Source organism: Cucumis melo, chromosome 12, assembly GCF_025177605.1.
Source record: "Cucumis melo cultivar AY chromosome 12, USDA_Cmelo_AY_1.0, whole genome shotgun sequence".
NCBI classification, from domain to species: domain Eukaryota; kingdom Viridiplantae; phylum Streptophyta; class Magnoliopsida; order Cucurbitales; family Cucurbitaceae; genus Cucumis; species Cucumis melo.
Window position 1 is genome coordinate 5575203 of NC_066868.1, and position 58711 is coordinate 5633913.

At 31.1% G+C, this 58711-nt stretch overlaps 1 protein-coding gene and 2 long non-coding RNA genes across 11 annotated transcripts; 2 read left to right on the forward strand and 1 right to left on the reverse strand.

Annotated features, from left to right (window-relative positions):
* Window positions 1-8106: 8106 nt before the first annotated feature.
* LOC103501591 (uncharacterized) lies at window positions 8107-15549 on the reverse strand. 6 transcript variants are annotated; one of them, XR_007816260.1, is made up of 10 exons: window positions 15153-15549; window positions 14071-14164; window positions 13891-13994; window positions 13257-13308; window positions 12774-12826; window positions 11665-12058; window positions 11219-11296; window positions 10674-10790; window positions 9419-9470; window positions 8107-8597 (listed from the first exon to the last, which is right to left on the reverse strand). It is a non-coding gene; the product is annotated as an uncharacterized LOC103501591 (long non-coding RNA). The 6 variants fall into 6 exon arrangements; XR_007816255.1 differs by lacking the exons at window positions 8107-8597; window positions 9419-9470 and having other exon boundaries at window positions 10590-10790; window positions 15153-15547; XR_007816259.1 differs by lacking the exons at window positions 8107-8597; window positions 9419-9470; window positions 10674-10790; window positions 11219-11296 and having other exon boundaries at window positions 11601-12058; window positions 13891-14015.
* An 11488-nt stretch (window positions 15550-27037) lies between these two features.
* On the forward strand, window positions 27038-29615 carry LOC103501557 (uncharacterized). Of its 4 annotated transcripts, none has more exons than XR_540348.3 (6): window positions 27038-27967; window positions 28335-28384; window positions 28522-28720; window positions 28802-28885; window positions 29160-29208; window positions 29304-29615. It is a non-coding gene; the product is annotated as an uncharacterized LOC103501557 (long non-coding RNA). The 4 variants fall into 4 exon arrangements; XR_007816261.1 differs by having other exon boundaries at window positions 28557-28720; XR_001764465.2 differs by having other exon boundaries at window positions 28522-28885.
* A 6456-nt stretch (window positions 29616-36071) lies between these two features.
* Window positions 36072-38521, forward strand: LOC103501547 (probable glucuronoxylan glucuronosyltransferase F8H). Its single transcript, XM_008465160.3, has 3 exons — window positions 36072-36990; window positions 37464-37705; window positions 37823-38521. The coding sequence occupies exons 1-3, from the start codon at window positions 36358-36360 to the stop codon at window positions 38286-38288; spliced, it is 1341 nt and encodes a 446-aa protein (XP_008463382.2). The 5' UTR covers window positions 36072-36357; the 3' UTR covers window positions 38289-38521.
* The last annotated feature ends 20190 nt before the right edge of the window (window positions 38522-58711 follow it).

Here is a 58711-nt window from a genome sequence, read left to right on the forward strand (position 1 = left end):
CCTCCTCCTCCTCCTCCTCCTCAATTTTCTCAATTTCTCAATTCCCCCCCTTTTTTTTTTTTTTTTTTTTTTTTTTTTTTTTTTTTTAAAATAAATAAATAAATAAATAAATATGTTTGCTTTTGCCACCTCTCTATGTGGGCCCCACTCCACCACGTCATTCCCTCTTGGTCCCACACCACTTCTCAACCTTCCATGCACTTTCTCCTAACGGTACGGGACACAGCACAACACACAGAGGGTTGCTTCTTTTTGTTTTTGTTTTTATCGGCGTAATCCCTTGTGGTGGGTTCCTTTGGACGTAACGTTTTACAAACAACAAACCCCCATGTAACCCACGTCCTTTGTTTTCTTCCTAACAATATATTGATATTGCTTTCCACATCCAACAAACCAAACACTAACACATCTAATAATGCCCAACCCAATCTCTCCTTTTCTTTTCTTTTTTTCATATCCATAAGTTCCGTTGCTAATAACTATATTATAATAGTTTTATTGATCGTATATGGTTAGATTTTGATTTGTGCCAACATCAACTTAACTCAATCTACACTTGTTTGTATCTAAAAACAAAAGCCCTCGAGTTCAAAATCCCCTCACCTCCAAGTTTGTATTACAATACATTTTAAAAAATATATTGATTTTAAATATTATTTCTTATTCGTTTCTTTGTCTTAAATGATGATTTAAATTAACTCAATTACATTATTATATAAATATCGTGGTTCTAAAATATTAAAGATAACTTAAATGAATGCCTTAACAAAAAATTTATAAAATATTGTAAATTCTAATTAATTTGAAAGAAACTAAAAGTAATAAATTTAAATTTATTTTAAATAACATATAAACATGCATATTGAAAATTATAAAATTTAAAATTCAAAAAATATTTAAATAGACCTATTAAATAACTAAATTTGAAAGATCAAAATAATATATAATTTAAATATCGAATAGCTTAAAATTAAACTTTAAATTAAACATGTAAATTAAAAAGAAAATTTAAAATATAAAATTTGAAAATAAAAAAATACATCAATCTAAATAATAAAAAATTCAAAATTCAAATTCAAAATTAAATTAAACATATCCATGAAAAAATAATAAAGGTTACATTTTATAAAAAATAGAACAAAACACACAAATACTTACCTTGCGTATAACAATTTTGAAAAAGAAAAAAACCCACATGCCCACAATGTGAAAAACAAAAATATCTTGCGATTAACCGATCACACACGTGATGCAAAAAACTTTTGATTAAACGATCATATAATATAGTCTAAAAGATCGTTTACATATAGGTTGTTTAGATCTTGGTAAACAATCATTTGAATCTGTAACACTTATCTATCTGGGATAGACAACGATAGTGGTCTATCTCTATCGATAACTATTTAGGATAGACGACTGGTTGTTTAGATTGTAAATACCCAACTTCTTATACTAAGCCGAAGTCATTACTAATTGAAAGATAATTTTTTTTAAATTTAAAAATAAGAAATAAACCAAAACCTCTAATACTTATTAAAAATCATAAAGAAATGTTTGTAAAGATAAAATTAGAAAAAATCCTAACTCGGACCCTATCTAATTTTTTTAAAGAAAATAAATAAAATAAAAAGTACATCGAATCAAATGACATAATGCGGAAGCAAAGTGATCCCTATGGCTCGCCACAGTCACTTCTTATTAGTCGCCAGCTTCCCTATGCTCTTACCTCTACCTCTATCTATAAAATTTAAACATGAAAGAGTGAGTATAAAAATATACTCAGTAAGGGACCCACTTCTAGTCCCTCTAGGTGTCTGTTAACTTCCTATTAGAGTCCTGTAAAGTGGTACCCCTAAACTGGCACGTTCCCGAATACATGCAATCCGTGGTCCCGTAGGAACATATCTGGTCTTCGGTGAACCCAAGGGGACACCTAGGGCAACTGGTGTTTAGTGTACCCGAAGGAAACACTAAGATAATCGGGCTGTGAGTGACCCCATCGAATCACTCGTAATCATGTCTATGTCAATGTCAATGTCATAATGGACTGGTAATCCCGTCGGACTACACAGTCATAAAAAGGTGGTGATCCGGAGGGACACCCATGTGGGTACGACTCTAATAGAATAAGCTAACAGTATCTCTATCCATAGCATGTAACGTTTCATAACATTATCATAAACATGGCATAGCATAACAATCATAGCATACTTATTTGAAATATCTTAATCATAAACATAACACAATCGTCCTCATCAACATACCACTAGTCATATCATAACATCAGTCATCAACATCAATTATCATTACAATGTCAGTCGTTATCAATAACATTGAGTTATGCAATTTAACTATCGTCCATGCATAACCATACACACACGTGATCTTTTAATTTCAGTCGAAATTCTAGTAGTAGAATCTCTTACCTAGAGATTAGTTAAACCGAGATTTTCTTAACAGTCGTGGTCAAGCTTCTCAAAGGAAAGAATCCTAAGCCACAAGGGTAATTAACTCAGTTTAAATAATTCAACTCGCAGTCGATTAAGGATCCAAAAATCGAGGCCGAACTTGATTTAGACTTAGTTGGACAAATTCTCAACTCGGTTTCCAATTAACTCTATTCAATTTAATTCAACAGTTAATTAATTGAGGTCCGAAATAAATCCTTGATGGGTATACCAAAACCCAATCAAAACTTACCAAAATTTTAGGTGAGAAGGGCAAAATAGGCTTGGTGGCTCCAAAAGGATAGACGGCTCAGTGGCTCGGACTTCACGCGGGTGGCTCGGGATGGAGAAGATGGCGTTGGTCAGCAACTCAGGTCGGCGCACACGTGCGGCTTGAGATGGAGAAGATGGCGCGGGTCAGCAGCTCGGTCGTTGGGCGTGCGTGTGGCTCGAGATGGAGAAGATGGCATGGGTCAGGTTCGGGTTCGCGGTGACACACGAAATGACGGCAGACGGCTTTGCGATGGAGATGCTGGCAGAGACGGAGACAGAGACGGACGACTAACAAATCCCGAGCGACGAGGATGAAAGAGAAGAGCGACTCGGGTCAGGCGATCGACTGAAGGCGCAACTTGGTCGATGTGCGAAACGTGGCTAAGTGGTTGGCTGACGGCTGACGACGGCAGCGAACCGAGACAGAGACAGCCAACAACGATGGAGGGGACAGACGCGGTGGTTGTCGGACGGGTGAGAGGCGGCAACAGAGGTGAAAAATGTGGCTAGGGTTTCCTTTTCTTTTCTCAATGAAGGAGATGATTGATGTTCCTGAGGCTCTATTAATAATAATAATAAACTATTATTATTATTATTATTATTATTATTATTTTTCCTTACTTTCCCAATTAAGTCAAACAAATCTTCTCTCACTTCATTTAAAACCCACCAAGTCTCCTCTTTAAACTTAAATTTCACTCTCTCTCCAATCCATTCACCTTTATCTTCCAAAAAATAAACATTCCTACTTAATTATATTATCCACATAATATAATTATTTTACTTTCAAAATTTAATTAATTACACAATCAAATATAATTAATCAAAATTTTCCAAATACAACCAAATAAATCATAAACTCCAAACACTACAACAATTAGATATTTTCATAATATCTAGTAAAATCTAGTCTTCATAAATCAAATAAATCAGCAAAGTACACCCAAAATTAGAAAAATTTAAACTTAAGATAATTAAAATAAATTACCTTAAATTTTGGGGCATTACATAGATATTGGTACACGATCGTGAGGTACAAGATCTTGTACTAATATAAACAATCTTGTACCAAAATTGTGTACTCATGTACCAATTATCTACATGATTGTACCAAGATCATTTAGATATAGGTACACGATTGTTCAAATCAGGGTAAACGATCGTTTGAATCTACCACTTATCTATCTTGGATATATAGACAGTGATAGTGGCTTATCTCTGGGATAGAAGACTGTTTATTTAGATATTGGTACATGAGTACGACATGATCGTGTACTAAAATCTAAATGATCTTGTACCAAAATCTAAACAATCTTGGTACATGATCTTATATCAAATTTAAACGACCTTGGTACACGATCTTGTACCAAAATTGTTTAGATAATATTGGTACATGATCATTTAGATTTGGTAAACGATCGTTTAGATCTATCACTTATGTATCTGGGATAGATAGTGATCTACTTCTGTCTATCTTGGATAGATGATTAATCGTTTAGATTTTGGTAAATGATCGTGTAGTGAAAAAAGAAGAAGAAAAGAAGATGATGAGAGATGACAAAAAAAAGAGAAAATGGAGAAAGCGCAAACAAGAAGAAGTGGGAATATGAAGAAGATATGTAAGAATTCAATACTTGTCTCGAAAAATTCAAAACCAACAAGAACAAATCTGAAATTTATAAAAAAATGACGGCTTCATGGTTTTTTTTCTTTTTTTGTTATACTAACCGTAAATATTTTCGCATCTTGTTCTATATATGTAAACTGTTGTAAATTCAGACTGCAATCGGATAAAGTAAGATTGCAACTAAAGGAAATTGAGAACAATAATAATGAAGAAGAAGAAGGGAGATGATAGAACATAAGAATTTTACGTAGAAAACCCTAAACAAGCTAAGTTAGGGTAAAAACCACAGGCAAAAATAGAATAATTCACTATATAAAATAGGAGTTACAAAAACTTTCTTTCTTATCGAGGAAATCAAAGCTCTCTAAGAAGAAACTCTCTCTATTTTATATCTCACTTAACTTGTTGGAGATTTTGGGATGGATAAGCGATCATGGGTTCCCACCTATTTATAGCCAAAAGATACTTAACCATCAAGCAAATCCAATGGCTCTAATTTATCCTTGATATTTGTGTATGATCTAATGACTCAAAATGTTCCAGAGAGATGTGAAAGATTCAATGATTATAAATTAATCTTGGACAAAGTGTGAGATCCAATGGTCCAAAATTTGTCTTCAAGAAACTTCTTGAATTTTAAAGATAATTCTTGATAATTATTCAACATCAAAGTTGGAAATTTAAACGAAGACCTACGGGAGAAAGTGGTTTCAAAAGCATGTTTCCTCACAAATGAGTCAACCAAAGATTTTAGTAAATAAAGAAAATTGATTCAAATAAAATGAAAATAGAATGGGGAGAAATTACTTCCCACAGTTTCTCAAATTTTAAATTTGAGAAATGTTCCTTAAAGTTAGGAAATAGGAAATGAAAATGGTTATCAAATACATCTATTTCTTAAACTTCAAGAAAGAGAAAACAGAAAACAATAATGCCAACAAACATACTTTGGATGATTGCTTAATTTCAAACACGGTAATTTTGAGAGATATGAAATTGTTTCAATTCTAAATTCATTCTGTGAGATAATAGAGGTGCACTGACTAAGTTTAAAGATGGATCAAAATTTCTATGATAAGATACACTGATGAGAGAAAATATCAATGGTAGTAATCAATAAAGGACGACTTTAAAAAGACTCCATATGCTAAAATCTCCCATCTTCACATATAGAACGTCTAAGGTTAAGATACATATATGTCTTTCTTTTTATTTCACTAGAAAAAAGAAAAAGTAGGAAAGCATGTTGGATGTAGATCAATACGTCATGTCTCACCAGCTTCACTGCAAGTGGGAAATTGTTCAAAATTGTGTCATGAAGAAGTTCTGTAGTTAATTAGTTGGTTAATTTAATTATTAAATATGTAATATTTAATTATCCCATTTCTAGGTTAAAAATTCAAGATTATTATATCTTATAATTTTTAATTGTACATGGTTCACAACTTCACGTTAAGTGAATCGCGTTCAAGTAATAATCTAAAGGTTTATATAGTATATGGAAAAGGTTAGGAGCTTTATCCTAGTAACATTATGGATATACAACCCTTTACAATTGTTACAAATGATTTGATTCAATTCGCTAATGTGGAAACTCACGTATATAAAGGGTTTGTATAAGATCGGACTAAAAAATAACTAATATTTTTTTGTAAATTAAATATGTTAGATTAATATTTCCATATGATCAATGCGGGTGACTCGATCTTGATCCTTAGTGAGCTATGAACTTTTGCATGTGTAGTCGTATCGTTTGATTTGCACGGTGAGAGTGACCCAAATTATCGACTCAATAAGCTTATCATTTTATGGACTTAAAATCAAATAGGGAGTTGAGAACAAAACTTCACAAAATAAAATTCACTAAGTCCCAAATAAGATTAAGTAGATGGATAGTTTACTTAACTGTTGACTCTGGTATTTGAACAAGGGGTCCATCCTCTCATTGACTTATAAGTGGAGTATCATATACGTATGCCGTTTTTGTTTAGCCTATTTGTTCGGATAGTTGAGATAAACGTTCTAATACATTAATCAATTTCTTGACTAAACTAGATGGTCGATTGATTAGTTTGAGATAAATGCTCTAATACTTTAATCTCTGTTTTTTGTATAAAAATTGACCTATGCATTTGGATTTTAACATTATAGTTACGCAAGGTTTTTAACGTCAGTCCAAAAAGTATTGTTTAGACTATACAATTATTTATTTAAGTTTCTTACCTTAATAAAAAATTGTTTGATTTTAGGGGTCTTTTAAAAACTATAATAAAGCGGCAAAATATTTACATTGTATACAACAATTCCGAAAATGGAAAAGTCTATAGGCCCACAATGGAAAATACCAAAAATGCTCTGTCAACCACGTTGTCAACAACGCGCGTAATATATTTTGTACACAATCGTTTAGATTTGACTATTGTTTGGTACAAGATCGTTTAGATTTGACTATCCAAATCTAAACAATTTATTTTTTCAATTCTATTGTTTAATTTGGTTACAAGATGGTTTAAATTTGGTTATAGGAATGTTTAGATTTGGTTGTTTAGATTTGGGGCCAAATCTAAACAATTTTATTTTTCAAAATTTGGTACATGCTAAACCAATTTTTTCAAGATTTTTTTAGAACACGATCGTTTAAATTTATTTATGTGACCATTTATTTCTTCAAGATTGTTTGGTACACTATCGTTTAGATTTGGCTAAATGATTTTTTTGTTTAATTTTTTTACGCAATCGTTTATTTTTTTACACGATCGTTTAAATTTGGCTACTCCAATCTAAACAAAATTTTTCAAGATTTTTTATACACGATCTTTTATATTTTGTTACCCAAATCTAAACGACGCAAAAAAAGAAGAGCAAAAGATGATGAAAAGAAATCACAGTGGAAAAAAAAGAAAAGAAAATTAAGAAAGACGATAGGAAAAAAATTAGATTTGGTTACCCAAATCTAAACAACATAAAAAAAAAGTAAAAAAAAAAAAGAAAAAGAAAAGAAGAAAGACGATAGAAAGAAATCACAAGGAAGAAGAGAAAAACAGAAAGGCAAACCTGAAATATTTTAAAATAGACTAACTTCATGAGTTATATTACACGGGCAGTAAATATTTATAAAAATCTCCTTTCGTTTTAAATATTAAAACTATTAATGGTTCTTTGTCCGTTTTAAATAAAATGTTGGATTTTAATTTTAGAAATAGTTAACTCTGGTTAGGGCACACAAATCCTAATAGTAGAGTAAATTTGAGACATCAATTACATCTATATTCGACTTTTCAAATTTTTGTTTACCTTCTTGTTTGAAAAATTAACATACTCTAAATTTATCTTCTTAATGGCTTCTTAACGACGATACATTGCAAATTCATATATTTCAGCTACAAAATTGCAATTAAAGTCCAGTAATTTGAAGAAAATATTAATTTTCTACCAAAAGAGATGTTCACAACTTAATAACTTTGTTGAAGTATCACACTTTAATGTCTCTAATGAAAATTCACTATTTAATGACTCCAAGTAAGTGTTAGTATTATTTAATGACTGTTTTTAATAATCGCTAAACGATGACACAATAAAGGTTGTAACATTATATTGGAAAAGTTTAGAATTTTTCGTCTTGATATGAATTTTTGAAAAAAACAAAATCGTGAAATGGGTTTTAATGACTCATTTATTATCCTCCGTCCATTTTTTTTTTTGCTGCTAATCATTAGATATGAAAAGTCATTTCTGTTCTAATAAATGTTATGAATCCAATAACCATGAACATTCAATATGAAATTTGAATTAGGGAACCAAATATCCTGACAATAAGAAAAAAAGCAATGGATTTCTTCCTATTCTTAAGCTTAGCAAACTTGTAACCTTAGCAACAATTGAGGTTGAAAGTTGATGATACAATATTCCAAAGCATTCGAGAGCAATTAACCAAAAATAGAGGAAAGGAGAGAGAAGGAGAAAAGTAATGTAGATATGACATTTGATCCGCATGGTAACGTGAAACCATGCAACGTTGTGTGGCCCTTTCACATGATAATGGCGTCACAATGATAGGATAGTGTGTAGCAACATCGTCTTCTTTTGTTGCCTTCTTCCTTCGGTGGCGGCATAGCGTTGCACGACGTCTAATCCTTGAAGGCATTTTCGTCCTTTTCTCTTCCATTTGATAGGGTTAGTTTTATTTTGATTACTCTATACATTCATCTATTCTAGCTCCATCTTCAATTTTATCTCCTTGGTGTCAACGCCTATAAGATAACCAATTTAACAACAATCCTAGGTTAAGTTAAGTGGAATGGAATAACACGATTCAAGTGCTATAAAAAACCAACCGTCTCTTTACATCTCAATAAAGTATATGTCAAATTTACTAGTATTATGCTAGAAAATATATCTACACCACATATACCATCATTTACTTTTTGGTGTGTTTACAAATATTAGAAATATAAATATACATTTCATATATTATTCAATATACAAGACGATATATTGTATTTATTGTCTTGTTCATGCATTTATCAAATATAACTTTTTCTTTTTCTTGAAAGATCCATTAAAAACCAACTAATCATCAATCTGTTATGGCTTATGAGATCCAATAAAGAATATTAAAACCCCAAAACCAGAAGATGGGCTACTGTCAAGAGAAGGAAGACACGCACGAGAATGTTGTATATATCAAATATACCTTGTATTTTTATTCGACACATTGTGTTGATTCTTATTATCATTCGTGAGTGCTACAATTTTCAGATTTTAAAAAAACTTTTCTTGCTTAGTGTTAGTTCTAAAAAGAAAACTATATGGGAAGATATGAGTTTAAGGGTACATGTAAACTATTTATAGGAAGGAACACTATCATTACCGATGCATGCAACATAATCACTACATAAAATCAAGGCAAAATTTCAAATATAGAAAAGTTGACAAAATATTGAATTTTATCTTTTGGTAATTTTTTTTACGAAGTATAAATAGTTACGTTCTATTTTTATTTTTTTTTTGAAAAAATTCCTAAAAGTCAATATCAATACATTTGAATTAGTTAATCAATAAATGGACATACCTCAAATCATTGGAGTGGGTCATCATTTGATAAAACTATTGCCACGCCACCACTATGGATGATTTTGTGATCGATAAAGATCACGCAAGTAATTAATAAACAACGGAAAGAGAATAAGTTTAAACAATATGGTGGTCAGTTATCTAAAATTTAATGTTTTACAAGTTAATATGACAATCAAATGTAGCAATAAATATAACAAACATAAATTTGAACAAGAACACAAAAATATCAAATAAAATTAAATACATTAAATATAAAAAAAATATTAATATATGAAGAAACACCCCGAAGTAGTTGTAAGTATAACAATTAGATTCAAAATATTAGCGTATATAACATTTTTAAAAAATTCAAATATAGCAAAATCTGTCGAAATCTATCATGGATAGAATGATAGAAGTCTATCAATGATAGACTAGGTTAAAAATATTGATCTGTCGCTAATAGATCAACAATATACTTAGACTTTGTATATTTGTAATTTTTTTTTAAAAATGTAGATATGCTTTTGATTATTTGGGAAATTGCTATGAATAGCACAAAAATGAAACTACTTAAATTTTTTTCTTCAAATAAGCTATAGATAATTGAATGAATTTTGATATACTTAGTAGATAGTTTCAATATTTTGCTATTTTTTAAAATGTCCTCGTTATTATTCCTAATGCTATTATAATTACCTTATACTTTAATTTAATTTTTTTTTTGTAAATAATAGAAGTAAATAATAGAATTGCTATATTTATGAAACATAATAAAATTTTAAATTTTATAGACATTAATATAATATGAAAATTTTCTATATTTTATATATATTTTAGTTCATTTTACGATACCACTATTTTATTTAAATGAAATTATAGGAGAAAATATACTTTATAAGAATTAAATATTTGAATTTGGTTAAACCAATTTAGAATATAGTTATCTATTTTAATATGAGATATTAAAATATAAATACATTATATTAGGAGAATTTGATAATCAAATAGGACTCAATTGCATTAAAAAAAATCATTATTTTAGTTTTTTATATTCGAATTATTCTTTTTAATGCAGGCAAACATTATTTTTGGGCTATTTTCAAATATAATGAAAAAAAAAAATAAAAAAATATATTTATAAAATATTAATATCTTTACGATGGATCATAGTAGACTGCAATGTATATTATGATAAACATAGATAATAACCTTATCTTGTAGTACAATTAGATCATAAAAAATAACTTCTTCAGCAAATATAAATAGACCTTGAAGCTTTTTGGTGGAATATGATGGATGAAAGTCATTGTAGGTGAAGAAGGGTTCCTAAAAGCTATTGGTCCCATGAGAGTCATAGTAAAGAAAGATCGATTCAACCTAACCTCCTGTAAAGATGGAGCAAAGGAAGATAAAGACCCACCAAACCTAAATAAATTGCTTAACCTTCCTGTAATTTGTGTTTAATTCTAAATAAAATCAAAGCAATCCAATGTTGCTGCTGCGATCCAGTTGAATAATCCTTTATTAAAATATTCAAATCACATTTAGATGTTCTACACCTATTTAAGAGGCAAATTAGTACTATAACACATTATTTAACCTTCCTCTTCATACACTACCAATTTTAATAGACCCGATCTAACATTTTCTAGAAAATTAAAATCGTAGTTAATGGTGAAATGGAAACACTATAAAGTTGGCTACAACGCTTCACTTTCAATGCATTCTAAAATAGAAAATTAAGTTATTTCATGAGATAGAGAATCAATTAGACCAACAATGCATAAATCAAACTTCTTCATGCTCAACTCACCCATAATTATTCAGATCACGAATCAACTCACATTGGAGTTCTACCAGACCCGAGTAGCTGGCCGACTATATTGGTTACCTGAAGTATGACAAACTAAGATTCAACACAATAACTAAATAACCAATATATATATATATATATATATATATATATATATATATCGTTAAGATGAATTCAAACAGTCAAAAATGGGCAATGCAAGTTCAAGCAAAGACATTGTTTTATTGTAAACAAGTTGATCGAAGAAGCGATTTCTTTCAGACTAGGGAGGAGTGAATTTAAAAATTATGTTCAAGGAAGCATCTAAGTTATGTGAGAAACTGTGGCTAAAAAATAGTCCCATAGACTATGTATGGACCTTAACCATGTCTTGGAATCCAAATAACACGAAACACAAAATAAAACTATATATATTTCAATATCAAAACAAAAGTTACAAGCAATACCTTTGAGGAGAGCCGTCTCTCATTCAAAGTACCACACCTAATCAATCTCCAAAGTAGTTCCCTTCGCTATAAGATCTCTAACTCTATTTATTCTAAGTCATCCTTATTTAATTACCATTTACACCTTTCTCAAATATCCTATCAAAACTCCAAATACATCTCTTATTAGTACTCTCACATCATGAAACGTCAATTCACGATAATAGGCCAGCCAACTGATCAATCCAAGAGTTTCAATCATTGTGTGTATGAAATAACTTTAATTTGGAATGCAAGGGAAAATGCTTTAACTCTTTGAAGACAGTCCACACTCATGTCAACCCGAACAGAGTTGGATTGGTTTCGACATACACCTTCAACAAAGAGGTTAAGAGGTTTGAGTTCCTCGATCGATCTGCATGTTTATTTAAAAAAAATTACTATTGACTTTTGTTTGATTAGAAGACGCCTGGTTTCATTCATCAGTATTGATTTGTAGAATGTAAGTAGACAACAAAAACACGTGGTTTCATTTACATTTCATTCCAAACACTACAGAGATTTTATTTAAACATGTTATTTGAATAAGAACAATATGATTAATAAAGAGATTGGTACGATTTCATCATCACATATCTCATCTCATAAACTAAAAAACAGAGCACAAAAGATAGAAATCAGCTTACAAGGAATCTGAGCTGAATATTTCCACCCATATTCAGCTCGGATTCCATGTACCTAAAATAAAATAGATGGTAGTTGTTAAATGACAAAAGGCCATGCATAAATCTCAAAATGAATAATGAGACAGAGTCAATCTTATAATGCTAAAAACAACACCCGTAAGAAATTGAATTATATTATTAGAAAGCATGCAATATTCAAGATTAGACAACTGTCCAACCTCTTATCAACACGTTTGTCAAAACATGATTGCGTAAGCCAAAAACAAAAGTAAGGTATGAGGTTCAAAGTCTATGAAGCAGGTAGAAATGTGAAGCTCATATATCTCAATTAAATAACACATATAAAACCTTTCTCAGTGAAAGTGCTTCTATGTATCTCATTTTCCAGATATTTTTATTAAAAAGGTGAAATAATAAAAAGAAAAAAATGTATGTAAAACCTACTTGTTGAACAATTCAACTCGATCTTCCATCTCCTTTTCTGTCATACCAAATATCTACTCAAATGCAAAAACATGAAAATAAGTTTGTGTTGATAAGTATGAATTCATGATCTACATTTAAGTTGTATATCAACATGATAAAGTATATCATGAAAAGCTAGTTAATCAAACATATTCATCACTCCAGATGGCCAGAGTTCAGTAACAAATGTATTAAAGCATAAAAGATAAAATTAAAGCTTAAAGTCAGCTGTGTAATGAGTGGCTTCCATTCAATCAATGAAAAACAATTATCTTTCCACCATCTCTCCCCTTCATACCCTAACAATTACATTTTTCCAATTTGGAGAAACTCACAACAATAATCCATAATCGATCTCGGATCTCTCAATGTACTCAATCTCAGTCCAAGTACTAGAATCCCAAATCACAACTATGAATTTGCAAAACAAGGAAAACACCGAATAAAGAAATAGAAACTAACCTGTTCCTTGTCTACGACTGATGACATATTGTTCGCAAAAGCCATTGAGACTCTGAATCAAAGAAAAGAAAATCACAATTCCAAAACTCGATTACGAATACTTAAACTGGATACTATCCATTGAAACATAAACAATAGAACAAGACATCAAGGAGACATAAGGAGTTTTGTAATTTTCTTTCGCTCCTCTCCTAGCTGCTTTCCATGACAAGAAATTTCAATGTCTTTAGTAACACTTTACTCTTTTTTACCACTACTTGATGGGAGAAGATTATCATCATCATCATAAGACCGACTTGAACTCAAAAGTCAGTTGTAGAATGAGTTTTACGAAAGGAAAAGAATGCATCAAGATATCATCCGCCCTCTAGTTTTCCAAACACCAAATTTCCTCTAAATTGTAAACCTTAAAGATGGATGGCTATGGGTTATATATTTCCTTCTTACCACTTGGTTGACTCCCACAATAAAAATCAGGGAGATGGTATCACAAATCAGAGTAGAAAGAATAAAAAATAAGTGAGCTGTCTAAGTTTCTAATCACTTCTCTGAATACTATTGAACAAGGATATATAATTAAATTTTCCTTCAACCACTAGTTTAAGCTTTTGGGTAAACTATTGGTTAATATTACCTTGGAGTAGGTGGTCTAGGGAAGTTCTGTGTTCAAGTCTTTGTATTGTTGTTCCTCCTCAATTAAAATTGATTTCCACTTGTTGAGGAGTGTTATGCATTCCCCTGTATCTTAAGTGCACAAGGCTAGACTTAATTTACTATGAGAAAAAGGTAGTTATAGTTAAAAATTATCCCTTACCTACATCTAAGTTTTTGCTCTTTGCTTCATACTTCCTCTATCAAATGTTTGGTAACTTTGGTCAATTTAATGAATTGACATTTCCATTTGACACCTGAAAGTTTCAATCACTAGTTCAGATATAGAAGCAAAAAACTATAGAAAATAAGCAGTGATCAAATGGAATAAAAATCAAAGCAATTACATCCACGGATAGCCAAAGAATATAGGAAAACTCAAATGGTCAGAAAGCACAAGGTTTTGAGCAAGCATCGTTTAGGAATTTGATGTTTTTAGAAATCAAAGGGTCAAAAGGACAAGTTTTCTTAACTAGCATGGGTTGGGTCTAGTGGTAAAAAATGAGACACGGTCTCAATAACTAACCAAGAGATCATGGATTCAATTCATCGTAGTCATTTATCTAAAAAAATTAATTTTTTTCGAGTTTTCTTGACACTTAAATACCAGGTAACTTTTTATAAGAATTTTTACCAGCATGTCATTTCTACGTCTAGTAATTTCCCTCCATTTACACCTATTCAACTTTTAGTTCCTTCCACTATCAAGTGTTTAAATCAATGCCTCCAAATACGAAATAAATAAATAGCAAACAATACTCATAAACCAACCAATAAATCATCGAATAGAACCCAAAAATTATGTAAATCAATCAATTAAAAAGAACAAAATAAAAGAAAATAACTCCTCGAACTCAACAATAGAACACCAACACAAAAACCAGCAACCACAAACAATAGGAATACTCATGACTACGTACTAATCTTAGATAAATAATAAGAATACTCACCTAGTTTGTTCTCTATATGGTTTTATCACAAATCTTTTGTGAAAGCAAAGTTAGACCTAGAAGTAGAACATTAGAGAATCTAATACAATCACGCAGAGAATTGCAGAGAACAGAAAATTGAATAAATAAGCAACTAAATCAGTTCAAGGCCCGAGATTACATTGCTAGGTTTCAAATGCAAGAAGAAAAAGCAAAAGGGTATCGAGCTACACCGTTAATTAAGCTGAAACAGAGTGAGATTGGGTAAAATTTGAAGCTTAAGAAGGAAAGTTATAGAAAGAAGGAGATAGAGTACCTGAAGTGAAAAGTGGGTGTGAAGGTTCAAGAAGCTCAAAGGGTTGTAATGGAAGCAATTGAGGAAGCTGAATAAATGGAGTTCCCAAAGCCATGTGTAGCTATACAAATGGAATTCAATTTATAAAACCAACCAATTCAAACAAAAGCAAAACTAAAACTAAAGCTTAAGCATGCTTATAAGGAAGAAAACTGGAAAAAAAACTTGTAGAATCTCTCCGAAGTCGTTGATTTCTCCACCACGAAATCTTTCCCATCTTCAAGATGAGAATCAACGTATCGTGGACTTCTGTAATTTGGTGAAGGAAAAGTTTTGAGAAAATTCTTTTTTTTTTTTCTTTAACAGAGAGAGCAGTGCAGAAAAATTCTATATATCTCAACCACCTTGAAAGAGATAGAAGAAAATTATCAAAATAACTCTCTCATTCTCTCTGCACTATTTTATTAATTAAATATATATTAATAAAATAAAATTAATATAAATTTAATTCAGATTATATCATATATAATACAAGCAATACTTTAGATCTCTTATATGATTTATAGTGCTAATTTGAATAGAATCCATATTGATTTAACCTATAGTTTATTTATAAATCAAATTCATATTATTATTATTATTTAAATCATATTCAAATATTAACTTCTCTTAAACAAAACTTTATATTATAATGTATCAAATACATTCTATTAATTGTATCATATACAATTTATTCCTTTTAATCAATTTGAACCATTCAAATTAAATCAAAATAAATTTAATTCTCATTTATCATTATTGAGTTAACAAGGGAACCTTATAAACCTACAGATTACAGTTGTAATGATATGAGATTAATTTAATTAAAGAGTTTAATTAAATTAATCTTCATTCATTAACTATCAGTCATTTTACTAAAAACTAATAGTTACACCTTTCTTATATTTTTGTGTCCATTAGATATAACCAATCAACAATACAATGACCCTTCACAAATTGCTTGTAAGTACAACTAGACCAAAAATTACCGTTTTACCCCTATAGTTACATTTAACTCTATAAGTACCATTAATTTCTCTAATGAACAATAATTATAGTCCCACTATAACTAAACTCCTCTCGGGTCAATAGAGGGTATGATGTCACATTGTTCAAGTACTGGAATCAGCCCTTAAGAGAGCAATTTCTCTTATTACTCTATCTATAGAGAATGGGTGAATTTCTTCTTGTATAGTTATGTTTCTAGCTCCCCAATTAGACAAATCCTCAAAATGGTAGGCATATTGAGTCGGCAACATAGGCCACTCTCACCCATGCAAATCAAAGGATCGATTTCATAGGCAGGAGTTCACAACTCACTTAAGATTCCGGTCAAGTCACCTATGATCATCCTGGTGAAATTGTAGTCTCAACTAGTAACAGTGTTAATAAGAGAGACTATTCATTCATGGTCCGATCTTATACAAACGTTTTGTATAGAATACCCCCGCTCTAATGTCTTGATATGAATAATTAGGATCAAATCATTAGTAACACTCTAGAACAATTGTAACAACTACAAAGTAGGTCGTATTCGTAGTCTCACTAGGATAAGGTATTCAGCCTTATCGCAGACCATTTAGGTTATCACTTAAACATAATCCACTTGTGTGTCTCCATATACATATTTAGGTTACATAAGATAACCTTGAATGTTATTTTATTGGTTTTGTGGGTTAATGCAACTAAATGTCAAATAAAAATAAAATATTTTATTTTATTTTATTAGATAAAATATTTATATAATATATACAACTACAAACTACAAGACACGAGATTTAGAGCATCAATCCCAATAGAAGCAAAATAGAGAGGAAGAGTGATCACAATTGATAAAAAAGAGAAACTAGAGCAAAGAGAGAAGAACTAATAAATTAGCGTTCAAATTACAAACCAAAAATACCATGCAAATTTTGAAAATACACTTAGCTCTACAATACATAAAAAATAAAAATAAAACTTAAGCTAGGTGTGATGGTGAGAACTCCACCAATAAAATAAACGGAGTACTACTCTAGTTATCAATTAATTTTGGGATAAAACATACCTCGCCAATATATAATCTATTATTTGTAAAAATAATTCTAGATTGAAAAAAAAAAAGTTAAAATGTTTCTACTATAGTAATAAATTAGTTGTTGATAATCATTTTTTTCTTGTTTTAAAAAGTAGGTCTATCATAAGTATTTTCATTTCTAACATTCCTTATTCATTATCTATTTTTAATAATTAGTTTAAAAATCAAACCAAATTGTAATGACAAAAAAAATTAGCTTTTAAAAATTGGTTTTTTTTAGAATTTGACTAAGAATTCAACCATTAGAATTAAGAAATATGTAAATAATTATGTGAAATGAAAAGAAAATGGATTTTATTAAAAAAAATAAACTGCGATCGAACAACCTTTATGTCCTCATTTTTATATATAGAAACTCTAGTATTTCTTTTCCGTTATTTCAATTTTTACACAAAAGTAAAAAAAAAAAAAAAAAAGAAAAAAAAAGGAGTTTAAGTTAGAACATAAAATATCATGTAATCTTATAAATTTAAAATTCAAAATATCTCCTTTTAAGGCATACCAAAGGTAAATACAATAAAAAAAAAACATTCAACTGTCAACATACACTCAACTGTTAACATGTATCTTTGTAAAAGCGTTAAGTTTTAAAATGTCGGAGTTCAGAGGAAGGCAATAAAAAGTATCCTTAAGAATTCGCCAAACTTATTTCACAAAGAACGGTTGTTATCAAAAAGTTTATTCTTCAAAATAATTATATGTTTTTTTAAAAAAATATAACAAACTGACAAAATATTTACACTGTATACAACAATTTTGAAAACAAAAAAAAGCTCACAAACACACAATGAAAAATACCAAAAATGCCCCAATCAATACGCGATTATTCGACCACACGCATTTTTATAATTCTTCTTTTAAACGATCATAATATACAATCGTGTAGGAAATGATACACGATCGTATAATTCTTTTTAACGATGAGAAAAATATTTTGTGTAATTCTTTTTCTAAACGATCATGATAGGCGATTGTGTAGAAAATGATATATGATCATGTAGGAAATGATATACGATCGTATAGGTAATATTAACACGATTATGTAGTTTTTTTTTTACGATGAGAAAAATATATAAGATCTAAACAATATTCAACCTTAGATTGGAGTTACCCACTTATTTACGGCTCGAAATATGTAGGATCGAATGCATTTGGATGCCAACCAGCAAAGTTTCAAGTCATTTGGATAAGTTTTTGCAGAATAAGAATGGTCTAAATTTCCTTTTGAACTTGATTAAGGTCCTTTATTTGGACAGTTTTCACCCTTTTGGATTAGATTAGGATGGTGTAAATTAGTTTATAACTCTTTGTGTGCTTAATTTGTGTGGTTTTAAAGGTTAGAGACTTGTAAGGAGGATATATATATATATATATAATTGAAGAATATAATCGTGAAAGTAGTCTGCCTAATTTTATGTGTTAACTTGTGATGGTTGATATTTCAATTCTATAAAGTTGGTGGAGATCGAAGAGATTTTAACTTCTTGGATCCGTTGGTTATGTAGAATTTTCTCTTTTTATGTTATCAATTTTTTGGTTTATTATCTCAATTTATTTGCCGTCATTGCTAATCAAGCTGCTTTCGACTATTGTTATTTATTCTTTACTAAATGACTTGCAACATCATCTTGCAGTCCAAGAGGGACACTTTGTGGGTACACCATCCCTCATCTTTCACATAATCGACTTAATATTCCTACTCGTAATTTGTCTCTTTCAAAGTTGAGTTGATTGGTTCATGTAACTACCTATTTTTATCCTACATTTTTTTATTCTTTAAAAAAGATATATATAGTAATAGTAATAACGACGAAGATCTTTTAATCTTTTATAAGAAGAGAAAATAAAAACGATTAATGAGTATACATATCATTTAAATAAACAAATCAATTTATCTCAGACAAAATCTTTTTAATATCACATTTGATTTATTTTTATCATTTTAGAAAAAAAATTATTTATTTTGGACAAAATCTTTTAATATCACATTTTATTTATTTAAATTAATAAAATTACATAATATCTAATTTGATTTTATATGTATTGAATTTTTCTAATTTGTGGTACATCCTATGTCTATAAATAATGACCTTTGGTCATTTGGAAGGGGAGAAAAAAAGTTGGCTTAGAGAGAATCTCTATGAGAGGAGAAAAAAAAAATTGTTTAGGGAGAATCTCTACAATAATTTTTTTTGAAGAAAACGTTTATTATAATTATTATAATTATTATTATTATTATTATTTGTCTTTTTTCGAAACTTAGTTGGAGATTGCATTGAGTAGGGATTTACTTGCAAGGATCCGTACCTCATACAACAAACAATTTGTTTTGGATGCGAATCCTTATTTTTGTTTTTTTTTTTTTAGGTAGAGAGAAAAAAAATGTATAAGAAAAATTTTATTTTCTTTTGCCACTTTTCTTTTATATCATTATTCTTTTTTTTTTTTTTTAAAAAAAAAAGAATTTTAACATTTTTCTTCTCTCTAATAAGGGGAAAAAAGAGAGACATAAGGAAAATGTTTGTATTATTTACTTTTTATTAATCCCAACTTTTAACCCTTATTTTCTTTTCTCTCAATTTATCGTGCCAGTAATTTTCTCTATCCTCATTCTTTCTTTCTATAATTTGGAAAAGAAAATAAGGGTTAAAAGTGGAGATAAAAAAAAAATAATGATAATTCACAATAAATAAAGCAAACATTTTTCTACGTTTCTTTCTTTCTTTCTCTCTATTTTTAGAGAGAAAAGTTTAAAAGTTTTTTCTAAAAAAATAATGATATAAAAGAAAAGTGGCAAAAGAAAATAATAAAATTTTCCTTATACATTCTTAGAAAATAATAAAATTTTCCTTATACATTCTTTTTCTTTCTTTCTCCCTTAGAAAAAGAGAAGAACAAAAAATAAAGATTCGAATCCCGACGAAAATTATTGTTGTATGAGGAGGTGCGGATCTCGGGAGTAGATCCCTACCCAATGGAACCTCCATCTGAGTTTCCTTCATTAAAATTCGGTTGTTTAGGATAAACAAAAAAAGATAAATAATAATAATAATAATAAAAACGATTAAGTAAAAACACACCTTTTGTATTTTCGTAGAGGTTTTTTTCAAAGATTTTTTTCCTTGTAGAGATTCTCTTTAAACAAATTTTTTTCTCTCCTCATCTATAAAACAATTTTTTTCCCTTTTAAATGACTAAAGGTCTATATTTGTAGATTCGAGTTGTACCATAAATTAGAAAAATTAAATAAGTATAAAATTAAATTAGATATTATGTGATTTTATTAATTTCTTTTTTTTTTTCTTTCTAAAATAGTAAAAATGTGCTATTAAAAGTTTTTGTACAAAATAAATTGATTTGTTTTTCCTAAAATGATAAAAATAAATCAAATGTGATTAAAAGATTTTGTCTAAAATAAATTGATTTTTAAAAAATGATATATATGCTCATTAATAGTTTTTATTTTTTTCTTTTTCTAAAAGATTAAAAAAAACAATTATTATATGATTTTATATTATTACAAAATATTTATGTTTTAAAGAAATAAAAAATTTAGCCATTATTATTATTATTATTATTATTATTATTATTATTATTATTATTATTATTATTATTATTATTATTATTATTATTATTATTATTATTATTATTATTATTATATATTTAAAAAAATAATAGAAAAGGTAGGATAAAAAAAGGTGGCTACAATCTTTGTAAGCATATAAAATATATATTTTAGAATTTGAATGAAGGGTTGTATCTATTTAGTTTCATAACTTTAACAATATTTAATTGTCAATTTAAAATTTGAATAATTAACTATCGTGAATTGGTGTAGTGGTAAAGAAGGAAATATAGTTTCAATAATTAATTAAGATGTCATGGGTTCAATCTATGGTAACTATTTATCTAAGAATTGATTTCCTACAAGTTTTCTATCTAACCAACAAGGTTAATAACAATGAGTATACATGACTACACATGATCAACCATTTAGTTACTTTGGACTTTAAAGGACGTAATTGTACAAATTATAGAATATATAGTTGATATCCAAAATAGGGTCATAAATGTATAATTTAAACTTGAAGACATATATGTGCATATCATTTTGCAACTGTGAAGTAAAACCCAACCAACCAAGATGTCGAGGCCTAGACAAATACAAATAGTGTCCCAAATAAAGGGTTCTTACTCTTCCCCCATAGTTGGATTTATTTATTTACTTTTTTTGGTTCAATACTTATTGTAGTTTAAAGTTCATTAAGATGGGTCTGTTATTGGCTTTGGAAAAGATTCCTTTTATTGAATTTTGCTCACTTTCTCACGTAATATTTATTAATAAAGATATTCGATTAGTTGTGGTTGTTACTTTATTTTCTCTCAAGTTTATTAATATTTATTAATAAATTGAGGGAGTTGGTTTTTGTTTTTGTTACGACGTTTAACTTTAAAAAAAAAATATAAACTTGTGGCCCGTGTGATATTGTTGTGGTTAGAGACAGAAGTGTGGCAAAAGTGCAACAAAATCATGAGTTGAGAAAAGTCTTCTAAGAAGTACTCAATTTGTGTGGTGTGTGGTGTTGAATATTTTGTTTATGGCATTGTGAGTCACTTTGTACAAGTTAGGGAAAGCTTAACATTGAAGATTAGTACGAGGAGTCTCTCACAGGAGAAACCTACACGTTGAAACGCAAGAGAGAAGCATGAAGCATATGATCTAGGGGGAGTCTAGGTCGAATTCCTTGTTCACACATCAAGTGATTTAGGCTTTTATCTTGTAAAAGTCATATGATCCAAGATAATTGATTTTTGATAAGTTATATACTTGTGATCCTCTTCAATCTTTATGAATAATATTTTCAATCCAGTTGATCAAGGCTCCCCATATGCAAATGTTGTGTCATCCAATTAAGTTATCGAAGTTAGATGTATTCTCTGTGCTTTTCTATGTTTCCACAATTCTTTCTATTATTAATTCACGGTACAACAAACAGTACAACAATAACTAAGTGTGAATTTTCTCACAAGACATCAACTCAATGACAATGTATGCTCCTTCTCCAACAGTGAAGCATTACACAAAAGCTAGTTGATTGTAAGGTTTCTAACCAAAATTCTAAAATGTCCGGAAAAGAATACATGTACATTGCTAATTGTTCTAAATCTATTTTCTTATTTTGTGTAAACTACATGGGGATTTTGGTCATTTAATCAAGTAAGAGAAAATCTATGGTATTCTTTTGTGTATCTATTTTTACCTACAAATGTTTGTTCTCTATTTAACATTATATATACTCAAGTTTAGCTATTTGTCAAGTTTGTCCCTTACAAAATTTCGATCCTAAGCAATGAATTTAGGTTATATTTACATGCAAATATATGCGTCTTTTAATTGCGCATATGTGATGGAGAGCCAGTTTACACACCAAATTATAATATAGTTAAATTGGTTCTTGGTCAAGTATCATCCTCGAAGAATTGGTTTAATAGTATTTGTTCCAATTTCACTTGTCGCATCTCATTCTTTTGAACAAGATTTCTCTTGGTCCACAATGACCCATATACAACATCTTGAAATAAGCAAAATATTAAGACGCCTAATCAACAATCTTACCATTTTCGACTACTTCAGTGTGTATTCACACCATAGTCTAGCATGCACAATCTAATCTAAAATAAACCTCTTGTTAAAACTACAAGATTCAAGCAATAACAATATATTAGAAGTTTTATAATTGGTATTAGTTGATTTTACAGCTTGAAAACAATTAAACTTTGTAATTTATTTTATTTTGCAAAAGCATATCTTAGTTTTGGATTTTTTCATTATTGGCCTCATATATGTTCATTTGAGATTTTAGTTTCTTTGGGTTAGGAGTATAATGGAATTTTAGTTTCTTTGAGTTAGGGGTATAATGGGTCCCTTTACTATAGTAGGTTGGGTTTAAAGTAGAGATGTCCATGTGGCAGAGCAGGGCCGGGGACACCACTCCCCATCCCCATCTCTGCCCCCTATATATCCCATTCTTCATCCCCACAAATTTCCAGCGAGAATGGGGCGAGATTCCGCGGGGATCGGGTTCCATGCGAGAAAATATTCCTCGCTTTTGTTTTTTAAGTTTAATATCATATATCTTTTTCAATCTACACATCTACTCGAAATATACATTTCTAATGTTATTGTTTTTCTTTTCTATAGAATATTTTTAATTTTTTTTATTTAAAACAATTAAAATGTCAAATTTTTATTGTTTATAAAAATAAATATTTAACTATTAGAAGATATATTTAGAAGTCGGTCCATAAAAATCAAACATCCATACAAAAACAACTCGAAGATTAATTAATCCATGATTATTCTAACAAAGCCTTCAATTACATCAATTTTTAAAGACACAACAACATATTTTTTTACAGAAAAGTTTACAAATCACAACTCTTAGCCACAACATATACTTTTTAAGAGAAGTTCACAACATAAGCCAAAGTTAAGTCAAGCCATCAATGAATTTCATTCATCTTTGTAGGAAATGGTTTCTAAAAAAGAAACTGCACAAATTAGTATAAATCAATATTTAAAAGATAATAATGATATGCAAACTTATAACTTACATCATCATCTAAATCTCGATCGTGAAGAACACAATTTTCCAACACTTTAGCATCAATAGGAGTATGCTTATCTATGTGAGCCATGTAAAAAAAAAAATCTCAAATTGTAAACAATAAAAGTTTGTTAAATAATTTGAACGATAGTATTAACTCATACCTTTCAATCCATAGCCAATCTTGAGTACATACCAAAGCTTCAAATAAGTGAGATTTGAGAAAGAGATAGTTGATAGGGTTCGTAATTATTACTTTAGTTTTTACTTTTTGTGAATATATTAATAAATTCTGCCTTTAATTGATTCGATCTCAAGAATACAATGCCTTGGGATGAAAAAATTCTTCCTTTAGTTATTGGATCTCGTACCTTAGTGGCACCGAGATGGTCCGAGATGAAAGAATTCTGCCTTTATTTTTTATTCGATCTTGGACATACTTATTGGAATTTATGTCCTAAAACTCATAGTTTGTAGATAAAATTATATTCTATTTAATAAAGTGATTATTGAGGACTTATTAGTGAAAATAGAATACTATAATATTGAATGAAATAAACTAAGGTCCCAAGGCTATCTAGTGTAGACTTGAACTTTATGTAGAGAGACTTAAACGTGAATCAAGTTTGAGTTTATAGCCCAAACGATTTATAGTGTATGAATAAGGTTTGGCTCCTTATTCCGGTAACACTATGTATACGGCACACTCTGTAATTAGTAAAAACGATGTGATCCTGAATCGTCCATGTACAAACATGAAAATGGGGACATCCTATTTAAAGAGTTTATATAAGATTGGAACTATGAAATAGTCACTGTTAAGTTATAACATCGTTGACTATATAAACTAACTATTTCGATTATGATGACCTAGATAACTTAATCTTAATTCTAAGCCAACTATAAACTTCTGTTCAAACTGTATTATCCTTAGATCTACATAGGTGAGGGTAGCTCAATGGCGCTAGCCTAATAAGCCTCCCATTTTAGAGGTAGGGACATAGGGTGCAAGACAAAATGCACTTCTACTCGCTTTAGGGTTAGTAGATATGTTGTTCCCTTAAAACTGAATCCATGTCTTGAACAAGGGATCCCACCCTCTCATTGGGTCGATATGGATTTGGTTTATAGGTTGGACCTTAAACCAATTGTTCAATAGTGAATCAATGAGACTTAAGGAACAAGTTGTAGTCTCGGGGGTAAAACGATATTTTGACCCAGTTATGAAAAACCTATGAAGGATTAACTTACTGATCATGATTATATTAGATGAACACAAATATATATATAGTGAGAGGAGTGCAACTACAGGACTTTAATGGAATAACCTGTTAGTTAACGAATGTTGATTAGCTCGGTCTAAAAGGGTTTAATTAGTTAATCTCGGATCATTGGAGCCCATGATCTATAGGTCCATTGGGTTCTCGTGCTAGCTCATATGGAATTATCTTAGAATAATATGTTGGAATAATTCGAATTGTTCGAATTAGGTAGAGAGAGAGAAACCAATGAATATATATGATACAACCATCGATTATAGAGTTTTATGTTTAAATGTGATTTAAATATTAAAAATATGAATATGGATTAATATTCAGAAACTCAAAATTGATGGAAATGGTCAAAGTTGTAAAAAGACAAAGTGTTGATTTTTGATTTTGGAAAGTCAAACTTTGATCGACTTTATATTCAAATGTGAATTGAATTTCAGAAAAAAAAAATGTGGATTCATGCTCGAGAGTTCGAAATTAGTCAAGACGGATAAAATGGTAAAAAGTCTAAATGTTGACTTTTTACTTAATTGGTCAAACGACCATATTGCCCTTGGACTAAAGTCAGTGGGAAAATTAAACATTTTGTTGGATAATCCCAGTGGAACAAGTGCTTACGTATGATGTAAACACATAGCTGATTAAACTTTAGTGGAGGATGATGTGTTGTCATTCTGTAAAGATTTTTCATGCATTTTTGCACGTAATGGTTATATAAAAGTAAGTTTTAAAAATTCTTTTGAGACTTTTGAAAAATTTGAGAAATTATTCAAAACTTTAACAAAAAATTTCTCACCTCTCTCTCTTAACCAATTGTTGGTTTCTTCCTCTTATTTCCATCTCTTAGCTTTCTCATTTTCCTTCACTTAATGGGTCCCAACACCTGGTTCTAAGTTCGAAGATTAGCGGATCAACACTAGTGGTGGTCCTAGGTTCGTGATCGTGAGGAGATTTTGAGGATTAGAAAGCTGCGAAGGTAAGTATTTCTCTTGACCCTAATTAATGTAATTAGGGTAGTTATTAAGCATGTTAACTTATAAATTAGTTTAGATACATCTAGAGTAATTTTTGATTTGTACTTCCACTGCACATGTCTCGTTTTTCCATCAATACATTGCCCTGAGTTGATCCGGAATGGAAGACTTCTGCCTTTTAGTTATTCGATCTTGGCTTAATTGCACCAAGATGGTATGGAATTAATAAATCGAAAAGAAGATATAAATTACAATGACATACATGAAACTTATGAAAAAATGATCGTGCGTCATGAGCTTTTCTTATTTTGTTATACGCCCGTAAATATTTTAGGTTTTGTTACATTTATGTAAATAACTCTCTCTCTCTCTCTCTCTCTCTCTCTCTCTCCCTCCCCCTCTCTCTCTCCCTCTCTCCCTCTCTCTCTCCCTCTCTCTCTCTCTCCCTCCCTCCCTCCCTATATATATATTCTTTCAGGGCGGGGTATGGGCCAGGGATCGAGACAAGGCCGAGGGAATGTATTCCCCATCCTCGACCTCGAGTTAACAGTGGCAAAAAAAAAGCTCCCCACTTTCTCCCTCTTTTCCTTCCTTGTGTACTCTGAGATTCCCCACCCCGTTCGGGTCGGGTCCCCGCAGGTTAAATAGACATCTCTAGTTTAAAGAATGGAAACAAAAATACAACAAGTTAGTTTTTAGTGCTTTGAGCACTACAACAAATATGACTTTCAATGACAATTTGGTATAGCCAAATTGAGGTTATAGGGTAAAAAAAAAATGTCATAAATGCTAATAAAGCACATTTTTTATGGGAAAAGACGAAAATTTTCAGATTTAACGAATTTATGACAGTTTTTAGGTATTATAAATCTATGATAATTTTTAAATGTCATTAAATATAAATAATAAAATAATTTATTAATTATATTTTTTTATCTCCTCTTTCTCTCTACATCTCCACGAAAAGGCTCCGAAAACCCCAATCTCAATCCTCTCCATCTCCACACCTATCGTTCGGCCACACTTCTCATCGACACCAAACCATGGAGTCCCAAAAGAAATCACATCTCGACCACACTTCTCGGTTTCTCATTGATGTCGACCGGCCACGACATTTTGGTCAGCCCTACTAGATTTCTCAATCGACAGCGACCCACAAAGCTGACACCACACGACTCGGTTTCTCATCGACGATGACCCATCTCTCCAGTTCTCAATCTAAAATTTCTTATGATCCACCTAGCGACCCATCTACTAGAAGCCTCATCCGTCGGAAAGGAAATCCTTTACGCAGAAACTTCATCATTTTTGTTCAGGAAAATTGATTTTCATGCTATGTTCTCTTTCTTTTTTTTGTTTCTATGTTTTTCTTTGGTTCTTTTTGGCGTCTCTTGATGTGCACGTTTGATTTTGATGAACTTTCTTGCTGTTTCTCCTTGTCGATGTGTTTTAAATCGTGAATGATTGCACTTGTATGATTTTTTATAAGCATTTCAATTTTCAGTTTATTGCTGGAATAGATGTTGAGAAAATGAGTTTTGCACCTTTAAATTTGATGTCGTTTATGTGGGAAGTAGCTGCTCTTTTTTGTTATAGATAGAGGAAACAACGCAATTTGAGAGATTGAACTTAACTACGATGACTGCAATACCCAACTTGGGTAGAATAAAAAGTGTATCATCCCTGCCATTTTCATTCATCACTCTTAGTAAATAAAACCATTCATTTATGCTATTTATTCTTATTGGTGACATGAAATGTTTAATTTCTCTTTGCAAGGGCAGTATTGTTGGTTGCTACAAATATTTCCGGTTACCTTCTTGCTTTGCTCCAAAGTAGGTTGAAAAGCTATGTTTCTTCACAGAAGGTAGCTCTTTCCCAAAATGTTCTTTTTCCAAACAAATGATAATGTTGTCTCAAATATACCTACGTTGTTATGAACATCTCGTTTCTACCAAGGAGATGTGTGTAGGCTTTGATTGGACTCTAGTTCCCATTATATTACCATTGTTGTCTTTTCATCTGCCTTTGCCATCTCTTGTATCTTAGGAAAATTGTGCATTTATATTTTTTGTTTTAAAGAAAAGTCACCTGTGATGAAAATGAACTATCACATTGTGTTAACAAAATGAAGATCTTATTTGAGGATCTTCAGTTGGCTGAAAAAGAAATGGACCCTTAAAGCCTTATGTCATATTAAAAAATTAGTCTTCTTTTTCTGTTTTATGTGGTAGGATCAAGATGTAAGAAGTCAGAAAATGATCAAATCACCACGCCAGTTGAGGTATTTGGTACATGCTTGTGATTGTGTTTTATGTGTAAAATCCCTTATGCTTTTCTATATTTTTATTTCATTTTAAAATGACCAAATGAGACCAATTTCTACTTTAACTGAAGTCAATATTTTTCTACAAACTTAAGGTGCTTGGAACAAATGACTTTGGTTACCATTGCAGAAGTTTGTGATGCTAATCCATAACTCATTGTAATTGGTGAACTTCGGGCCCTTGTACCAAAGTTATGCTGATATGCCATTTTTCTTGTCATGGGTTGTACAAGTTGCAATAGGATTTGATTATATATATAAACATCCATTCAAGCAGTTATAGTTGGTTGAAGGGTTTGTATTACAATTGAAGTGCTTTGATTATATATGGTGTTTTTTGTTCTGTTGACTTTTGTTTTGTTTTATCTATTCAAGCAACAAATTTTTCGTAAGGAGGGGCTATGTGGAATGTATAGAGGTCGTGCAGCTATAGTGCTTGCATTACTGCCTAACTGGGCTGTAAGTCCCTTGTGATATTTTTAAACCAGAATATTTTTTTAGTTCCTATTCCGGTTTGTCTTTGTGTACTTGAATCTCATAAGTTTGGATGTGAAGCAATATTAGCTACCCTAATGTTATTTACTAGGTTTGTGTAACTTCCTTACGATATTCTAAACCTTGAAACAAGGTTTACCTCAGTGCTTGATTTGTGTATAACTTGGTTTGTTTTCACTTGTTAAAGAATAGTAGCAGTTATTTTTCTTTCGCATGACATAATATTTGCTTGTGGCAGGTTTATTTCACAATATATGGGCAGCTTAAAACCTTTCTTGGCTCTAATGGTTAGTTTGATTTTTCTTTTTTTTTTTCTTTTTTTATTTTTTCCCCAATTTACGACTTTATCCATTTTTTTTCATTGATACTCTCATGGCAATAGGTGCTAATATGATGGTTGCTTTTGGTGCTAAAGCTGCTACAACTATTGCAACAAATCCTTGATGGGTTGTCAAGACCAGGCTTCATGTATGGATTTCAAGCTTATTTTCTTGATTTTCCTTTTCTCTTGAGGAAAAGCTCACGGTTTTCTCTTTGAAATTCTGTGATGTTGGGATTTCTTGTGGACATAATTGAATTGTATGAAGAAGTTAAGGTTTGTAGAGTTTGAGACCATTTTGGAATTGTGTTGTTGGATGGAAGAACGGTTCATATAGTGGTTTGAAGTGGTTAAACTCCTTGATATTAGTTTAAATGACTTCAAAGTTATATTTCGGGGGAGGGGAGAAATGATATATTGAGATCACTACTACAAAAATTGGATTACTTAACGTTAATACAGTGTCAAGTAAACCTTTACTTGACGTTTTTAAAAGCGTCAAGTAATCGACTGTCAAGTATAGTCAAATTACTTGACATTAAAAAGACGTCAAGTATACCTTTACTTGACACTATAAACCGTCAAGTAAACGTTTACTTGACACTGTATGGACGTCAAGTAATCTACCCTCAAGATCGCATACTTGACAATATTTACACGTTAAGTAAAATTGTATAGTTGATACTAAAAAATCGTCAAGTAAAATATTATATTTTATTCACGTAAGATAGTATACTTGACATGTATTTAACGTTATGTATATCATTTATTAATATATTAAACATACAAATTTTCCATTTTCTGTTTCCTACATTAGGTACATTCCTTTCCAACCAGTAGTTACACAACAAAAAAATGACAAATAATTGAGTATAATAAGTAAACCAACAATTATTTCATTCTTCTCAACAATGTCATCAACAATTACAGAATTTCAATCCAAATATAACCAACTAAAATTTCCTATATGTGGCCTATTCCAAAATCAACAAACATGTGTTGTCTACCAAAACTAAAGTTTATCCCTTTGCATCTATTGCCTCATGTATATAAGTATAATGGCTATGAACAAAACATTTACACAAAAAAGGTTACGGGCATTCTCATATGTTAGCCATTTACAAAATTAATAAGATCATATCTAGGTGTTTATCATATGTACCAAACTAAAAATTCAGCCCACCCCACTCGTACTTCATCCAATTCAAGTTGTGAGTATGAGTTTCTCGTATCAATCTGTAAAACATAAAAAGTTGAGTAGACACTTTGTTAAAAAAATCACATATTATACTATTTATAACGTTACAATGTAAGTAGTTTAAAAACATACTGCATCAGTAATAATGCATGTGTCCTTACTCACAATTTCGCGCATGTATATCATGACATAATTGTTGGAATTTATGTTGTAAAACTCGTAGTTTGTAGTTTAATACTATATTCTACTCAATAAAGTGGTTATTGAGGACTTATTAGTGAAAATATAATATTATAATCTTGAAACCAATAAACTAAGGTTCAAAGTTTATCTAGTGTGGACTTAAACTTTATGTAGAGACATAAACTTAGATCAAGTTCGAGTATAAAGCCCAAATGGTCTATAGTGAATGAAGAAGGTTGGGCGCCTTATTCTAGAATCGCTATGGATGCAACCCGCTTTGTAGTTAGTATAAACGAAGTGATCCTAAATCATTCATGTAGAGACATGGAAGTGGGTGCATCTTATGTAAAGAGTTTGCATAAGACTGAAACAATGAAATATTCACTTTTAAGTTATAACACTGTTCACTATATAAACTGACTATTTCGATTATAATGACCTAGGTAACTTAATCTTAATCCTGAGCTAACTATGAGCTTCTGTTCAAACGGTATTATCCTTAGATCTGCATAGGTGAGGGCAGCTCAACGGGGTTGGCCCAATAAGCCTCTCATTTCAGAGGTAAGACTGAATGAATGACTAGGGACATAGGGTATAAGACGTAATTCACCTCTACCCGCTTTAGGGTTAGTAGATAGGTTGTTCTCTTAAGGACTGAATCCAAGTCTTGAACAAGGAATCCCGCCCTCTCATTGGCCTGAGAGGGACTCGGTTTATAGGTTGGACCTTAAACCAAAGATTCAATAGTGGATCAGTGGGACTTAAGAAACAAGATGTAAAGAAAGAAACTGATGAATATATGTGATATAGCCGTCGGTTATAGGACTTTATGTTTAAATGTGATTTAAATGTTCAAAATATGAATATGGATTCATATTCAAAAGCTCGAAATTGGTGGAAATGGTCAAAGTTGTGAAAAGTCAAAATGTTGACTTTTGACTTTGAAAAGTTAAACTTTGACCGACTTTATATTCAAATGTGATTTGAATTTCAAGAAAATGAATGCAGATTCATGCTCAGGAGGTCGAAATTAGTCAAGATGGACAAAATGGTAAAAAGTCGAAATGTTGACTTTTGACTTGAAAAGTTAAAGTTTGAGTTTGACTAGAATGGTCAAATGACCATTTTGCCTCTTGACCAAAGTTAGTCGAAAAAATTAACATTTTGTTGGATAATTCCACTAACTCTTAGTGGGCTATGTGGAAACTTATGGTGATGTCACCAAGCCCACTAAGAAAAAATGAAATGGTGAATAAATCAACTAATGAATAGTGGATTGTGAGGTGTTGGGTTTTAGTGGTCTAATTACATGCAAATGAAAGAAGACTTTTTTTTTTTTGCCAATTTGTAATTTTGAATTACAAATAAGCCTTTCTTCCAAATCTCAAACCCTAATTTTCCTTCTCCAATTTCCATCTCTTTCTCTAATTTTTTTTACTTAAACGAGTCTCACAATCTGGTTCCAAGTCCGAAGAATAGCAGGTAAATTCTAATGGCAGTCTGATTCGAGTTGGGGAGAAGATTTAAAGCTTTGGGAAGCTACAAAGGTAAGTAACTCTTTTAACCCTAATTTAATGTCATTAGGGTTGTGTTTAGTATACATGTTAATCACTAAATTAAGTTTAATTGCAATTAGGGTAAAAATCCAATCTTGTTTTCCGCTGCGTTCGTATGCTTTCCATCAATAATATCCACATTCAACAGTATTTACTTGTAAAGGACACTACAATACAAAACCAAATAACAATGCATATTAGATTATGTGCTAAATTAAATTGTAAATAATTTTATAAATATATTTACCTTTACCTCTTTTCAGAATGTTGCGTTGTTTTTCTGGTCTTTTTCAAATTCTTATGAGATTGGAAAATCGTCAAGGCCCTACATTTCCCAAAGTATAGTATAAATCAAAATGAACTAATTTCTTTAGTGATTAAAAAAAAAACATAAACATAGTTAGCTTACATGTTCGTTACGTATTTAATATCATCTCAGGAGCTTGTTCTCAACGAGTCAAGATGGTACACCACATCATCATATGGATTAATGACTACTAATGACCAATGATCCCGAAATGAAATATACATGCAAGTAATTAGTATTTTGGTACTAATTAATGCAAGTTTAAATTGATTAAAATTATACTGATTAAAATTATATTTATCCAGGAATACTTACCTAAGATTATAAGGAGCAACAACCAATTGATCTTATTTGGAAGTCATTAATCTACTACAAAGGTTTCGAGCTCTAATCTCTCGAGTACTATGGCCAGCTAAAATAAGAGATGGATCTACAAAAACGTACTTTGGTACCTTCTTCAAATCAATAATGAGTGAGTATAAGTACCTACAATAAATTAATTGCATACATCAACTTACTACTAATTAAAAAGTTTGAATATATATATCATAAAGAAGTAACATTTAATAGGTTTTGAGAACTAATAATTGAGTGAAGTAGATTCAATCAATTTATTCTCCTTTTATGTTGGCATTACAAAGGGTAAAACATTTTTTATATTCTTATATTGATGTGTAGAGTCATATTCTAAAATTTCATTTTGTTTTCTTACTAAGTTTTGCAAGAATTCATTGGAGCAATGAAGTCATATTAGAGCAATTGATTGATTTATAGGCCTTTTTATAGGTTTGAGCAACATTTTGGTTGAAATGTACTTATTTAAATAGTTTGTTGATACCAAAACATGTATGTTCATTCTATCATTGGACAAACCCTTTATCAACAATTATACAAATATTACAAAGTGTATGTTAACGTATATATATTAAAGCGTTGACGGTTTGTTTCCATATGGGTGTGTTGTATAGTACTTTGTGCTTGAATTGGTCTGTGTAATGGCAGGGCGGCAAGAAAAATAGAGACTGAAAAATAAATAGGGCAAGAAACAAATGTAATAATGGAGGAGTATATGACATTTTAATTTAAAAAAAAACTGTAATGGAAAAGGTATTCTTGACAGTCAATTAAAGTCATGCTAAGTGAAATGATGACAGTTAGTCATTGTCATAAAATATAAATAATAACATTTATTATCTGTCAATAATACTAGATATGTAACATTTATTTTCTGTCATAAAATATAAATAATGATAGTTATTATCTATCATCAATAAGAGATACATGACATTTATTTCCTGTCATGAAAAAACCTATTGCGCCAGTTCTTTCAAGCTGTCATAATAGACTTTTTCCATGTTTGCTTCTGCTGAAGCAATGACTGAAAATAATTGTCATGAATTTAAAATATGATAACATTTAACTGTCATCGTTGACCATTTTTCTAGTAATGGAGATTTAAAGTTTTCAATCAATGAAAATCCTCTATAGATGACAATGCACCATTGTCACCATTTTTTTTGCAAATTCTTGATTTAGGATTGCATATAAAAAAACATTCAAGTAAGTTTGATCACCTTATCTGTGGAGTGTTTGAACTTAGAGTAAGGAACTAGCTCTCCTTATATCTTGGCCTTCGATCAAAGGGTAATCCAAAATCCTAATCATTTTCCTTGAATCGTCGATTAGGATTTTAGAATGTGATGTTAGAGATTTAGCAATTGAGTTTCCAGTTTCTAATTTGAAAGTCATAGGATTTTCATTTAATTTCCTCTTTCTCATATCCCAAAAGTAGATATATATTTGTTGGAATGGGTCAAAGAAGTCGTCTTATTCTCACTCCAACCCTATTAAAATTCCCCTAATTGGATACTCACATCATAACAATTTATGTAATTAGTTTATTTTCTCTTTAATATATATATATATATATATATATATATATATATATATATATATATATATATATATATATATATATATATATATATATATATATATTCTTAATATAGGATATTAATTAGAAAGAGAAGAACGTGAGTTATTTTCTAGTATTATAATGTTACACTAAGTCCATCTCTTTATGTTTGTACTATTATAGATACCACAAAATTTTCTTTCATATTTTTGTAGACTTTAGTACATCTCATCCTACTTTTAAAAGCCAGTCGGCCTGACATACCTTAAGTGAAGTTAGTGTGTAAAGTATGAAATTTTCCGACTGACCCATATATGGTTCTGGTAAAAATATAAAGTCTAACTTAGAATAAATTAATAATTAAAGGAGCTTTAATCTGTTTTTAGTGGTTTGGTTATGTGTATATCTAAATATTTTAATGAAGTTGTCGGGTATTAACTCTATAATTAATAGGGACAGAACTACTACGTTTCACCTACTTTTAGATTTTGGTATTCCGATGTCCATTTCATTTCCTACCCATACCTTTTCCAAACATTTACAAATTAATACAACATAAGATTAATCCTCCTATTATTCAAAATAATAATAATAATCATTGATAATCCTATAAATAGATGATTTATCAAACAATAGTTTCATAATTTATGTTAGGGTTCTCAAATTATAAAATTTATTGGACATAAAACTTAGTGACACACAAAATTACAACTCCAAAAGTTTATTCTCATTTTTTTTTAAAGACAATTACAAATATATAAACAACTAAATTTAAATTATTAACATATATAGCAACATTTAAAAAAAAAACAACATACTTTTATGGCTAATAGAATCTTTGATCTATTATCAATAATAGAACATATCTTTGGTGATTTATCATTGATAAACCATGAAAGTCTATTAACAACATAAGTTTTCACAAATAAATATTTCTATATTTATAATTTTTTTAAAATATTAGTATACACCGTTGTCCCTAGAATTACTATCCAAATTATATTTATCTTCCTTTTTTATGTTTAAATCAATGTTTTGGCCCAAGAAATACGTTGGAAAGTTGGATCAAGGAAGTCCTCTTTGTTTGGCCTAAGTATCCATGTACCTCGAGACTAAGTAATATCAATTTTATATTTTATTAACTCATTAATTATCACAAGCTTGTATTAGAAAATTGAGAGACTAAACTTGGGTTTTAAAATTAACACTTTTAGCCTAATTTTTTCACTAACCGCTTGGTTCCTTTCTTTAGTGATAATGTTTATTAATTAATTTAAAATATAATATAAATTAATTAAGTTTAGCTATTAAAATTTTTAATTAATTTTTTTATTTCTAATTATTTTAAAGTAATTGGTACATAACAAATGAAAGTAGGTCTTTAACGAAAAATAAACATGAAACATAGATTAAAATCATTTTGAATCATGGTGACTAAATTAAAAACAAACTCATTATAAATTTAGAACTAAGGCTTATTAACTTTTAAAACCTACCAACCAAATAAAAACTATACCTAAAAATGGAGATGCAAAAATGTATTTTCCCTCACAATCACACACATATTCATGTATTTATCTATGTTAAAAACACTTTAAAGGGCAATTTAGTCTTTTCAAATAATAGTCAAATCCAAATCACAAGATAACAATCCCAACTCCCTAAGTCATTTATCTTCTCCCCCTATCATGTCTCTCTCTCTCTCTCTCTCTCTCTCTCCCCTTCAATAGTTTGGCAAATTCAACCAAACTCCAATTATGAATTACAAAGAAAACCTATCAAAATTTTGATAAAAGAAAAGTTTTCTTTTTTTGGCCGTTGCTTAATCTTTGGCTAACTCCAAATCCAACATACACCATTTTCTCTTTCTTCCCCTCTAAGCATCACCCACCAAATAAACAAAATCCATACTTTCTATCTTATGTGCTTATCCACCCAAAAAATGAGTATCATATAACATGATTGTTCTTCCTAAGATGGTGGAGATTTCAAGAACCTCCAAGAAAAAAAGGTTCTTGAATTTCAATATCATCAATCATAGAAAAAATACACTAATTTGCTTCAAATCTTCCAAATACCTTCTTCTTTCTACTTGTTTTTCCTTCTATGTCTTCGCTTCTTTTCTCCTAACCCATAATAATAACCCAAATCCAAATCTAATTCATCATCTCTCCAATTCCAAACCCTTTCCTTCAAAAGCTCTTGTTGAATCCACTTTTGATTTTCATGACAATACCAACGACTTGAAAATTTTCGTCTACGATTTGCCGCCCGAATTCAACGCCAATTGGCTTTCTGACGCTCGGTGCGGTGGTCATTTGTTTGCTTCTGAGGTGGCCATTCATAGGGCTCTTTTGACGAGCCATGTAAGGACTTTGGACCCTTCTGAAGCTGATTTCTTCTTTGTTCCTGTTTATGTTTCTTGTAATTTTAGCTCCTTTAATGGCTTTCCGGCTATTGCCCATGCTCCTTCTCTTTTGGCCTCTGCTGTCGACGTCATCTCCGGCCAATTCCCGTTTTGGAACCGTAGCCGTGGCTTAGACCACGTCTTCGTTGCTTCTCATGACTATGGCGCTTGTTTCCATTCCTTGGTAAGAAAGAACAATTGGCTGAAATAATATTAAATTTATCTTTATCTGATTTAAGAAAATTTAACACAAAAACCATCAAAATAGTGGTCTAAGAAATGGTGTGTCCACACATGAAAATCTTATTTCCTCTCAAATTAATTTATATTGATATTAGTCAGATGATTTAACTAGAATTAGTCAATAACATTTGAACATCAACCATGATTTAACATGAAAAAATACTTCTTGAATTTTATCTGCTGTGTGATTGGGGTTTCCTCAAAACCCAAGTACGCAATAGTATCTTGCTTATTACTTAATTTAATTTAATTTATTTTAGGTAATATTTTAAATTTCAGATGGGTTTTAATTAATGTTGAAATGAATTTTGTTTGAAAAAAAAAAGTTGATTTAAGTGATTGAAAGATTATGGATATAATAATTGGGATGTTAATTTTAATTTTTGGGTTTGTTTATGTTTGAATATATTGAAGGAAGATATGGCAATAGCAAACGGAATACCGGAATTCTTGAAGAACTCAATCATTTTACAGACTTTTGGAGTCAAATCTAAGCACCCATGTCAAGATGTTGAGAATATTTTAATACCACCTTATATTTCGCCGGAATTCATGGAATCCGCCGTCGTTGACGGCCGCCGGAGAGATATATTCGCGTTTTTCCGGGGAAAAATGGAGGTCAATCCCAAAAACGTCAGTGGCCGATTCTACGGCAAGTAAGGGAAAAAAAAAAAAAAAAAAAAAAAGAAAGATTGTCTTTATTTATTGTTTATCATTATTGTGTTATTTTGAAATGGATTTTTAATTTGGGTGGTGGCTTTGACTTTCTTCAGTCGTGTTCGGACGGCGATTTGGAAGAAATTCCACCGCAACCGGCGGTTTTACCTCAGAAGGCATCGATTTGCCGGTTACCGGTTAGAGATTGCCCGTTCTGTTTTTTGTTTATGTCCTTTAGGGTGGGCCCCGTGGAGTCCGAGGTTGGTTGAATCAGTTGCACTTGGTTGCGTGCCGGTCATCATAGCCGACGGTATCCGTTTGCCGTTTCCTGCCGCCGTGGACTGGCCGGGAATATCGTTGACGGTAGCAGAGAAAGACGTCGGAAAATTGGGGAAAATTCTCGAACGCGTGGCGGCGACCAATCTCACCGCCATTCAAAAAAACCTTTGGGACCCCAAAAATCGGCGGGCCCTACTGTTCCATAACCCAAACCAACCACAAGACGCCACGTGGCAAGTTCTAAGTGCCCTGGCGGAGAAGTTGGACAGGTCGTTTAGGAGTCTTAGGGTTCTGAACCAATAAAAGGAAGAAACGTAGGATGCCAGATGCATGTGTTCACTGGATACAAAAATGTTTTTTGGCTTCACCGGGACAGATGGAGGGTTATTATTTGAAGAGGCGACACGTGACTAATGGTAAAGAGTTGGTGGTTAGAAATCGGTTTGTAACTTTAAGGGAAATAGTTAGTTAAAACTTAAAATGGGATGGTGACATCCAACCCCTACAGCAAATAAAAAAATCCACAATTTTGTAAATGTAAATGTTTCTTCAAAGTCTATATTCAAAGGGATAAAAATAAAAGTCTAAAATCAAATACTTTCAAAAGAAGAAAATTATGAAAATCTAAAATTAGACTACGTCATTTATAATAGTTAATGCTTTCTTTAAGATATGTAAAATAATTAATTTAAGACCACTAATAATTTTTTAAATTTAGTGAGACATTAGTTAAAGTTAGTATCATTTAATAGATTTTTGTATTAATTAATTATTTAATTACTTAGTTATAAAAACTTATTTCAATTGATATTTGTATTTTTTTTTTAAGTCAAGAGATTTGAATACAATTCTCTAATTTCACTTGTACTAAAAAAAAATATTATGTAATGTATATGTATATTTTTACCTTTAATATTAGTTAAAGGTATTTAAGTTATGGGCATTTTTAAAAATAGAAAAATATCAAAACTATACAAAAAAATATATATATAGTAAAATTTTCAAATGAAGTTTAGAGACTTGATAAATTTTACCATATTTATTATAAATAGTTTCATGTTTTTGGACTATATATTCATGATAGTTCTTTAAAAAGTTATATTTAATTTGATAACTAAAAGTAGTTAAATAAATATTAGAAAAATTTTCATAAATATAATAAAGGGTAAAATATTTAGGGTCGTGCAACAAAACCCATATAATATTTCAGATTTGTCTTTCCCTTTTATCCCTTTTATCGTCTTTCTTTTCGTGGTTTTTCATTTTTTCCTTTTTTTTTTTCAAATTGTTATTTGATTGAAAATCGTGTATCAAATATAAAAGATCTATTTTTTTTTTTTGTATTCCACGTGAATGCATCATTAAAAGAAAACATGCTGTAGTACTTAAAATCTCCATAATTTAAACATTTTCTTTCATAGGTGAGATGGTAGAAACTAGATTGTAGATTATAAATAGAGCTAATGCTATAGCTTATATTGATACTTCTAAAATTGATATAAATTTTGTCATATCCACAGACTATTTTACTTTTTGTTATATATATACTAATATTTTAAACTTAATTATTATATTTGTATCAATTTATTATTGGTGAAGAAATTATTTAATGATGAGGCACATAATTGATGTGTAGGCTGCTACTTTCTTTAACATTATCCATTTAAAAAGATGGTGCAATTTTTAGTCACATTCTTTCTCTGGTTGGATTGTGACATTTAGTTAAAGTCAAGTTTGGTTGGCCTTTCCACATATTTTTATCAAATTTTTCTAATAAATTATGTTTGTGATTGACACTTAAATGTGTGCCTTCTTACATGTTTGAGAGTGATTTTGAAACTGTTAAAACTACCTTTTGTTAAAAATCTCTTAAAATGTAAGGGTGCGTATGGTTTGTTTAAAATGTTTTTCTAAAATACATTTCCTTTTAAACACTTTCTTGAAGAAGAGTTTAAAATTTAAACAACTGGTTAGATTTTTTTATAAGTGTTTATAGATGAATTTTGTTTGGTTTGTAATATAACAAAAATGTTTATACTTAACTCAAATTATCATAAAGGACTACTAAATGCTATTACCTAATTTCATAAAAAAATACATGTATTTTGATTTTTTAAAAAGAAATATGTTTTGAAATTAATAGCATGTTATCTTAAAACTAATTGTTTTAAAATTTTGAAATTAGTAGAGTTAAAACCAACCATAATTTCTTTGGGATTAAATTTTTTAGATAATATAAAATTAATATAATATAAATTATATTATTATTATTTTTATAAAATTTAATTTTTCAAAAAAAAAAAACCTAAAGTTTTCTTCTCTCGCGCGCACCCTCGGTTTCTCCTTCTTCTTCTTTAACGCCTCTAACCACACGCCCCTCTGAGTTCAGTGTAACACCCCATAAGTTTAAGGAACTTATTATGGGTATTACATTGAGTGGAATTGGAAGTTAAGAAATGTATTCGGTTGTTTTGTGTTGGATTAATTAAATATATATACATGGGTGGGTATATTTAATTAAAGATTTTGGAGTTTGGTAGAAATTTGTTATTAATTAAGACATGAGATGATAAGCCCCCAATATGCTTTAAGTTTACAAAGCTAGAGGTCCTTCTAGGATCCTTGTAAACCGACACAAATGAGTCTAACTTACCGAAGGGTTCCAACCAAGAGTTTAGTTAGAGGATGAATCACTCTTAGATCAAACTTAGAATCTATGATGGTCTCTCCTAGATCCTAAGACGACTCACTCCATAATTAGATTGATCAAAACTAATCCAACGAATCGATTGAACATCAAACCTAAGACAAGATTTGATAGAAAAGACAATACCAAAGGGGTTGAATAAGCAAAAGCTTTTTAGTATTCATTATATATCATTTCATAAGCATTACAAGCCTTTTTATAGGCCAAATGGTCATGGATAGACCAAGGAACTCAAAAGTCATTCAAATACACTTAATTGCAAATTGTAGAAAATAAGACCTAGGAACTTAAAACTTGATTACACATCAAACGAGCAATCATTTCTCAAAATTAAAAGATAGAATTGTTTTTAAATTGTCTTAAATATGTGCTATGTAATCCGCCCCTCATAATGGTAATGTTTGACAACCTTGACATCACGAAATTCCAAGAGATGCAAGTTGGATAGCCACCTCTTCACAAATTCTGCACACTTTTTTCGTTCCCCGTGCCATCTTCCAAATTACACAACTTTTCCCGTGCCATCTTGACTCCATGCTCTTCTTGACTTGCTGAACTAACATTATACAAGAATTTGAGTTCAAAATTCTTGGTTTCTCGTTGTGCATTTGCCAGTTTTTGGACATGCAGTGTGAAAGCCTCTTGTATCTTCTTTGCCTTGCGCTTTGTGATTGGTCCTTCAGGTACATGCAATAAATTATTGAGTGAATCCACATCATCCCCCCTTTCTTTAGAAGGATTTGTTCTCAAATCAAGGTCTTCATTGCCTACATCAAAAAGAGTCAAGTCAGCCACATTAAAAGTAGAACTTACATTGTACTTACCTCGTAGATCTAACTTGTATGCATTGTTATTGATTCGTTCAAGCACTTGAAAAGGGCCATCGCCTCGTTGTTGAAGTTTTGACTTCCTTTGATCCGGAAACCTTTCCTTTCTTAGATGAACCCAAATCCAATCTCCCGGTTTAAAAATCAATTTCTTCCTTCCTTGGTTCTTGCGAGTGACTAGCTTTTGATTCTTCTTTTCAATCCTTTCTTTGATTTCTTTGTGCAAAGTTTTGATGTATTCAACCCTAGAAGAAGCTGCATCACTAGTAAACATATTAGGCGGCAAAGGTGATAAATCTAGAGGAGTCAAAGGGTTAAAACCGTACACAACCTCAAAAGGTGAACAATGAGTTGTGCTATGAATTGCCCTATTGTATGCAAACTCCACAAAAGGTAGGGTCTCTTCCCAAGACTTAAGATTTTTAGAAATTAGTGATCTAAGCAAGGCCCCAAAAGTTCTATTAACCACCTCAGTTTGCCCATCCGTTTGTGGGTGACAAGTTGTAGAAAATAGAAGCTTAGTTCCCAATTTTTCCCACAAAACTTTCCAAAAATGACTTAAAAATTTAACATCCATATCACTAACAATAGTTTTGAGAATGCCATGCAATCTAACCACTTCTCTAAAGAAGAGATTAGCTATGTTGGTAGCATCATCGATTTTGTTACATGGAATGAAATGAGCCATCTTACTAAACCTATCAACCACCACAAAAATACTATCATGATGTCTTCTAGTCTTTGGTAATCCTAGAACAAAATCCATGCTAATGTCTACCCATGGTTCATTAGGAACATCTAATGGTGTGTAAAGGCCATGTGGTTGTGTCTTAGACTGAGCCTCCTTACACTTGAAACATTGCTTGCACACTTTGTTCACATCTTTCCTCATTTTAAGCCAATAAAAGTGTTCACACAACATGCTATATGTTTTAAATTCTCCAAAATGTCCCATAAGTCCTTCCCCATAAGCTTCCTTCACAAGTAACTCTCTAATGGAACACTTAGGAATACAAAGCTTTCCTTTCCTAAAAAGCATCCCATCAAACACAATATAATCTTGAACATTTTTCCCTTCTAAACATTGTGCATACACATCATAAAATTCAGATTTCTCAACTTTGTACAACTCAATCATGTGTTTAAAACCAAGAACTTTTGCACTAAGGGATGAGAATAAAGCATACATTCTTGATAATGCATCGGCCACCATATTGTCCTTACCACCATATTGTCCTTACCCTTTTTGTAATGGATGACATAAGGAAATGTCTCAATGAATTCCACCCATTTCGCATGCCTCTTGTTAAGTTTAGTTTGACATTTGAGATGCTTCAAGCTTTCATGATCCGTGTGGATAACAAACTCTTTTGGCCATAAGTAATGTTGCCAAACTTTCAAAGCCCTCACAAGCGCATGTAGCTCCTTGTCATAGGTCGAGTAGTTGAGTTGAGCTCCATTTAGTTTTTCACTAAAGAACATGATTGGTTGCTTTTCTTGCATCAAAACAGCCCCTATACCTATCCCACTTGCATCACATTCTGTCTCAAAAGATTTATCAAAGTTAGGTAAAGCAAGACAAGGTGCTTTGATCAATTTTTCTTTAAGCTCATTGAATGCATTTTCCTGCTTTTCTTTCCATTCAAATTTCACATGCTTTTTCACAAGTTCAGTTAATGGTGAGGCTATGCTACTAAAATCTTTAATAAATCTCCTATAGAAACTAGCCAAACCATGGAAGGATCTTACCTCGGATGCATTGGTAGGAGTTGGCCATTCTCGGATAGCCTTTACCTTTTCTTCATCAACTTTTACTCCATCCTTTCCAACAATGAACCCTAGGAAATGTATTTGTTCTAGACAAAAACTACACTTTTTGAAGTTGGCATAAAGCTTCTCTTCTCTAAGTTTGAGTAAAATTGTCTTAACATGCAAAATATGGTCATTCAAGCCTTTTGAGTAAACAAGGATATCATCAAAGTATACAACCACAAATTTTCCTATGTATTCCTTCAAAACATGATTCATTAACCTCATAAAACTACTTGGTGCATTTGTAAGGCCAAACGACATAACAAGCCATTCATAAAGCCCAAACTTTGTTTTGAAAGCCGTTTTCCATTCATCTCCTACATGTATACGAATTTGATGATAACCGCTTTTAAGGTCTATTTTTGAAAACAAATTAGCACCATGCAATTCATATAACATGTCATCTAATCGAGGAATAGGATGTCGATACTTTACCGTTATTTTGTTAATAACTCGACAATCAACACACATCCTCCATGTACCATCTTTCTTGGGTACCAAAATCACCGAAACTAAGCAAGGACTCATACTTTCTCTAATATACCCTTTATCCATGGTTCTTCAACTTGTCTTTGGATCTCCTTAGTCTCGGTTGGATTGGTTCTATAGGCAGCCATGTTTAGACGAGTTGCACCTGGAATGAAGTCAATTTGATGCTCAATCCCTCTTAGAGGAGGTAAACCCGTAGGTGCATCTTCATGTGGAAACATGTCATTAAATTCCTGCAAAAGAGATTTAAAAGCACTAGGCAAACCATCATTAGAGTTAGACTCATTTTCTAAACACTTTCCTTTGCACATAAGTACAAAGGTTGGTGCTTTGAATGAAAACATATTTCTCACTTTCCCTTTTCTCATAACCAAACTCACATTCTTTATTTTTTTTTTCTCAAAATCACTTTTTTCTCTCTCTTGATTTGCACTCACCTTTTGCCCCTCACCTTCCTCTCTTTCTTCACTATTCTCTCTTTCTTTTAACTTATTTTCTTCTCTCCTCTCCTTTTCTTCAAATTCTTTTCTTTTCTTTTCTAATTTCAAATTATCACAATGTACTTCATATGGAGATAATGGCAGCAAAGTAAACTTCTTCCCATCCAAAGTAAAGGTATACTTGTTCAACAATCCATCGTATGTAACTTCTCTATCATATTGCCAAGGTCGGCCTAACAAAATATCTCCCGCATGCATAGGTACAACATCATAAAGAACTTCATCCTTATATCTTCCCAAAGTAAAAGAAATAAGAACTTGAGAATTTACCTTCAATTCTCCTTTGTTGGTCAACCATTGAAGTTTATATGGTTTTGGATGTGGACGAGTAGTAAGTTGAAGCCTTTTTACAAGAAAACTACTTACCACATTTGTGCAACTTCCATTATCAATCACCAAGCTACATGGGCTTCCTTTAATCAAACATCTTGTGTGAAACAAGTTTTCCCTTTGATCTTCAATTTTCTCTTCCTTGATTTTCACATTAAGTACCCGCCTTGTAATCTGAGATATGGAACTACCTTCTTCAATATACTCGTCATCAACGGGTGTTTCATATTCTTCCTCAAGTTGTGCATCATTTTCCTCACATTCATCTTCCGAATCAATCACGCCATTTCTCACCACGATGACTCTTTTATTGATACAATTTTTACTCATGTGTCCAAACCCTTTGCACTTCCAACATTGAATAGAACTAGTCTTCTCCCTTACCTCCTTTGAAGCTTCAACCTTCTTAGTATTAGAGCTCTCGGTCTCTACTTTTTGGGCAGCCACAAATTTCCCCCTTGATTGCATTGATTCATTCCTATTCACAAAACCATCCTTGTTCCATGTATTAGAACTTGAAAAGGTGTGAGTTTTAGACACATACCTTTTTGAACGCTCCTTTTCTTCCTTCAATTGAGCTTCAATTTTGATAGCATAATGATACATATCTTCTATATTATATGGTGGATTTCTATCAACAAGATGAGCAATTTCTTGATTCAACCCTCCAAGGAACCTAGACATGGTGTCTTCCTCATCTTCTTGGATTCTTGCTCTTCCTATCAAAGTCTCCATCTCTCGATAATATTCAGCAACACTTTTTGTACCTTGCCTCAAAGATTGTAATTTAGTTTTCAAATCTCTTTCATAATGTTTTGGGACAAACCTTTTCCTCATGGCTTCTTTGAGTTCTTTCCAAGTTTCTATTAGATCCTCCTCTTTCCTCCTTCTCTCGGACTTGAGATAATGATACCATTCAGATGCATAATTGGTGAATTTGGCAATGGCAAGTTTCATCTTCTTATTCTCACTAAATGTGTTGCAATCAAACACATGTTCTATCTTCCTTTCCCATTGCAAATATGTCTCTGAATCCACCGTTTCAGTATAAGGTGGAATCTTGAGTTTGACTCCTCCATCTCTATCTTCATGCACTCTTTCCATCCTTCTAGGTTGCATTACGTTGGCGAGGTTATTTCTTCCTCTCCCTCTCACATTTCCTCTACCTCCAAGGTGTCTTTCATGTGCATTTAAGTCAAACATACCTCCATCTTCTTGAAACGGTCGTACTTCCCTTTGTTGTTGTGCCCTCCTTTCTTGTCTTTCCTCCCTCATCAATTCCAACATACCTTGAATTGCTTGAAGGATAGCAACATTTGGATCTATCACTTCCGGAACTTCTTCTCCATCATGCGACATTTTTTTTTTTTTTTTGTATTTAGGAGCAAGGACCTTTCCACACTTCTCACAAAGATTTCACTCAAGGACACTCATGTTTATCACTCAAGGGTTGGCTTTTGGAACTAGGTCAAAGATGTAAGGGTTGGATTTAATTTTGGTGCAATCTTGCTATACGCTTGATATAACCGATTCAAATGATTAACTTTTCACAATCTAAACTAGAGCAACTCAACCTTAAGACCAGGAACTGCAAACTTTGAACAAACACACAATATAATGACACTAACTTTTGGTGTGCCCCTCGGATCTTCGAATAAATTTTTTTTCCTGATTTTTTTAATTTCGAGAGCAAGACTTGATTATAAACTCGTATTGAAAAAGAAAAAAAATGACGGAAAGTAAAGATATTTCACCTTTAGAGTCGGCCAAAGGATGTTGACCAAGGGCTTTGATACCAAATGATAAGCCCCCAATATGCTTTAAGTTTACAAAGTTAGAGGTCCTTCTAGGATCCTTGTAAACGGACACAAATGAGTCTAACTTACCGAAGGGTTCCAACCAAGAGTTTAGTTAGATGATGAATCACTCTTAGATCAAACTTAGAATCTATGATGGTTTCTCCTATATCCTAAGACGACTCACTCCAGAATTAGATTGATCAAAACTAATCTAATGAATCAATTGAACATCAAACCTAAGACAAGATTTGATAGGAAAGACAACACCAAAGGGGTTGAATAAGCAAAAGCTTTTTAGTATTCATTATATATCATTTCATAAGCATTACAAGCCTTTTTATAGGCCAATGGTCATGGATAGACCAAGGAACTCAAAAGTCATTCAAATACACTTAATTGCAAATTGTAGAAAATAAGACCTAGGAACTTAAAACTTGATTACACATCAAACGAGCAACCATTTCTCAAAATTAAAAGATAGAATTGTTTTTAAATTGTCTTAAATATGTGCTATGTAATCCGCCCCTCATAATGGTAATGTTTGACAACCTTGACATCACGAAATTCCAAGAGATGCAAGTTGGATAGCCACCTCTTCACAAATTCTGCACACTTTTTTCGTTCCCCGTGCCATCTTCCAAATTACACAACTTTTCCCGTGCCATCTTGACTCCATGCTCTTCTTGACTTGCTGAACAAACATTATACAAGAATTTGAGTTCAAAATTCTTGGTTTCTCGTTGTGCATTTGCCAGTTTTTGAACATGCAGTGTGAAAGACTCTTGTATCTTCTTTGCCTTGTGCTTTGTGATTGGTCCTTCAGGTACATGCAATAAATTATTGAGTGAATCCACATCATGAGAGTTAAGTATCCCAAATTGTTCAAATATTAGAACTTTCGAGGACAAAAGTTTCAAAAAGGAGGGAATATTGTAACGCCCCAAAAATTATGTTATTGGGCGTTATTTTGAATTCATTTAATGAGAATTATTTGATTTATGTGGGAATAGAAATTAATTAAATATTTCTTGGATGAATATTTAATTAATTAGAGGTTTTGACATGTGGTGTTTGTTGTGTTTTTGATTAAATGGTAGGTTAAGAGGATTAAGTAAAGTTGTAGATTTTTAGTGTTGTTGAAGTTGAATTTAATTAAATAATTATGGATGTTATTTAATCAAATTGTGGGGTGGAAAGTTTGTTGGAGATTTAATAATTATATGTTTATGTGGAAATATATATAATTATTATGTTAGAGGAAAAGATAATTATATTTGTTGAAGTATAATTATTTAAGGAAAAGATAATTAATTATTTTGGAGAAAGATAAATAATAATTAATTATTGCAGAAGATAATTAATTATTCTGGAGAAAGATGAACAATAATTATTTGGAGAAAGATAAAAAAGTTCCTCCTTCTTCCACTGTCACAGCCACGAAGACGCGATGCCCACATCTGCCGCCGCTCGTCGTCTCTCCTCGGTCTCGTCGTAAAAAATGGTGCTTTCGGTAGTAGGTCAAAAATGGAGAGGAAGAAGAGAGAAGGGGGGTACTGTGGAGGGTATATTTGTAATTTTGATATAAGGTGAAAAAAAATTCAATTTCCCGGTCAATCACCCCAACTTCATTTTGCAAAAATGTGGTCTTTCAGGATTTGTCCAAAATGATTTATTTATAAATCATTTTCTAAAAAATGCATTATTTTAATTTGTCAAATATTATAACTTTTTTAAAATAGTTTTTTTTTTTACAAAATTAATTACTTCATAATCCTAACTAAACACAACCTAATTCATATATGACCGATAAAAACACGTTGAGAGTAATTTTGAAAATGTTAAGAATCATGACTTATAAACATAGCTTAAATAGGATACAATAGACCATTCACAATCCTATCCAACTAAAATATTTATTGATTTATATTCAATGAAATGGAATTATGATTAAACCAGCTGAAGAAATTGTGTTGGATTAGTGGTAGTTGATTTTAAAAATTTTGACCAAAGTTGTTAGATTCCATTAGTTAATTCCAATATATCTTAATGTAAGGAATATTCAAAATTTAGTAGGATAATATATAAACGAAATGAAGGGTGATGGGGCATATAAATCTTATTTTTGTTTAGAATTTTAATGTTAAAAAATTGTAAAATTGAACAATAGTGAAGGAATCTTGGAATAATATTAGAATAATATTTGTATAATATTGTTTTTTTTTTAAAAAAAAAAAGAAATTGGAATTTAGGTAGGAAAATAGAATAAAGAAGAAAAAGTGAGAGAAAAAGATGAAGAAAAAGGGAAAGAGGAGAGTTGGGATTTAAATAAGGCCAACACTGCCCTACCGCTTATGTCTATTATATATGCCTGTGGGTGGAGAACTACCCGACAAATCCCTCTTCTTTCACTTCTTTCCTTTTTCCTTTTTCCTTTTGGACAACGTCTGCATTGTCCACGCCTACCCATCAAATATAAATCATAAAATATATAACCCAAACATAAAACAATTGTATATATAATATAAGTTTCAAAATTTTTTATCCATTATAAATCTGTTATTAAAATAGATGTCCCATTATATTCAATTTTCATTCCACTGCGTTGTCATCTATCATTTTCCTTCGCATTCAATATCTTTCGCATGTGTCTTGAAGATACAAACTTTGGTAATAAATATCAATATCATTTAAATATTATTTTGATATGATCTAAATTATGATCGCTTACCATGTCAACACAATTGTTTAGCATGTCAACACGATCGTTTAGATTTGAAGTTCTTTTTTTCATTGTTAAAAAAAGAACTACACAATCAGGTGGATATGATCTACTAAACGATCATTTACCATAGCAAAATGATCGTTTAGCATGATCAAAACGATCATTTATATTTGAAACTTTTTTTCCATAGTTAAAAAAAGAACTACACAATCAAGTGGATATAATCTAAATTATCGTTTATCATGGTCAGCACGATCATTTAGATTTAGAACTCCTTTCTCATCATTAAAAAAAAAAAAAAAAAAACTAAACGATTGTGTTGATACTACCAATTTTACCATGCTAACATTATCTACGCGATCGTGTATCATGTTGTTTAGTAGGTGATTACAGTGCGCGTATAGCCGATTAATCACGCATTAACTGAGCATTTTTTGGTATTCCCATTGTGGGTCTATGAACTTTTTCCGTTTTAAAAATTGTTTTATACCGTGTAAATATTTTGTCTATTTGTTATATTTCTGAAAAAAAAAACCCTAATTAAATTATGTTTAAAATAAAAAAATAAGTGAAATATTAGGAAAAATAACACAAGAAATGAGAAACAATAAATGATTATCAAATAAATTTATGTTTCTTTTTCTTTTTTTCTTCAAAAAATAAGAAACGAGAATTGTTATCAAACATAGTCTCTGTTCTAAAAAAAAAAGAAAAATAAGCAAAAAAAAACAGGAAACGGGAACCGTTATGAAACGGGTCCTTAGTGCCCATGAAAACCATCTCATAGTTACTACAAATTATCTATAAATAATGACATTTGTTGAGTTTTATTAGGGATAATATTGGCTAAATTCTAAAGAAATTGGGAGACTAGTGGAATTTTTAGAGAATTTCTAATTTCTAATTTTCTTACTATTTTATTTATGTATATTGTAGATACCATATTTTGTCCTTTATTTTTATTTTTTATATTTCTATTCATTTATTTTTTTTTATTATTTTTTTTGTTTTTGTTTTATTTGTAGTTTATTTTATTTTATTTTTTAATTAAAGGAAGTTGATTTGAATTTAATTTTTTTAAAAGAATTACAAAAACAAAAAAGTGAGAAAACAAAAAATAAATCTCAACTAACCCAATTTTCTATTCTATGATTTTTTCTCTCTTTCTCTACACGAATCTCTCCACTTCTCCACTCTAAAAAACACGATCCTCCGTTAAACTACTACCATCTCGCCCTATAAGACTTAAAACAAGCAAAGAAACTATTCAAAGTAAGTTTTTTTTTTCCTTTCCCAAAATGTGATCCATTATAATGTGGATTTATTTTTTGAATTTATTGTTGCATCATTTTGCCTCTGCTGACTTTAAATTTCTCGGAGTTAGGCTAAGTGGGGTTTACTGTGAATTTATTATTGCATCAAATTTTGTCTCTGCTTTACTTTATTTTGTTTTAATTTTGTTAGGTTTAGGCCAATTGAATGTATTGTTGCATCAAATTTTGACTTCTATTTTACTGTGTTTTAATTTTGTTAATTTAAGTCATTTGATTTAAATTTGTTTGCTTTACTTTACGTCTTAATTTTGTTAGTTTAAGCCATTTGATTTAAGTTTGTTAGATTTAGAGTTTGATTTGTCTATTGTTAATTTTTGTTTACGGTGCATGTTTGATATTATTTTATTGGACTTGTTGATAGACAGTATAGTTTGTTATGATTGATATTTATTTCTGTATGTTACACTTTGTATTAGTAGTAGTAGTAGTAGTAGTAGTAGTAGTAGTAGTAGTAGTAGTAGTAGTAGTAGTAGTAGTAGTAGTAGTAGTAGCAGTAGTAGTAGTAGCAGTAGTAGGAGTAGTAGGAGGAGTAGGAGGAGTAGCAGTAGGAGTAGTAGCAGTAGGAGTAGTAGCAGTAGTAGTAGTAGCAGTAGTAGTAGTAGCAGTAGTAGTAGTAGCAGTAGTAGTAGTAGCAGTAGTAGTAGTAGCAGTAGTAGTAGTAGCAGTAGTAGTAGTAGCAGTAGTAGTAGTAGCAGTAGTAGTAGTAGCAGTAGTAGTAGTAGCAGTAGTAGTAGTAGTAGTAGTAGCAGTAGTAGTAGTAGCAGTAGTAGTAGGAGCAGTAGGAGTAGGAGCAGTAGCAGTAGGAGCAGTAGCAGTAGGAGCAGTAGCAGTAGGAGCAGTAGGAGTAGGAGCAGTAGCAGTAGGAGCAGTAGCAGTAGGAGCAGTAGCAGTAGGAGCAGTAGCAGTAGGAGTAGTAGCAGTAGGAGTAGTAGCAGTAGGAGTAGTAGCAGTAGGAGTAGTAGCAGTAGTAGTAGTAGCAGTAGTAGTAGTAGCAGTAGTAGTAGTAGCAGTAGTAGTAGTAGCAGTAGTAGTAGTAGTAGTACTAATAATAGTAATAATAATAATAATAATAATAATAATAAAGAAGTAATGTTCATTTAAAGATTTTATGGTTTAAGTTCCATAAATACATGAACTTTTTCATTTTTAAAAGATTAATTAGTAAATTCTTTTTAAACAAAATATATCAACACTTTTTATATTTTAAAATCGGACTGGGTAGTGTTTTATTTGGAATTTATTAATTGTTTAGATATATGAAATTTTCCAATAAATGTCTATGAAGGAGATTAAAAATGTTAAGATTTGATATTTTAATATTATTGAGGTAAATAAAAAATTATTTTTTGAAACAAAAATAAATTCCATTTTTCTAATGGCTCTCATGTCACCCATATGATTATCAATTTGTGCTTAGCTTTTTTTCTTGGATGTGAATTGATAACCATGGGACATTTAAAAAAACCAAATAGAAAACTTTGTTTTGTGAACCTCCTTAATTTAGTTTAAAAGATAAATTTTGGTAACTATTTTTATGGGTGTTGTAGCGTGCTAACACCTTCCTTACACACAACTGACCCTCGAATCTTAAATCTGGATTTACGTAGACTAATTTTTTTTTTGTGACCAATCACACCTTAATATGATTGGTGGCGACTTCGAACCTTTTATTTATTAAAGATTAAATGATTGAAGACGTCGGCCGCTTCACATCACAATCATGCGCGACAGCTTGGGGGCTCCACTAGGTTTTAAATTTGTCATCATGCATTTTACACACACTCACAAGCCCTCTACCCGGGCTACAACCTTTTAGGATTAGAATTAAGGATGGAGTAGTGACCTTCGAGGGGTTTCGACTCCTGTGTAGGCACATGAAAAATCTTCGCTTGGATTAATTCTTTTGTTATTTCTTAAAATAACATTGGAATAAATTTGAGAGTTTTTACCTTCTAAGAGTTTAGTTGATACCAACACCATGACATTGTCTTTTTGGCATATTTTATATTAAAGTTAAACTCTCCAAATTATTTTTATTTTTAATTTTTCTAAACAAAGTTTTGCATTTTTTAAAAAAATTTTAAATCATGCATATTTCTTAATCACAATATTGATTTAACAGGAAAGTTTGATTTAAATCATTATTTATTCTGGTTGTTGGTTTTAATTATACATTTTAAAGGAGAGTAGTGTTTAGCTTGTAAAGGTACAGGAAAACCTTTTACATTTTCTAAAATGAAATAAATATTTTTTATTTTCTAAAAAAATAATAATAGGGAGAGTGTGCATGAAAACCTTATTTACTTTTTCTTTTTTCTTTTTTCCTTTTATTATTATTATTATTATTTATTTATTTATTTTATTTATGGGAAACTTTCATAAATATAATAAACCGGTAAAATATTTACGACCCTATAACAAAGCCCATTTTTAAATATTTCAGATTTGTCCTTACGCCTTTCTTCCCCACTTAGCCTGTTAACATTGTATTTCTTTTCTTCTTTTTTTTTGCCAAATTGTTATTTGGTTCATCATATATTATTTTTTTTAAAACATTCTTATTTGGTTGTTCAAGTTCGTGTAATAAATATAAAAGTTTTTTTTCTTTTCTTCCATCTTCTTCGTCTGTTTCTTTTTTTTTTCAAACTGTTATTTGATTCATTGTGTATTATTTTTTTTTTCAAACTTTCTTAAGATCGTGTAATAAATATAAAAGACTGAAAAAAAACGACGATTTAAGTAGCCAAATATAAATGATCGTGTTAAAAAAATAATCAAATCTAAACGATTATGTACAAAGAATCTTAAAAAATCATTTAGATTGGGATAGTCAAATCTAGTAAAAAAATAAACCATCGTGTACGAAAATAATCTAAAAAAAAATTGTTTAGATTTGGAGTAACCAAATCTAAACGATTGTGTCAAAGAATCGTGTAACTAAATTTAAACGAACAAATCTAAATGATCGTGTACCAAACAATAGTCAAATATAAACAATCATGTATCAAATATATTACGTGTGTTGTTGACGGCGTGGTTGACAGGGGCATTTTTTGTATTTTCCACGATGGGCCTCTGGGCTTTTTCCGTTTTTGAAATTGTTCTATATAGTGTAAATATTTTGCCATTTTGTTATATTTTTTAAAAGACTCATTTATTTTATTTTATTTTATTTTATTTTATTTTATTATTATTATTTATTATTTTATTTTTATTGTTATCGTTTTTGTTTTTTTTTATTTTATTTTTTGCAAAGTGAAATAACTTTTTTGTTTTCCTTTTGTCTTTCTCTTTGTCATAATTGTGCAAAAACGAAACAGTTGTGAAATGCCAAGATGTCGAATATGTTGATGCATTCATCTTTTGAGTCTAAGTTTGATGAGCCAAGTGATGTTCTTAAATGAGCTGAAGAGAAGCAACAAAAAATTGGATATAGTATAAATAATTCTTCTCAAGTATCAGTACTATCTAGGTGTGAACTCTCTTTTACACAAAATGATTTAGCAAATCTAAAGATGATCTGGGGAGCATTGACACCTCAGCGTAGATTCATGTTCTTGAAGAAGTGTGGACATATAACAGAGTTGATGTACATACCGGTTAATTATTTTACCTTAAGAGCCATAATTAATTTTTGGGATCCAACATATGGTTGTTTCACGTTTGGGTTGTGTGATTTACTACCAACTATAAAAGAATATCAAGTTATGTTTAGCATGCCTGAAAAAGAAAGGGAAATTGTTTATTTCTTCAACCCTAAACAAACAACAAAAAGGACTTTGTCAAAGTTTTTAAAAATCGGTCATGCCACATAAATTCAAAAGCATATAAAAGTTAAGGGTGGGGAAGAGAATGTGCCATTTGATTATCTAATAAAGATGACGCAAACTTACATTGATGAAGAAAAAGGTCTTACTCTCTTGGCATTGTGCATTCATGGAACGGTAATTTTTCCTAAGGCAAAGGGTTATGTTGATGGAAAAGTGATCAAATTGTTTTTTGAAATAGAACGAGGAGTCAATCCTATTATACCTATAATGGCTGAAACTTTTTGATCTCTAAACTGTTGTAGAAATAAAGGGGAAAGAAAATGGAATTGTTGTGTTCCTTTATTATATATTTAGATACATAGTCATATCGAATTTCCCACAGAGTTTAAGTGTCCAAGGTTAGATTTCAGTAGCCCATGGAACTTAATGCACAACACAATCAGTGAGTTTGGTATGACAGTTTGGGATTCAACATGTCCAAGGAAGGAGGCTTGAGTGTCTTTCTTTGCAAAAAAATGACTTCTGAAAATGTCATATGGAAAGCTCAATGGATGCCTTTGAAGGCGGTGATATATAGATGTGGAGATTTTAATAGTGTGCCTTTGTTGGGACCATGAGAAGGGGTTAACTATACACCATGTTAGTTTTGCGTCAGGTGTGGCTCAAACAGCTTATACCACCAACTCATAATCTACAAGAGTCTTACTTTTCATACGATCTTGAAGATTGTCAAAGAAAAAACGTCGAGTAATATGCGCATGGAAATCTGTGAGGAAGATAAAAGACAAAGGACACTACAAAGGAGTTACTAATGGATACGAGACATGGAAGGCAAACAAAAAGAAGAATATAATAGTTACCTCAAGGGAGGTAATTGAAAGAGTAAAAGAGACAAGCTTCGAACAACCAAATCAGTAGGTTGAGAAGAGCATATAATTAGAAGAGAAAAATCGACTGTTAAAGCAAGAGATAGAAACTTCGTAGAGAGACAAGTTAATGGATGGATCATGTGTCTTATTTACAGAAAGAACTTGAAAAGACCAAGAGTTTCTTAAGAAATCAAGATAAGTTAGAAAAGAATCTTGAGGCGTTAGATAAGGAGATGAGACGAATGAATGAAGCAAGTAGAAGTTTGAAAAATGAAAAGACAACATTACAAGCAACAATAGAGTCACAAGATGAATATATTAAAGATTTAGAAAGCGGGAAGGAATATTTTCTTGAGCTTGTCAATGATTTGAATACATCAATTGGAAAATGAAAAACACAAATAATGGATTTGGAAGCACACAATCATTCTCTGCATCAAACTATTGATAACCTACATCTAAAGATGGTCGAACGCTTTAAAGAGTATGAGATACTGAAAAATTATGTTAATTCCTTACGCTATTAACTTACTGCATTTCAAAATTTAAGTGAGAGGATAGTGGAGGAATATGAATCATTGAAGACGGATTACATGCAAATGAAGGTTGGTTATGATATGCAAATGAGAGATTTCTAGGTGTAAGTGAAATGTGTAGATCAAACAATTGAATTTCTCATAATGGTGTCCAGAAGAGCAAATGGTTTTGTAAAATAGGCAGCTGATTTGAGGGTTAATTTTTCTTAATGCAATCTCATGCAGATGATCTAAATATATTCTTGAATGAAGTTCATTAATTGTTTGGTCGGATATGTTCATTAATTCTTAATGCAACAAGTATGCAGAGAACTCGGGTATTTTGGTTGTTTTCATTAATTTTTCATTTTACTATTGACAATAAGAGTGATGTTCATTACGTTTTGTTTATTTCTGGTTTTAGTTTGATTTGTATTCTGTCAAGTTTACATTTTGTTTGTTTGATTTTATTAATGTATTTGAGCTTTATATACTAAGATTTTCTTCTCTCTCTCTCTCTCTCTCTCTCTCTCTCTCTCTCTCTCTCTCTCTCTCTCTCTCTCTCTCTCTCTCTCTCTCTCTCTCTCTCTCTCTCTCTCTAATTTCCCCTCTTCTCTTTTACTTTAAAGTTTTTCTAAAAATCATCAAAGAAAAATATAATTCATCCTACTCCAATTCGTCATCCTTACAATATGAGGTATAAAAGTCGAATCATGAAAGAACAAGATAAGGACATGGATAAAATGAGGCAAGAGATTAATAATCTTAGCGACCAAGTTTCAAAAATACGAGAATTGCTTTCAATGGGGAAAGGAAAAGTCATTATAGATGCAGCACAATCAAGCAATCCAATTCAAGACACCGATGATCCCATTTATCCTCCAGGATTCACGTCATGCCACATGAATGTTCCGTAGTCTCAAATCACTCAACACTATGTTGCTACGAATCCGCTATTTATTGTTCCACCTCCTGTCCCAAATATAGAACAATTGGAAGCTCAAGCTAAAATTCAAGACATGGGACAAAACGAGAACACTCTGGCTAAGAAAAAACTAGATGTTTTGGAAGAAAGGTTACAAGCAATTAAAGGGACTGGTGTCTATGGAAATATAGATGCAACATAATTGTGCTTGGTGCCAAGCTTGATCATTCCATCAAAATTTAAAGTTCTTGAATTCGATAAATATGATGGATCATCGTGTCCAAAGAGTCATCTTATAATGTACTGTAGAAAGATGGCGGCACATATTGGTACTGATAAATTGTTGATCCATTACTTCCAGGATATCTTAACTGGTCCAGCTAGTCGATGGTATATTCAATAAGATCATGCACACATTCATGTTTGGAAAGATTTAATTCATACATTTCTAAAACAATACAAGCATAACATTGATATGGCTCCAGGTCGTTTAGACTTGCAACGGATGGAGAAGAAGAGTTTAGAAACCTTCAAAGAATATGCTCAACGATGGAGAGATATGACCGTCGAGGTTCAGCCACCGTTAACAGACAAAGAAATGAAATCTATATTTATTAATGCTTTGCAGGCTCCATTCTATGAATATTTTAAAAAATCTGATGAGAAGCCGAATGTCAATGAAAATCCACTGCCTAATCTTGAAAATCCAAAAGTGAATGTTGTGGATGGCCTTGTTGAAAAATGCAAAATGAAGTTCATGAGATAATGATGCCTATGGAAGCACTTTTTGAAGGTCTTTTTGAAACAGGATATGTTAGTCAGGAATATTTAGACCCCAACATAAGATATGAAAGGTATGATGAAAACAGACATTGTATATTCTATCAAGGAGTTGCAGGCCATGTTGTCCAACAGTGCCACAAATTTAGATCCAAAGTACAGCAGCTTATGGATTCAAAGATACTCACGGTATATAGAGGACAAGAAAAAGACGAGATGAAAGACAATAAAATATGGATGATGTTTCAGAAAAGGAAGATTCCTTTTTACCAAGACCTTTGACAGTCTTTTATCAAGAAAGTCGTAATGAGTCAACTTTTTACAATCCTAAATAACTCATAATCCAAGTGTCGATTCCTTTTAAATTTAAGGATCTAAAAGAAGTGCCATGACGGTATGATTTTCAAGTCATAATAGATCCTTCAGTTGATAACATTACAAGAATCAGCGGGATAACCTGAAGTGGAAGATGTTACAAAACAGATAATTTAACAGCTTCTTTAGATGGTCTGATATTGGGGTTAGGGAGGAAAAATGAGAAGAAATGTGAAGGAGCATTGTAAAGAGCAAGATGTAGAGCTGCCTATTAATGCAAAAGATGTAGAGTACAAAAAGCTTGTCACGGATGAGGAAGCAAATGAATTCTTGAAAATTGTAAAACAAAGTGAGTATAAGATTATAGAGCAAATGCATCATAGTCCAGCTCGAATTTCTTTATTATCTTTGTTTTTTAATTCAGATCCTCATCCCAAAGTACAATTAGATATTTTGAACAAGGAACATTACGGAGATGACATTTTAGTGGAAAAGTTAAGTGGAATTATTGGAAACATTACATCTTCAAATTCCATAGTCTTCTCAAATGATGAAATTCCTCCTGAAGGTTTAGGTCATACAAAAGCACTGCATATTCAAGTGAAGTGCAAAGGCTACGTCATCGCAAGAGTTTTAGTAGATAATGGATCGACTCTTAATAAAATTCCTAAATCTACACTATTGAAGCTTCCAGTGGACATGTCATACATAAAATCAAGTAGTATGGTTGTGAGAGCTTTTGATGGGTCACATAGAGAAGTAATAGGTGACATTGAATTACCAATCAAAATTTGCCCATGTGCTTTCAATATAGTCTTTCAAGTCATAGAGATAACACCCACATACAGTTTTTTATTAGGATGCCCTTGGATTCACTTCGCAGGAGTGGTGCCATCCACGTTGCATCAAAAATTAAAATTTATTGTTGGGAGTAAGTTGATTTGCGTGATAGGAGATGAAGATTTCTTAATAACAAAATCAGTCTCAACCCCATATGTTGAGGCGACAAAGGAAGCATTAGAGTGTTCTTTT

Excerpts from the sequence above, each read along its gene's own strand:
- LOC103501547 (XM_008465160.3), top strand. The coding sequence starts at position 36,358 with ATGATTGTTCTTCCTAAGATGGTGGAGATTTCAAGAACCTCCAAGAAA. Across the intron at positions 36,991-37,463 it reads GCGCTTGTTTCCATTCCTTG|GAAGATATGGCAATAGCAAA; the intron begins GTAAGAAAGAAC and ends AATATATTGAAG. Across the intron at positions 37,706-37,822 it reads AGTGGCCGATTCTACGGCAA|TCGTGTTCGGACGGCGATTT; the intron begins GTAAGGGAAAAA and ends GACTTTCTTCAG.